This window comes from Cyprinus carpio, chromosome A16 (genome assembly GCF_018340385.1).
Source record: "Cyprinus carpio isolate SPL01 chromosome A16, ASM1834038v1, whole genome shotgun sequence".
NCBI classification, from domain to species: domain Eukaryota; kingdom Metazoa; phylum Chordata; class Actinopteri; order Cypriniformes; family Cyprinidae; genus Cyprinus; species Cyprinus carpio.
Genome location: NC_056587.1, coordinates 7863699 through 7919760, shown reverse-complemented (window position 1 = coordinate 7919760; position 56062 = coordinate 7863699). Strand labels below are relative to the sequence as shown.

General features: G+C 37.0%; 4 protein-coding genes across 7 annotated transcripts; 2 read left to right on the top strand and 2 right to left on the bottom strand.

The window, feature by feature from the left end:
- The first annotated feature begins 487 nt into the window (after positions 1–487).
- LOC109105281 (otoancorin-like) lies at positions 488–21168 on the top strand. The gene is made up of 29 exons (XM_042771894.1): positions 488–2141; positions 3056–3147; positions 3283–3377; positions 4253–4274; positions 4666–4702; positions 4817–4946; positions 5301–5369; positions 5472–5662; positions 6713–6870; positions 7452–7567; positions 7720–7862; positions 8465–8573; positions 8666–8887; positions 8974–9135; positions 9244–9384; positions 9469–9524; positions 9859–9979; positions 10102–10220; positions 10390–10525; positions 11792–11985; positions 12278–12368; positions 12453–12618; positions 18151–18338; positions 18454–18606; positions 19471–19613; positions 19751–19887; positions 19982–20079; positions 20617–20827; positions 21061–21168. Exons 2-29 carry the CDS (start codon positions 3093–3095, stop codon positions 21138–21140), a joined length of 3543 nt encoding a protein of 1180 aa, XP_042627828.1. The 5' UTR covers positions 488–2141; positions 3056–3092; the 3' UTR covers positions 21141–21168.
- Positions 21169–23195: 2027 nt separating this feature from the next.
- Positions 23196–33605, bottom strand: LOC109105280 (zinc finger protein 687a-like). 2 transcript variants are annotated; one of them, XM_042772359.1, is made up of 12 exons: positions 33472–33605; positions 33252–33361; positions 30368–32429; positions 28713–28791; positions 28496–28580; positions 27280–27464; positions 26985–27176; positions 26687–26849; positions 26375–26602; positions 26173–26284; positions 25619–25710; positions 23196–25227 (listed from the first exon to the last, which is right to left on the bottom strand). In XM_042772359.1, exons 3-12 carry the CDS (start codon positions 32406–32408, stop codon positions 24643–24645), a joined length of 3762 nt encoding a protein of 1253 aa, XP_042628293.1. In that variant the 5' UTR covers positions 32409–32429; positions 33252–33361; positions 33472–33605; the 3' UTR covers positions 23196–24642. The 2 variants fall into 2 exon arrangements, with proteins under 2 accessions (XP_042628293.1, XP_042628294.1); XM_042772360.1 differs by having other exon boundaries at positions 25619–25709; positions 26172–26284; positions 33252–33568.
- Positions 33606–37750: 4145 nt separating this feature from the next.
- Positions 37751–49294, top strand: LOC109105279 (histone-lysine N-methyltransferase SETDB1-B-like). Of its 3 annotated transcripts, none has more exons than XM_042772357.1 (22): positions 37751–37967; positions 39475–39700; positions 39954–40117; positions 40195–40238; positions 40581–40878; positions 41023–41224; positions 41299–41372; positions 41671–41861; positions 42049–42178; positions 42363–42498; positions 42590–42721; positions 42883–43171; positions 43540–43892; positions 44280–44396; positions 44524–44693; positions 44951–45142; positions 45691–45855; positions 46608–46780; positions 46950–47037; positions 47291–47529; positions 47658–47746; positions 48026–49294. In XM_042772357.1, exons 2-22 carry the CDS (start codon positions 39477–39479, stop codon positions 48141–48143), a joined length of 3588 nt encoding a protein of 1195 aa, XP_042628291.1. In that variant the 5' UTR covers positions 37751–37967; positions 39475–39476; the 3' UTR covers positions 48144–49294. The 3 variants fall into 3 exon arrangements, with proteins under 3 accessions (XP_042628291.1, XP_042628289.1, XP_042628292.1); XM_042772355.1 differs by having other exon boundaries at positions 44951–45193; XM_042772358.1 differs by lacking the exon at positions 37751–37967 and having other exon boundaries at positions 39526–39662; positions 44951–45193.
- A 2535-nt stretch (positions 49295–51829) lies between these two features.
- On the bottom strand, positions 51830–55567 carry LOC109104738 (zinc-binding protein A33-like). The gene is made up of 6 exons (XM_019118015.2): positions 55027–55567; positions 54691–54786; positions 54223–54456; positions 53946–54019; positions 53718–53833; positions 51830–52906 (listed from the first exon to the last, which is right to left on the bottom strand). Exons 1-6 carry the CDS (start codon positions 55471–55473, stop codon positions 52368–52370), a joined length of 1506 nt encoding a protein of 501 aa, XP_018973560.1. The 5' UTR covers positions 55474–55567; the 3' UTR covers positions 51830–52367.
- Positions 55568–56062: the final 495 nt, after the last annotated feature.

Here is a 56062-nt window from a genome sequence, read left to right as displayed (position 1 = left end):
CATAATGTTACGCTTGAATCACTGATGGCAGATGGACTATTCTGACGATGTCTTTCATACTTTTCTGGACCTTGACAGTGTTATTTACTTGGCAGTTTATGGGACAGGCACTGGCCTCCTGGTTTTCATCCATAATATCCTAAATTGTGTTCCGAGGATGAACAAAGCTTTTACAGGTTTGGAACGACATGGGGGTAAGTGATTAATGACAAAATTTTCGTTTTGGGGTGGAGTATCCCTTTAAAGAATTTCAAAAGTTGCACTTGAACCATTTTGCAAAAAATGACAGAAACTTGCTTCAGCTTGTGCGCAGCTTGTTACAGTACAGAGTTCTGATTGGCCAATCACTGTTGTTTAGTTTGTGAATTACCATAAGTAGATAATTTTAACATTTAATTTGCAGGATAATTTTTTCATAATACACAACATTATTAATCTAAAGGGGATGGTTAGGGGGGATGGTGGTTTCACGGGGGGATGCTTTTTGTAATTTTTTTCTGCCAGGGGGATGCCATCCCCCCTCAATTCGAGCCCTGCCTAAACCCATGAATTGAAGAAATAAGTCTTTTTTCTGATTTTCTGTTTATTTTATCTTTTATAAAACTTTTTACCAACCATTTTGATCGACTCCTAGTTTCACTAAACCCGAGTGTACCGCCGACAGGCGCCCCTTAGCAAAGAAAAAAATTATAATCATATTTTTCAAACTCTCTGCCTTGATCAAAACAAAAAAGGTGTCATTTGAAAGCTCGGAGTCTGACTTTTACAATGCATGTAGTCACTTTGATTAACTCCTAAGTACTGCTGAGTTATTTGCGGATAAATAGAAAAATATTTTTTCATCATTTTTGTGCCATGTACTCTAATATGTCAGAAACATTATACAGCTCAGATAATCATGTGTAATATGTCATATGAAAAGTCTCATCAAGTAGAATAAAACAAATGTAATTGTTTGGGGCTTTGACTAAACTTGAGTGAGGCATTACTTCAAATTCAAAAAACAATTTCAAAACTGTAAAGGGCTAAGAGAAAGACTACCTTGGTTCCAAATACTGTAACTTTTAATTACTTCATGATATCACCACATTTACATACAGCACATATGTTGGGAACATTTTTCTCCTACCTTATTTTTTTCATGAGATTTTGAACATCAAATTAGAATGATATGAAAAATTTCCCTTGACCACACTAATTTTTCTTACATTTTATCACCTATTTCTCAACATGAGAATATTCAAATGCAAAGATTGTTTCCCCTCTGAAAATATAGAAAGATTATTTTCAAACGATCATAAAAACTATTATCCCCCGGGATTTCCACCTATGGTGTGAAGGTATCAGGGGAGAGGACAGTCCAGACTTGCTTGCTAAATGAGTCCACAGAGATGAAAGGCAAAACAAGTTAAAATGAACCAGTCTTTCTGTTCTTTAAGTATGTCCAGACATGCTGGGGATGGCTTTAATTATTCACTTATTATTTCTATTATGTTTTGTAGCATAAACTGCTTGGTAGAACATTTTAAGTTACTTGTTCCCATTCAATTTTCATGGATTTAGCTTGAATTTGTAATTTGCTTAAAGTCTAATTTAGCAGTCCAACAGCTGTTTTTGATATTTGGCCATTCATTTACAATACCCAAGGGTGAACTATTGTATACACATGTTTCTTTTTTGAACTTAACAAGCCACCAGGGACCAAATAATTGTGCATTCTCATAGAAATATCTAATTGTCCTCTTAATGTAATATCTGACTATAATACAGTACATCAAACTCATTAACCCCATACCAACTTAATTCAGCATGTACTTAAAAAGCAGTAAAATAAATTCAGTCTAACATATTATTTCAAATAATAACCTTAACTGCTATAAGAAAAGTCTGTGATTTGTGCCTTAGATTGTTTAAAAAATGAATTAAAAATGCAAGATGATGGAGTCAAATCTTGTCCCCACAAAATACATACATAATTTCATCTAGCTGACACACCTGCACAAACAGTCTCCCATATTCTGTGTTGGGCGGAGCTGAGAAGACTTGAGAGTGGAAAACCATGTTGAAATGAACCCAGTGTGCACCTGTTGAGCAGACAGTCAGCTGCAGTATACTGGTGTATCTCAAGATCATCACTCACAGTGAGTACCTCCATTACATTTTTACTGTATAATCTAAGTCCTGGTTATAGTTTATTGCTTTAGTCTATTTCTGTTTTCTTAAATATTTAAAAATAAATAATAAACTGAGTTTTTTATTAATTTTGGTGAACCCTTAAATTTAAACCAGAATAGACCATTGTTTTAGTATCAGATCATTGTGCATTAACATTTGTTAAATGTGTCTTCTAAAGATGATTTTTTATTTGTACATTGTAAAAAGTGGTGACATCAAGATTTATTGAGGATCTTTTTTTACTTCCTGTTACACCCTAAAATCATGTAATTTGAGGTAACCTATGTAACTTATTTACTATGGTTCCTTCACTTAACTATGAGGCCACCTAAAGAATTTTATTTTGCATCAAATCTGTCAAATGAGTGCTCAGTTCATCAATTGACAATATTCTTCTAAGTGGCATAATACTGCAGGGCCAAAACAAATACGCTATTCAAAACGAAGGAAACCCAATCATCAGTTAAATTGTACAGATTTGCTTTGTCATACAGCTTTGCTAGGTCAGAAATAAAGCCTGTTTTTGTCTGAATTCCAAGGAGAGTGATTTTTGCTATTCAAATATCATGGCTATACATATTTGACATGATGATTTGAGTAGGCTATATCTACAGTTTAATTTTCGCTCTTGCATATTTAAATAATGCAAAAATTTTGTACTATATGCAAGCATTGATGCAATTGAATAGAACTGTTTTGCGTGTCATCGGATATGTCTTTATTGTCTGCATGTGATTTACCTTTGTCAGATGATGCCATTATAGATAATAAAGCAGCCACTAGATACAGCTTTTGCAGTTATTTTAATATCTGTGTGCATTCATTGCAATGTGATGAATCCATTGAATTCATCTTCTAAATCTACATTGAATGTCCATAGAGCCTTGATTTGGAGAAAGAGAACAGGGAACAGCAAAATGGGATTATATAGAGAGGTTCTGATCCTCTCTTTTCTAGTCCAGTGGGCTACAGGTAACTGGTTTAATAATATTACATTTTTTAATATCATCATTTCAGATCTTAAATAGAAGAGACCAGGTTTTGTGAAGCTTCTTGTCACTAATTTCAGCATAAATGTGCTGTGTTGTTGTTTGTTATTACTTATAGTATTGCCCCAGGGTATGAAGGAGATGCCCGTCAACCATTCAACAATAGGATTTCCGAGACTACCTGCAGACTTCAGGGAAATGGCCAAGAAACTGGTAACTTAGTACCACGCAATCCTAACAAAACACAATTAAAATACAGTCATCTATCAAGATACAACAACATAACTTACAAAACACAACAACAAAATCAAAAACATAAAGATAATATTATATATACAAAACTTATAAAAATAAAATTTTAACACAACAAAAACACAAACCAAATTCAAATATCACATATTAATAATCAAGAAACTCAAAATAAAAAAATTAATTAAATTAAACTTTTTAAACAAAAAAACAAATTAAAATAAGATCAGAAAAACTCACAGTAAAATAATCAGTTTAGAAGTGATATTTACCATGATTTTTCTTGGTTTCCTTCACATATCCTATGACTTATCACATGCATTTTAATTTCAATCATGCTCTTAACTCTCGTTTTGAAGAAAAAAAGAGCAACATAAAAATTTATATAAATAATTTTCACACAATAAATATTGAAATTCTTTGTTTATTTCATTCTTTTTTGATTATCTAAATACAAAAAAAATATTTATATTTTTAAACATATTTTCTGCAAGGGTAACGGGTAAAACAACATTCACATAAAAGGCATTTGAAAAAAGATGTAGTAAAAACATATAAAAAAAAAACCTTCATATAAAAAAGAAAGAAAGAAAGTAATAAAGTAATAAAATCAGTTTCTGTGTCATAAAAGTAAAGAAATACCCAAGTATGATATGCAAGATGAAACTATCAATAGAATATGAATTCATTCCTAACTAATAGATTTTAGCATTGTTCACCAGTCATTAACCAACCATACATTTATGTGCGTGTGTGTAAGTCTTATTCAGAACAAACTGCGCTTTGAGCTTTACATTGTTTTGTAATTTAATATTTACATTTCCTTTGTTTTCTGACAGATGAGCACATGCTTCATGAAAGGTAAAATTTGTCATTATCTGTTAACTTGGACACATTTGGACTTACAAAATCATGCTGTCAAAATGTATGTGTTGCACCTGTGTTTAATGTAATAAATTAAGGGAGCTATATTGCATAAACCATAAGCAAAAACAAAAGCCCAAGGAAACAGTGTAGGATATATTTGCATATTGCATCCAAGTGAAAAAAATAGTTCCATTCCAAACTAAATTTATTACTAATCATAATCTTCTACCGTCATAAATGCAATATATTTTAAAGTTAGATAACAGTTATTCTATAATTTCTACCAGAAAATGTTTGTTCTTTTTGTCTCCAGTCATAAAGAGTGTTTGAGTTTTTCAGTCATGCATTGTGTCTTTTGTTAAATGATGTGTTTGCATTGTTTCAGGTCACCAGGTGCCTGTAATGAACAATTCACTGAACAGGTAGACTGCCATTGAGCTAATGTTATGAAAAAACTATATCCCAGGTGTATATTTGAATACTAATGATCACATTTCATTGCATGGAAAACTACTTAAACTACGAAAACTACTCAGCTCATATGGAAAGATGATGGAGAGCCCCATCTCTATTTTTCCAGAGCTTCTCTCCTCACTCGCCCAGTCTTTCCCCTCTCACTCCAACCTGCAGTTCAATGAAACGGCAGAACAGCAGGACTCAGCCTGGGTAAATCTCAATATCCCAAATGCACGCATATGGTTACCTATAGCTATCTAACTCTGGGCTTCCAATTGACTTCTATTGTTGTTAAAGTAAGACAATTATAGTTTCTACACACTAACTCTAACCCAAAGCCGAACACCGGTCCAACAGTACAACTTTTTGAAACTTTTAAAATGAATAAATACATTGTTAGGCTCAGGGTTCTTTCAGATTTAGTTAAATGCTTGGGATATTTTTTTATTTTTTTGGCAAATACATAAGCTTACACAAAGATACACAGGATCGAGAGACGCCCATATATCCATATTTTGTCTTTATTTTATGTTCATCTTGATGGGAAATCTACAATAAATTCAGAACATTGTTGAGAAGATGTGGAACTGCACCAACATGGGCCATATAATTGATCTCATGAGGAATAGTACGGTTAGTGCAGAACTACCAGAAAAATATAATATAAAAATGACAAAATGACATTAACACATTTTTTCCATTCTCTCTCCCTTTTTTATATATGCACACACTCAGGAAGGCCCTCGTTGTTTCATGCGGGCATTCATGGCTCCTCTTTCCTGGATGACCATCATGCAGAATGGAACAGACCTCAACAAAGAAGATCTGACAAAGCTTTTATGGGTGGCTAAACCCTTCTTAGAAACAATACCTCCATCTAGCTTTGTGCTGCCGGTGTTTTCACAAAGCTCTCAATTGGTTAAAATGTGAGTGTATTAAGAATCAGAATGAGCTTTATTTGCCAAGTGTGTGGGAGCTCTTGGTACAAAAATACATACATACATACATATATCACATTGGTGGTTGTTGGATGTGAGTTTTCCCAGCCTCACCAGCTGCTGCCTGTCTGTCAAGAAGCTGATGATCCTGGATAGCACAGGCTTTGAGGCAGGCTGGAGAGACACCGTCTGGCCCTTTGGCTTTCCTTATCTTCTGTTTCCTGAAGACTTTGCATACATCATCTTCACAGATCTTAAGTGCAGGCTGAGAAGCAGTAGCGGCAGGGAGGGGAGGGTGTTGATGGCTGTGTTGTGAGACAGTCAGAGTGGGTGTGGGGTGTGAGACCAGGCTTTTCAAACCTGCAGTAAAACTCATTCAAATGTTTGGCTAAAAGATGATTCTCCACAGTGCTGGGGGATGGGGTCTTGTAACTAGTGATGGCTTTCAGGCCCTTCCACTCTAATGTAAGGTCATTACTTGAAAACTGTTTTTTTTTCAGCTTTTCAAATAATCACCACGTTTCGGCAAAACAAGTAGCTATGTTTTGCCGAAACGCTGGTAACTAATAAATCCGACAAAGCTGGTGAGTGTCTGGTAACTAATAAATGATGCTTAAGTGAGTGTGTGGATATATTTTTCTTTATTTAGTTTCCCCCTTTAACTTGCACCTCTAAAATGTGTGCGTTTGTTTTATTCCTTTATTGAGTTTTGAACTGAACCAAAGTTTGTCGTTGTCCTGGTTGAAATACACGTCCATATAGAAACTGATGTAGGATGTCACAGTGTCACGGTGTCAGTGAGCTCAAGCTGATCGGAAAAAAAGTTACTTAAAATAGGACAAACAAACATAGTAAAAGTAGCTACCAAGGAGCTACAAACCGAGGCAGCCATGCACTGCGCTATCTTCATTCATATTCGGATTTATTAAACTCAAGTGACTAAACATATGGAGTATCTTTACCTTAGTCCTCAATTTTGAAGTAATATTTTGTTTCCTTATTTGTGTCTGTTGTCTCTTCTCCCTCATTATGCTGAAGGATGAAGGTGTTTGGTGAGGTGTTCAGCGTTCTGTCTGAGGAACAGAGGAATGCGATTATAGTGTGGGTCAAAGAGAGAGTTGCACAAAATGAATTTAAATGCGTCCTGAAAGCACCTGCGTTCAGCATCCTGCCTTCTGGATCATTGAAAAAAATCCGTAAGTTTTTAAATCATCTGTAAGCTTTTATAATCAAAACTGACCTGAACATAACATAACATAACATAACATAACATAACATAAAACATAACATAACATAACATAACATAACATAACATAACATAACATAACATAACATAACATAACATAACATAACATAACGTAAAGCACAAATATTTAGAATTTTTTCAACTTGCATTTAAAATATGTTTTTGTTCATTTTAAATGTATGGTTTATATAAGATACAAATAATCTATTGACAAATTCTCTTGACTAATCTAGAAAATGTAACATCAGTGAAGGCAATGATGAACGTGATGAGTATACCAGGAGCTGAAGACACAAAAACATATATATATATATATATATATATATATAACCTAAAAACATATATATATATATATATATATATATATATATATATATATATATATATATATATATATATATATATATATATATATATATATATATATTCTTTTTTCGTTTGTTTTGTTTGTACACTTAAAAAACATTTCATTATAGTAGTTTTTTAGTGCTTTTGTAAAACATTCAAAGTTTGTCTGTTTGTCTGAAACAGCAGTCCCTAAATGTCCTCCCAGAATGCTCTGGCTGAAGGCTAACGTGTTGACAATGATGGGGCCTTTCCTATCACGGCTGTCTTTAGAGGAAGCAAAGACCATCCCTAAAGAAGAGGTCAGTAACTGTGACATAATATTCAAACCAATGCCATAATTCATACTGCATGTGATTTGTTCCATTGCCTTTGTGTCTCAGAGCATACATAATACCTAAATCCAAAACCACTTAAATACAGTAACTATAGTAATCTTTTATTTTTTTCTCAGCTGTGTGAGTTTTTCAGGACTCCAGATTTCTCTTCATCATTTCAAAATGTTAGTGGAATGCAGCCCGCTCTTGGCCGAATACTTTTTCAACGCTTGAAACAAGAGTGTTCCAGCAGCGACAATTTCACTCACTATATGGACAGGTTGGGATTTGCATCATTAGTGTGTACTAAGTGCATGTCCTTAGTAAATGATATTCAGGTTAACAGCAGAAATACACTGATTCCTCTAGAAGCCTGTTGCAACTTTGCAGTAAAAAATAAACATGTAAATGTATGATTAAAAATTATACATTAAGACATATTGTAAGACAAAGTCACACTGTGAGAAATAAAGTTGCAATTACAAGAAATTAAGTCACAATTATAAGACACTATTTTCAAGATTTGCAATTACAAAAAAAAAGTCACAGACATAAAGTTACATTTGTGAGAAACAAAGTCAAAATTGTGAAACAAAGTCCTACTGTGAAGTGTAAAGTCGCAATTAGTAGAAAAAAAATTGAAGTTACAATGTCATATTTGTTAGATATAAAATCACAAGAGTGAGAATTAAAGTAACACTATGAAATGTAAAGTCGCAACAGTTTGAAACTGAGTTGCAAAATATGAATTCTCAGTATGTTTTCGGGTTTTTTGCTCTGATTCGGAAACAGGCATCCACGGATGTCCCTTTCACTCTACATCTGAGAACAGATTCAAAACATATTCATTCCTGTTTCATCAGTTACTTCCTGTTTTCACAGATTGGGCTCTCTGGCGTGTTTCTTTGATGGTGCACCGTCACTAAATCTGAATCTTAGTAGAAAACTGCTGTCTCAGATTGATACCTGTAACAACCCTGACATAGACAAGGTCAGAACTGACACTTTATTGAATTGTTGTTGCTCCCAAATATCCGTAGCCTAACTGTAATGTTATTTTAATTCCACTCAACCCTCTCTCAGGTGAAAAGACAGCTAGTACAGAAAATTCTGGAGAAAGAAGACCATTCTTCCTCTCCTGAGATTTTGCTGTCTCTGGGATCCGCCGTATCTGTCCTTCCTCTTTCCAGGCTGTCCCACTTCACTTCTGAGGACCTGAACAACACCCTCACCAGCTTGAGTCAGGCCAGTTGGAGCCCAGCTCAAGCGAAGACTCTGGCTAAGAAACTGTTGGAAACTGCTAAGGTTAGATTTTCTGCTTAGTTTATAGAACTGAGTTTTGTTTTCTATTTTCCTATTTATTGTTTTGACAAGAATGTTTTCTTTTGTAGAATATAAGTGGTGAGAAGTTGTTGTCTCTCGGTACAATGGTGAGAGGGGTGGCCAGTTCCCTCCTCAAGAATGTGAAGGCAGAAGGGCTGCTGGGAAATGAAGCCCTGAAAACTATGAGTGAGAAGATGTCCTCCCTACAAAGAACAGCACTACTGGAAGCGGTAAGAAGAATAAAAAAAAAACTGTGAATGACCAAACTATCAGTGAAATCCCTTCTGCCTCCTCCTTGATTCTGCTCTCTCTGTCTCTTGGTTTTATCAAATCCTCAGTTCCGTCGTGATGTAAATGCATCTGAACTGGTGAAGCGGTTGCCGGTTTCTCTCCTCTCTTCTCTGTCTCTGTCCACGCTGGAGAAAGCAGACCTCAGCTCTGTGAATCAGCTGCAGGGACGCGGCTGGACTCGTGCTCAAGTATACACACTAGATAGTAATATAAAAATCCAAATCCATTACCATTCCATCCATTTTCTCTGATTTCCTTATTTCTCTCTGTAGTCAGCTTTCCTTCTGAAGAAGATTTGGGGTAATAGGATCAACCTTGGCGAATTACGGTGAGACTCTATATGACTGCAACATACAGCTATGCTATACTTTGTGTAGACCTTGAATAAGAATTTTTGTGAGCATAATTGCATCTTAATAAAAATAAATGTCTGCATAAAGACTTAATACAGTACATGACTTGTAAAATTGGAGCAGATTTTAAAACACTAGGCATCATACACTTGCCAACTTTGTAAATGGTTAAAAACTGGCTTTGAAATTCAACAGCTAGTGTTGAGTTGCCCAGACTGCAAATCGGTTCAAAAATCTGTGCAGAAGTTATGTAGTGTGCTGCAGCCTTAAGATGCAGTATCCTGATCAAGCTCATGGTGTTGTTAACAGGAAGCTGGGTCAGGCTGTACAGGGTGTCACTTGTGAAATGATTGAAAAAATCAATCGAACTGATGCTTTGGAAATGGCACAGATAATTAATGAATCCTGCGCATGGCTCTCCAGGGTTCAGGTAAACATCACATATTTACTCTTTTTTCCACACACCTTCTTTCATCAGATCTGTCTCTATTATAAAATCTACAAAAATATTTATATTTTTTCCACTCCTCCTGATCTCTTTTTCATTCTAAGATTTGCTGTACAGCTCGAAAACTCTTTTCAAGTCTGGAGGAACAGAGACCAGGATATTTCAGTAACATTAACAACTCTGAGCTTCAGTCCATACCAGCTATGCTGCTTATCCATCTACCGTAAGAGAAGAACAGTGCTGTATATGCATAATTAACATAAGTTTTGAATGTAAATGCGTTCAAATTGAATTTAACTTACGTTTAAATCATATGCTAAGACAGGCAAAATATTCTTTTTGTTTACTTTTCTTTCCCTCTCACACTATCCATACTGTCATGACACATTCAGAGTGGAGAAGATTCAAAACCTGTCAGATGCTGTGTGTCCTGCTTTCATGGAGATGATGAAGCAAGTCAACCTGTCCTCTCTGCCAAACAGCTCTCCCGCACGCTACGCACTTACTAAAAGAGCCATCGGCTGCCTGGTAATATGTGCACACACATGCACAGGCTTGTCCTGTCCAAGAAACCCACACACATCTAAAGCTAACGTGTTGCTGTTTGCAACCCATTTCAGTTCTGTAATGTACATTTCTGAGTAAAAGAGAACATTTAACAAGTAAAAATGCAGGGTGAGACTTATCCATCATAAATTGATTAGATGGTGTGCATTACATACCAGAATGCAGTCAGTCTTAATGGGCATCACAGTACACTTTTCGTTCTGTTGACTTACATTAATACAAATGCAAATGCAGGAGACAGGAGATAAGCTTATCCAAATTTGTTGCGCTCCAAATCGATGCAAACTTTAAATCTGCAGGATTGCAGCGTTGCAGTAAAGTGGAGTAGATTGAATATTTGTACATTTTGCATGTATCATATGTCGGAATATGTTTTTAAAAAGACAATGCAGAATGCAACTTCATATGACGACCATTGCAGGCATTGTGGAAACAGACCCTTTTAAACTTTTGAAAAACACACCTGTAGACCTTGTTTTTTGTTTGTTTGTTTTTTTCTTTCATTCTACTACCCTGCATTTCATGATTTTTGCATTTCACTGCTCTGTTTTCTCATTGACTTTCTATGTAAACATGCACCAGTTGGAAGTGTTCCACCTTCATGATCGCATCTTTTACAGTAGCTTTTGCAGTGTCTCATGTATGATCCAGATTTCTAAAAACACAGTGTTCCAGTTAAAGGTTCAACTTTTAAAAAACATGTCTCTAGACCTTGAGTTTTTCTTTTTTCATTGCACTGCCCTAAGTCTCACATTTTTGCTTTTAGAAAAGCACGTGATTTAGAAGAACTCACGTTTTCAGAAGTGTAACTTTTTAAAGATTTAAAAATGCATCGCTCACACACAAGATGCTGCACAATCAATCATGTCTATCTAGCGAATGTTTACATGGAGAAACAATGGAAAAGTAGCACATTAGAATTCAAAATGGCTGATGCTTAACATTACTAATAGACATTGCAGATCATATGACATCAGCGGAAATGGAAAAGGATTCACTTGTTGGTAACTACTACAGGCACTGTTTGTTTTGTCCTCTAGTACTCAGTAACTGGACAAGCAAGTCCTTTTTTTTACTCTTTATTTAGCACATGCTACATGCAACAGGACTATTGCAGCTTCTTAGAGAATATTAAGCACCACCTCTACACTAAAGCAATATGCTGCCACCTTGGGGTTATACTACAAAACACCACACTGTTCTAATCTGTACCCTGGATCTGTGCAGAAGGGGAATGTGTCTGATCTGTCTGCGGCAGAGGTTTTGACTCTAGGCCCTCTGGTGTGTGAGTTAGACCCAGTCTGGATTTCCTCTCTGAACCCTCCGGCTCTGAACTCCACCCTGAAGGCTCTCGTATCCTGTCGGTATATCCAGCAACAGCACAGAGAGCATCTGTTCAGACTGCTTACGACCACCTACGGGTAACAGCATGTGCAAAATCACACATAACCCACAATGGGTTCACACAGCCCACAATCTTACACATAACCTCTGCAAACCTCAGATCACACATCAGTGCTTTTCTAGTTGTTTCATTGTTAAAGAGACTGTGCCTGCTGTGGCTTCAAAACAAGAGCATTTTAAACATATGAAAAATTCTTCATATTAAACAGACGTCTACTTCCAGCATTGAGTCACACAGCAGTAAAACATGTGCTGGAATTAGACATTTTGCATTGCTGTTAATGATGCATTTGTCTTTTCTTTGAACAGAGACCCTGTTAACTGGTCAGAGGAAGACATGAGGGCGCTTGGGCCACTTTTGTTACTCAATGACACTGTTATTGAAAAGCTGCCGGCCAAAGTAAGAATCTCTTGTACTAAACAGTACTATTTTTTTTTTTTAATTTACCCATCCATCCCTCAATTCTGCTCATCTGTCTTGCAGAGCTGGATAAAGTCATACCTGTCAGACCTGATGGACAGTTTGCCTAGTCAGCCTTTGGTTCCTCTTCCAAAGGAGTTCCGCTCTTGGTTTGATCTCTCTGCACTTCATCGCAAACTCTTTGAGCTCAAAACGAGAAGCACACTACTAAACCGCAGGAAGCGTGAATGTATGTGTGCCAGAGAGCGCATATGGAAGTAAAACAATTATCTTTTTGAAACCAGACAGTTATGATTATGTTCTCAGAGAATAACCAATAGCGGAAATATTAATGATCTTTCTATCTAAAAACATGCCATTTGACTAGATTTTTTTTTTTTTGACAGTGGCTGTGGTTCCTAACACAGTGGGTGTCCACCCTAATAGAGCCCACGCTCACTTATATTGAGGACCTCAAACAGTGGAATGTATACTGGACTCCCACCCAGCTCAGTAAAATGACTGTGCAGACTTTCAAAGATGCTGTGCCAACATTAGGAGAGATAACCAATTACAGCACAGAACAACTGGCTGCACTCAGAGCAAAAACTCTGGAGGTACACAAACACACACACAACAAGTTTAAATTCTAATATGCACAACAACAGAATCTAAGAAAACCTTTACAGCATGACTTCAGTGGTCAAAGACAATGTTTGTTGTATATGACAGGCATGGCAGAGTGTTTCCATGTTGAATGAGTCCCAGATTGCTAATCTGGGCTGCATCTGCCAGAGCTTCAGTGCTGATGAGCTGGCCAACCTCAGCATTGCCTCACTGGACACTCTGGAGACACTGACTGCTTGCAACTTTACCCAGACACAGGTAATACCAACACACACACACACACACACACACACACACACACACACATTCAGTCACCAAACAGCATCTAGATTGTATATAAAACATGTGGTTAAAAAATGCTTTTTTGTTTATTTGTGTTTATTTATTTATAATACTACTGTTCAAATGTTTGAGGTCAGTAAGAAATTAATACTTTTATTCAGCAAGGATGCATTCAACTGATCAGAAGTGACTGTAAAGACTTTTACAATGTTACAAAAATATCTATTTTAAAATATATGAATTTTGTATTCATGAAAGAATCCTGAATAAAAACAAAAAAGTATCACAGAACAACTGTTTTCAACAGTGATAATAAGAAGAAATGAAAAAATAAATGAGAATAAGAAATGAAAAATTAACTATCAACAAACATATGACACTGAAAACTGAAGTAATGATGCTGAAAATGTAGCTTTGCCATCACAGGAATAAATTATATTTTAAAACATTTTTATTTTATATTTTAAATTATTTTATTATTTTTATTTATTTTTTTTTATTTTTTTTACAAATGGTAAGAATATTTCACAATGTACTGCTTTTACTGTATATTTTGATCAAATAAAAATCAGCCTTGGGTAAGCATTAGACATCTTTCAAAAAATATTTTAAAAATCTTACCAACCCCAAACATTTGAATGATATAATTATATATTATTATTTATTTATTTATATACAGATACCTTTATAGCATACATTTACAAATATATATATATATATATATATATATATATCTATCTATATATATATATATATATATATATATATATATATATATATATAAAACAACATAAAAACTGAAAGTGATGAATTCTGCAGAGGACAGCAGTCTGGCAGGCCTATGAAAGGGTGGCTGGAATCAGCGTGGCTGGACTAGGACGGCTGGAAATGGTGGGAGTGGGACAGTTTATCTGTGGTCTACAACCTGGGCAGATTGATCAGCTAAGTTCCCCCAGCTTCAGGTTAGACATACTTACACATTTGTGGTTATATTTTCATTTACAAGCATGCTTATGTACACTACAGCACAACAAAACCACTGTTAAGCAAATGCTGTATACAGACCTGGTCATTGTGATTGCCTGATATGTGTGTTTCCCAGGGAGGCAGTAGAGGCGGTGGGTCGTGTTCCTTGTCCTCTGAACTTTAGAGAGTGTCTGAAGGAAAAGGCTGTGGGTGCATTTGGAAAACCAGAAACCTGGACTGAAGCTCAAGTCAGCATTATGGGCAACATCATTGGTGAGATACAAAGGATATATACTGTTGAATATTTACAAGTGACTAGTCCAAACTTAAAATGTGAGGGCTGCCGTTAATCATTTAATGTCTTCTCTAGCTGGGTTTAAGTGTTGTTTGAGCGGAAGTCTCAATTCAACCGTCTGCTGACTCACTTGGCAGCGTCCGCCATCCCTTCAGCCCTTTCAGAACGCCTAGTGTAAGTGTAATATAAAATCCAAAATCCATTACCATTCCATCCATTTTCTCTGATTTCCTTATTTCTCTCTCTAGTCAGCTTTCTCTTCTGAAGAAGATTGTGGGGTAATAGGATCAACCTTGGCGAATTATCGTGAGACTCTATATGACTGCAACATACAAGCTATGCTATACTTTGTGTAGACCTTGAATAAGAATTTTTGTGAGCATAATTGCATCTTAATAAAAATAAATGTCTGCATAAGACTTAATACAGTACATGACTTGTAAAAATTGGAGCAGATTTTAAAACACTAGGCATCATACACTTGCCAACTTTGTAAATGGTTAAAAACTGGCTTTGACATTCAACAGCTAGTGTTGAGTTGCCCAGACTGCAAATCGGTTCAAAAATCCGTGCAGAAGTTATGTAGTGTGCTGCAGCCTTAAGATGCAGTATCCTGATCAAGCTCATGGTGTTGTTAACAGGAAGCTGGGTCAGGCTGTACAGGGTGTCACTTGTGAAATGATTGAAATCTCGAACTGATGCTTTGGAAATGGCACAGATAATTAATGAATCCTGCGCATGGCTCTCCAGGGTTCAAGGTAAACATCACATATTTACTCTTTTTTCCACACACCTTCTTTCATCAGATCTGTCTCTATTATATAAAATCTACAAAAATATTTATATTTTTTCCACTCCTCCTGATCTCTTTTTTCATTCTAAGATTTGCTGTACAGCTCGAAAACTCTTTTCAAGTCTGGAGGAACAGAGACCAGGGTATTTCAGTAACATTAACAACTCTGAGCTTCAGGCCATACCAGCTATGCTGCTTAACCCATCTACCGTAAGAGAAGAACAGTGCTGTATATGCATAATTAACATAAGTTTTGAATGTAAATGCGTTCAAATTGAATTTAACTTACGTTTAAATCATATGCTAAGACAGGCAAAATATTCTTTTTGTTTACTTTTTCTTTCCCTCTCACACTATCCATACTGTCATGACACATTCAGAGTGGAGAAGATTCAAAACCTGTCAGATGCTGTGTGTCCTGCTTTCATGGAGATGATGAAGCAAGTCAACCTGTCCTCTCTGCCAAACAGCTCTCCAGCACGCTACGCACTTACTAAAAGAGCCATCGGCTGCCTGGTAATATGTGCACACACATGCACAGGCTTGTCCTGTCCAAGAAACCCACACACATTAAAGCTAACGTGTTGCTGTATGCAACCCATTTCAGTTCTGTAATGTACATTTCTGAGTAAAAGAGAACATTTAACAAGTAAAAATGCAGGGTGAGAGACTTATCCATCATAAATTGATTAGATGGTGTGCATTACATACCAGAATGCAGTCAGTCTTAATGGGCATCACAGTACACTTTTCGTTCTGTTGACTTACATTAATACAAATGCAAATGCAGGAGACAGGAGATAAGCTTATCCAAATTTGTTGCGCTCCAAATCGATGTCGAGCTGAATTAAACGAATGCAACTTTAAATCTGCAGGATTGCAGCGTTGCAGTAAAAGTGGAGTAGATTGAATATTTGTACATTTTGCATGTATCATATGTCGGAATATGTTTTTAAAAAGACAATGCAGAATGCAACTTCATATGACGACCATTGCAGTGCATTGTGGGAACAGACCCTTTTAAACTTTTGAAAAACACACCTGTAGACCTTGTTTTTTGTTTGTTTGTTTTTTTCTTTCATTCTACTACCCTGCATTTCATGATTTTTGCATTTCACTGCTCTGTTTTCTCATTGACTTTCTATGTAAACATGCACCAGTTGGAAGTGTTCCACCTTCATGATCGCATCTTTTTACAGTAGCTTTTGCAGTGTCTCATGTATGATCCAGATTTCTAAAAAACACCAGTGTTCCAGTTAAAGGTTCAACTTTTAAAAAAAACATGTCTCTAGACCTTGAGTTTTTCTTTTTTCATTGCACTGCCCTAAGTCTCACATTTTTGCTTTTAGAAAAGCACGTGATTTAGAAAAAACTCACGTTTTCAGAAGTGTAACTTTTTAAAGATTTAAAAAATGCATCGCTCACACACAAGATGCTGCACAATCAATCATGTCTATCTAGCGAATGTTTACATGGAGAAACAATGGAAAAGTAGCACATTAGAATTCAAAATGGCTGATGCTTAACATTACTAATAGACATTGCAGATCATATGACATCAGTGGAAATGGAAAAGGATTCACTTGTTGGTAACTACTACAGGCACTGTTTGTTTTGTCCTCTAGTACTCAGTAACTGGACAAGCAAGTCCTTTTTTTTACTCTTTATTTAGCACATGCTACATGCAACAGGACTATTGCAGCTTCTTAGAGAATATTAAGCACCACCTCTACACTAAAGCAATATGCTGCCACCTTGGGGTTATACTGCAAAACACCACACTGTTCTAATCTGTACCCTGGATCTGTGCAGAAGGGGAATGTGTCTGATCTGTCTGCGGCAGAGGTTTTGACTCTAGGCCCTCTGGTGTGTGAGTTAGACCCAGTCTGGATTTCCTCTCTGAACCCTCCGGCTCTGAACTCCACCCTGAAGGCTCTCGTATCCTGTCGGTATATCCAGCAACAGCACAGAGAGCATCTGTTCAGGCTGCTTACGACCACCTACGGGTAACAGCATGTGCAAAATCACACATAACCCACAATGGGTTCACACAGCCCACAATCTTACACATAACCTCTGCAAACCTCAGATCCACACATCATGCTTTTTCTAGTTGTTTCATTGTTAAAGAGACTGTGCCTGCTGTGGCTTCAAAACAAGAGCATTTTAAACATGGGGAAAATTCTTCATATTAAACAGCCGTCTTACTTCCAGCATTGAGTCACACAGCAGTAAAACATGTGCTGGAATTAGACATTTTGCATTGCTGTTAATGATGCATTTGTCTTTTCTTTGAACAGAGACCCTGTTAACTGGTCAGAGGAAGACATGAGGGTGCTTGGGCCACTTTTGTTACTCAATGACACTGTTATTGAAAAGCTGCCAGCTAAAGTAAGAATCTCTTGTACTAAACAGTACTATTTTTATCCTTTTTAATTTGCCCATCCATCCCTCCATTCTGCTCATCTGTCTTGCAGAGCTGGATAAAGTCATACCTGTCAGACCTGATGGACAGTTTGCCCAGTCAGCCTTTGCTTCCTCTTCCAAAGGAGTTCCGCTCTTGGTTTGATCTCTCTGCACTTCATCGCAAACTCTTTGAGCTCAAAACGAGAAGCACACTACTAAACCGCAGGAAGCGTGAATGTATGTGTGCCAGAGAGCGCATATGGAAGTAAAACAATATCTTTTTGAAACCAGACAGTTATGATTATGTTCTCAGAGAATAACCAATAGCGGAAATATTAATGATCTTTCTATCTAAAAACATGCCATTTGACTAGATTTTTTCTTTCTGACAGTGGCTGTGGTTCCTAACACAGTGGTGTCCACCCTAATAGAGCCCACGCTCACTTATATTGAGGACCTCAAACAGTGGAATGTATACTGGACTCCCACCCAGCTCAGTAAAATGACTGTGCAGACTTTCAAAGATGCTGTGCCAACATTAGGAGAGATAACCAATTACAGCACAGAACAACTGGCTGCACTCAGAGCAAAAACTCTGGAGGTACACAAACACACACACAACAAGTTTAAATTCTAATATGCACAACAACAGAATCTAAGAAAACCTTTACAGCATGACTTCAGTGGTCAAAGACAATGTTTGTTGTATATGACAGGCATGGCAGAGTGTTTCCATGTTGAATGAGTCCCAGATTGCTAATCTGGGCTGCATCTGCCAGAGCTTCAGTGCTGATGAGCTGGCCAACCTCAGCATTGCCTCACTGGACACTCTGGAGACACTGACTGCTTGCAACTTTACCCAGACACAGGTAATACCAACACACACACACACACACACACACACACACATTGTTTATTTCACCAAACAGCATCTAGATTGTATATAAAACATGTGGTTAAAAAATGCTTTTTTGTTTATTTGTGTTTATTTATTTATAATACTACTGTTCAAATGTTTTATAGTCAGTAAGAAATTAATACTTTTATTCAGCAAGGATGCATTCAACTGATCAGAAGTGACTGTAAAGACTTTTACAATGTTACAAAAAAAAAAAATAAAAAAAAAAAAAAAAACAAAAAAAAAAATAAAACAAAATTACACAATATAACATATTTTACACCAATTAAAATCAACCAAATTTAGCATAAATTAGACATCTTTATTTTATTTTTGGAAATTGTAAGAATATTTCGCAATATTACTGCTTTTAATGTATTTTTGATCAAATAAATTCAGCCTTGGTAAGCATTAGACATCTTTCAAAAACATTTAAAAATCTTACCAACCCCAAATATTTGAATGATTTAATTTATTTTATTATTTATTTATTTATATTTGGTTTTAGCATACATTTACACAAATATATATTATATATATATATATATACTGTATATATATATACGTATATATATAATATATATATATATATATATATATACATATATATAATATAATATATATTAAATATTACCATACCCCAAATATTTGAATAATATAATATATTTATATATTATATATTATATATATACATATACATATATATATTACATATATATATATACATATATATATATACATATATATATATATATATATATATATATATATATATATATATATATATATATATATATAAAACACACACTGAAACTGAAAGTGATGAATTCTGCAGAGGACAGCAGTCTGGCAGGCCTATGAAAGGGTGGCTGGAATCAGCGTGGCTGGACTAGGACGGCTGGAAATGGTGGGACTGGGACAGTTTATCTGTGGTCTACAACCTGGCCAGATTGATCAGCTCAGTTCCCCCAGCTTCAGGTTAGACATACTTACACATTTGTGGTTATATTTTCATTTACAAGCATGCTTATGTACACTACAGCACAACAAAACCACTGGTAAGCAAATGCTGTGATTGCCTGGTCACTGTGATTGCCTTATATTTGTGTTTCCAGAGAGGCAGTAGAGGCGGTGGGTCGTGTTCCTTGTCCTCTGAACTTTAGAGAGTGTCTGAAGGAAAAGGCTGTGGCTGCATTTGGAAAACCAGAAACCTGGACTGAAGCTCAAGTCAGCATTATGGGCAACATCATTGGTGAGATACGAAGGATATATACTGTTGAATATTTACACGTGACTAGTCCAAGCTTAAAATGTGAGGCTGCCGTAATCATTTAATGTCTCTCTAGCTGGTTTAAGTGTTGTCGAGCTGGGAAGTCTAAATTCAACCGTCCTGCCATTCATTCAGCCGTCCGCCATCCCTCTCATCCCTTCAGAACGCTTAGCTGTAAGTGTTTGCAAACTTTAATGTTTTTCTTTCTTGATGTTATTGTTGCATACCTTATGTTTGACCATTTCTTAAAGAGATACTCCAACACAAAGAAAGATCCTTTGATCCAAATAATCCATCTCTGTGAATTAAAATAATAAAATAAGAAAAAAACACACAAGAGATATTAACATTAGGTTCACTCATTGCATGAGAAATTATGTGGAAGTACACACAAATTTAAAAACACTTGCATTATATGAACTCAAATATTAGTATTTTTCTCACACACACCAGTTGTATTAACATTGGGTTCGCTTTGTGTGGTTTTTGAAGTGTCAACTTTGGATGTCCAGTACACTTGCGTTATATGAACTCACAGAGATGTAATTTCATTCATCTCAGTTTGTGTTCATCTGAAAAAAGAAAGTCATACATCTGGGATGGCATGAGGGTGAGTTAATGGTGAGAGAATTTTCATTTTTAGGTGGAGTATACCTTTAATTGAGTTGCTCTGTAAGTAAAGAAAATGTGGCTCTTGTCATTTGTGTTCAGGCATTGTCGGTCAGCCAGTTGAAGGCTTTGGGTCCTGACAATGCTGCTGTGGTAACAGAGGCTCAGCGTGCAGGGCTGAGGGTTGATCAAAGGGCCGCACTGGATGAAGCCGTGGGACTAAAAACTGCACGCACTGAAGTGCCCACTGGAAGCTCCACTGGAATCTCCAATCCAAGCTCTGGTGGATCAATCCCACTGCCACTAAAAGGAGGTAAGTGACGGGAAAAGGGTCAGGAAACTCAATGTGATCCGGAATTCTCTGTTTGGTGATAGTTCCTACAAAAACTCAATGTGATCCGGAATTCTACTAAACAACTGGTACATTTGAAGGGAATTCTACTAAACAACTGGTACATTTGAAGGGATCTTTTAGTTACATTATCGTAAAAAAAAATAATTCTAAACCTAAACATATTTACAAATATTTTTCTCTTTGTACTATAGGTGCAGCAGTAGAGAGCATGGCAGGATGTGTCCTCCTCATGCAGGCCATTGCGCTGCTGTTGTTTGGATACATTCTCTGAGGAGCAGAAACCACAAAATCCAAAGTATCACATATCACATACAGCAGATTCAGCATCATCAACAAGAAAAACAATAAAACCAATAAATTTCATAAATGCTATAATTCAAAAATTTCAAAACTATATTTAATACTAAGTTGCAAATTTAGATTAGACTAAAGCCAAAAATAGTTGAGATGGTGGTTTGATAAAATTTGTATTGTAAAAATGTATCTTAGAAACTTTATTTGACAATACCGCTGTTTAGATATTTTCAAATGCAGATTTGTTATCATTCTATGAGAGACATAAAACAGTGTATACTTAATTAAAGTGCCCTATTGTGCCATTTTTAAGGTTGCTAATATTGTTTTATGAGTCTCCTAAAACAGGTTGACATGCATGCAAGGTCAAAAAACATGTTAGTTTTCTCAGAAAATAGATTTAATTTTACTTCATATCTAAACGATTCATAAACGACTCGTGCGAAGCAGATCAAAGAATCAGTCTCTCTAAACCCCTCCTTTCTGTGAGCCCTCACTGCTGTGATTGGTCAGAAGGCGCAGTCCTTTGTGATTGGTCCAGAGCCGTAGAGAGCTCTCACCACGGCTCTGGATTGGTCTACCACATACAGCTCCATAAAAAAAACAAAAACCAACCTGACATAACAAAATTACAGTACAGCATACTTCTCAATACATAGAAAATATTGTATGGATTGTAGTTTACCAGCTGGAGCCAGATTCTGATGATGAAACGGTTGAAGTGGTGGATTGACAAGAGACTAATTCACAAGCACGAAAAGTGTCAAGTGTTGACAAGTTTGTGGTAATTAATCACAGCGTAGGAAACAGCGTCTTCTCGAAATTATGTTAACCACATATAAACTTCACTGTGTTTGTGGGCAGGCAAGTTGGCGACCTAAAAGTATGATAGGTAAAAATTGATAGCCTGAATGCACTGTAAGTCGCTTTGGATAAAAGCGTCTGCTAAATGCATAAATGCATAAATTAAAAGTGGGCGGACATTATGCAAATGAGTTACTTCGCGACGTAGAGCTGTAACAGAATAAGATTCAAATTCTTAATGACTCATTTTGGCAATTGCGAGTCGACTTTTTTTTTTGACAGATAATAATTTTATCTATCGTGCACTGTCGGCGTCACAACTTTGCAGATAGTTTATGTTCACATACAGCTACATGACACACTGCATGAAAGGTAATAGTCGAAAAGGCATAATGGGGCACTTTAAAAAATGTATCTTAGATGTAGTTTTGGTATTAGTTATTTAACTTGTTAAATGTGTGTATTAGTTAAAGGTTGTGTTCTAATTCAAATAATGTATACCCAAACATAAGGGATAATAAAGGTCTGTCTGTAAAGAGAGTGACTGTGAGATTTGAATAGTCAAAGCTGAGACTTTCACAGCCTCATGTGGTGTAACAGACTCTGCTTCAGACTAGCTTCTGATGACCTTAAGTTCATGCCAACCTTTCATCATGTTATTTGTCTCACCTAATTTGTCTACCGTTGTCACATAAATGGTAAGTTGTGAAAATTATTGAAAATTACTACTACACCTCATTTATCATCAAAGTGTTTAAACATTTGGTCTCCCAAACTCCCAAATGCCTTGCAAGTATCAAGATGCAATATACATTACTGTTCAAAAGTCACTAAGAAATTAATCATTTTATTCAGCAAAGACACATTAAATCTATCAAAAGTGACAGTAAAAACTTCTACATTGTTATAAAAGATTTCTATTTCAGATAAATGCTGTGCTTTAAGAACTTTTATTTACCAAAGAACCCTGAAAAATGCATCATGGTTTCCACTAAAATATTAAGCAGCACAATCATTTTCAACATTGATAATAAAAAGAACAGCTTCTTGAGCAGCAAATCAGCATATTAGAATGATTTCTGAAGGATCATGTGACAGTGAAGACTGGAGTAATGATGCTAACATTTTAAAAGTAAAATAAAATAAATTTATGGGGGGGGGGGTTATAAAAAAAAAATAAATAAAAAAGATATACAGCAATTAAAAAATTTATGGGGGTAATATAGGGTTATATTGTTAAGATTTTTATTGTTGATACGTTTGTAAAATGAGTATAAACAGTATGTTGTAAGGCATACAGTAGTGATTTAGCCATTACAGTTTTTTTTATTTATCTCAACACAATCAATATGAAATAGCCCAAAAATAAATGCAGGAGGTTACAGTAAAACAAAGCTATATTAATAGTTTTTAAAAAAGAAAACCAGGAGACAAGATATGTAAGGCAGCAATAAAACAATTCCAGCGTAAACATAAAAATAACATTTTCAACTCTCCATTGCACACAGGACAGAGATTCCTCCCAGTCAGGAAACAAATCATCTGCGGCCTTTAACAGTAATCTTGACATAATGCATCTTATACTAAATGAAGAAGGCACTTATTTTGTTTTTTATTCTAAAGATCTGCAAATATTCAGCAACTTTCCTGATTTTAATGCCTCTGTGGAAACAAATAAACAAAAATAATTCAAGCACAAAGGAGTCACCTGATTTGGGAGCATTTGGCTGTGCTAAACTGTTAGTAATTACAGTATTTTTATCTAGAAGCAGCTGCATTTTGCATTAGAGAAAAAGGACTGTACAGTTGTTTGTTTGCACAATGGAATCAGTAGGCACAGGAATTTAGCAGGGCTGGTAAACGTGTGTATGACACTGTATGTTAAGAACATGATGCTCAGTGTCTCTCAAACTCTCAGATCAATTAAGAGTAAGTTGCAACCACTTTTTAGGTTGATCAAACCTAATCATTCCTCTACAGCATTACTTGTCTCGTCTACTGTGATTTTACAAAAGTAGTCTAACAGAGTTATGTTATTACATACATGTTTTGCCTTGATGCAGTGTATTTCTCTAGCTTTTAGGTGAGAATGTGGAGTGTTAAAAGCCTGAAACCCAAATATTTATAATCTGCAGACTTTCGATTACATATACGCTTTATGTTGAATGTCACAAAAAATACCCCAAAAATACAAGAAATTATATTTTGCATTACAAAATTGAAATCTACTTTAATTAAATTAAATAGAACAATTAAGTACATTTTCTCACAAAAACCTGTCTTTATTTTAATCTTGGCATTTAACTTTTGAGATTTTTTTGCAATTAGATATTCATTACTGTAATACAGTAATTTGTTATTGTGTTATTGGTTTGTATTTGTTACTGTAATGTAACTGTAATTTTTTACATTTAAATCAGCATAAAGGGCTATACATGATATAAATAAATGTATCATTTAAATATGTTTTTTTTTTTCATTACAGTAATGAAAATTGAATTACAACAATTCAAAAAATGAAATGTCACAAATCACAATAAGTATCACAAAAAATCTTAAAGGTCCTAAAATGATGCTTCATTTTCTTTAAGGAAAACATCATTTCTTATTTTTGTTGTTGATTTTGAGGTGACATGTCCTTGACAGGTTTCATGTTTTCACCCTTTCCTTTCTCTCTAAGCTGGTTTGTCTGTTTTGTATGCGCTGATGAAGGCCATGCCGTGAGTTCTGAAGTGTGTATTAAGATCAGCAGGTTTGCTAAAGTAACGTCCACACACCTTACAGGTGTGCTTACCTTCCCCATCCTCCACCTGCGTCCCCCCTAAACTCGAAGGTGAACCTGGGGACCCTGCAGCAACTGCAGAGTCAGAGGTCACAGAATTTGAACCAGTGACAGGAGACGCCACAGCGTGCTCGGAGGGGGAATCCCGCACGCGATGGCTGATGAAAAGGTGCCTGCTGAGGGAAGAGGAGGACGCAAAACACGCCCCACACTGCTGACACTGAAAGCTGCTGGCCCCGTCACGGTGGCAAACAATATGCTGGAGAAACTCCTCCCTGTCCTCTGTTGTAAAACCACATGGCATACAGCGGAATCCTGTGGCTTGCTGCTCCTCAGCTGCAGCTCCTCTGCGAGGCCTAGTCAGGCTACTCTCAGCCAATCGGCTTTCTGCTTCAACGGAGGCCCCGCCTCTCAAAGTGCCAGGGCCACCATCATGCTCAGATGAGCTGTCAGCTGCGTCTGTGATACGAGGAACTGTCTGAAAGTGAGAAAGAGAGAGTAAAAGTGATTTATTGCACCAAAACTACAGGAAGTCGTTAACTTTCAATGAGCTTTACTGTGGGTAAAGTGTCCAGTTACTTGATAAAGTTGCAAAAAGTTTGACAAATTAAATTTGTTTCATAATTTATGAATTTTGAAACGACACTAAATTGAATCAGTTTGTATTGTATAAAGCACTATATTGTATGTGTGCTTGTGTGTGTGTATGTACATTTTATATATATATATATATATATATATAAAATTACATGTGACTAGGATTTTCAAAGGCTATAGCCAGTTGCAAATGTTACGGTCACCTCAAGCAACAAAAATCAATGTTAGGTGATCATGGCTTTGTCCATCTGAAAGTGTATTTGTGCTCTTACCTCCTTGGCTGCTCTTCCTCCATGCTGAGCCTGAATATGTTTCTCAAGAATCAGTTTACTGCTGAAGCTCCTCTTCCCACCTGTACAGAGTTCATAACAAGAAATGACACTAAATGAGAGATTGCATGTTATTTTAAATAACTTCCTGTTTATTTATGCAGTGATTCAAGGAGGAAAACGTGCTAAATAAAAGAAAAACATTGCCGAATTAAGGCACACTTAAAAATGATGGTAGTTGTAAGAGAAAGTTTAACATGATTTTTTTGTAAACACACTTGGGAGTGAGTGATGTGACAACCAAGTATGGTAATCCATACTTGGAATTTGTGCTCTGCAATTAACCCATCCAAGTGCACACACACATACCGTGAGCACACACCCGGAGTAGTGGGCAGCTATTTTTGCTGCAGCACCCGGGGAGCATTTGGGGGTTTGGTGCCTTGCTCAAGGGCACCTCAGTCGTGTGTATTGAAGGTGGAAGAGAGCGCTATTCATTCACTGACATTCATACTTAAAAAAAAATTTGGAGCTACTGTACACATGTTATACTTACTGGCAATAAAATGCTCTTTTGATGCCTTTGTGCTTGACACGAATGTGGCGTCTTAAACTTGAGGATGAAGAGAAGGACCCTTCACAGAGAGTACATGGAAACTTCTTCAGTTCTCAAAAAAAAAAAAAAAAAATAAAGGCTATTGAAATATTTTGTCAGTGCAAATAATCTCCTTATTGTTGAGTTCTGCTTGAAGTCCTGACCTTGCCATGCTGCTCAGACATGTGGGTGATGTAGTTCTCCTTGTCTGTGTAGTGCATCTTGCACTGCAAGCAACTCCAACTCTGGGTAGCAGAGTTCCCATCCTCTCTCACCATTCTTCCTCTGTCTTTGTCTTCATCCCGTCCCCACTCCTCCCCATCAGAGCTCTCTATCTTTAACAAGTTGTTCTGTGCTGATGTGTCATAAATGCTAAAGTCCCTGTGAGAGTCCTGGAGACAAATTACAATGAACTCATACACTCATATTGTCAATGAATAGAGCTTATTTTTGTTCGAACCAAACAGAAAGCAAACCTTAACATGCTCAAGAAGGGAACTTCTCTGCGTGAACAGCTTGTTACATTCGGGACATTTAAAGACGTGCATCTTCTGCTTGGTTAAGTGAGTGTCAATATGGACGCTGAGCAATGCTTTTTGGGTAAAAACAGTCCGACACATCACACATTTATAGATCTCCCTGTCATAAAGAAACAATGGTTATTAGAAATGGTTATTGCTTGATTGCAGTTTAGGTTTAACTGTAGTTTTCTGTAGCTACAGTTTCGAGGTAGTTTCCCCAAAGTTGGCACACATACCAAGTGTTTACACTTACTTGGACTGCCTTGCTGTCTCAGGAAGTTCAGGATGCTGGGAGACGCAGTGGGCTTCAGCACCAGAGGAAGATTTGAAAGCCATGGGGCAGGAGGGGCATTTATGAAAGACCTCACAATGAGCCGTCTGCATGTGAGTCTTCACAGCATTCAAACTATTCATTCCTCCAAACACCAAATGACAACAGGCACATCTGCAATGGAAAGGAGAGAGAATAAACAGAGAAAACTGCACTTTTGCAAAACCAACAGATGAAACAATGGTTTTACTAGTACTCTGTATGGCTAGGTGGATACCTATATCCAAGGCGCCGTGAGTAGTGCAGGCAGCTTTGATTCAGATGAGTGCTGAGGTCGTGTATCTGACAGGTGACACCACATTCAGGGCACACCAGAGGAGGGAGCTGCTGATGTAACCGGCGGTGAGCCGCAGCACTACACGAGTTCCACAACGGCATCGGAGGAGAACACTGCATACAACACTAGAGAGAAATCAAAATGTAATCATTTTGTGAATAATATTAATATTTATATTATAAATTTCTGTTGAAGAAATAGTCCACACAAAAATGAAAATTTGCTGACAATTTACTCACCCTCAGGCCAGAGTTTCTTTCTTCATTGTAAAAATTGAAAATTTAGCATCACTTCACTTGCTCACTGATGGATCCTCGAATGGATTCTCAGAGTTTGAACAGATGATAAAAACATCACAATAATCCACAAGCAATCCACACAACTCCAGTCCATCAATCAACATCTTGTGAAGTGAAAAACGGCATGTTTGTAATAAACAAATCCATCATTAAAACGTTTTCACTTCAAACCGTTGTCCCCGCAACATCAAAAATTGACATATTTGTTTTGGACTGTTTTTACTTGTCAATAGTGCATGATCTGTCCATATTTCTCTCCTGATTCAGACGAGACAATTTTTTCACTGGAGAAAGCAATATTATAAATAGAGGACTCAGTGGAAGCATTGGTTTGAAGTTAGAAAATCTTTATGATGGGTTTGTTTATTACAAACACACAGCTTTTCCCTTCACAAGACATTCATTTATAGACTGGAGTTATGTAGATTATTGTGATGTTTTTAACACCCATTTGGACTCATTCTGATGGCACCCATTCACTGCAGAGGAATCATTTGTTGAGCAAGCGAATTCAAAATTTCTCTAAATCGGTTTCAATGAAGAAACAAACTCATCTATGTCTTGGTTGGCCTGAGGGTGAGTAAATTGTCAGCAAATTTTCATTTTTAGGGTAACTATTCCTTTAATATTACCTTTAATATTAACAGATTGGTATACCAATATTTGGTATATTTTTTATTTTTTTTTTAATTATTTATTTTGTTGTTAAAAACATACACGTGTTTTTTTCCAGGTAGGTACATTTTTGTAAACATGTAAGCAGGGCAAATGCAAGTTTACTGCAAAACTACTGGCCTAAATACACCAAAAAATAAAAAAATTAAAAAAAAAAGCTCTCCACACATGCACTCACTCACCGCTTCAGTGCCACCAGACTCCACCTCTTGAAAGTGTGCTACTATTTCTGCCTTCCCTTTGAACAGACTCCAACACTCTGGACAGCTGAGAACATTGAGCATACAAACATACCAGGCAGCATCTTAATCACTAATTTCATTAGAACAACTACTTTTTCCTTTATTTCTCGTTCAAATATAAAAAACAAATAAGCATTATCTGACAGTGTGCTATTACCTGTTATCAGAAGATTGTGCCAGATGGACACCACTCTCTTTAATGGCAGACAGAGCGGAGGCAGCTGGAGAGAGCACACCTGTAATAGAGACTGTTTTGTAAGCACATATACATATCAGCTAAATCATTCTGAAATGGACATGGGTTAATGAAATGTACAAATCTAGATTATTGTGGTCAGTTATCTGCAACATTGTAAACCTACTATAATTTATAATTCAGCTCCCTAAAGAATACTTTAGCAATGCACTGAGCCCAGAGACTGTTCTTTGAAAAAAGCGTGCAGAAAGAACAAGCCCCAGCTGAATTATTCCACATCAATGCTTGATTCCTTTGTTTTGCAGTGAACAGATTCCCTGTGGATCGAGACAGCGACTGGTTGATTTCTGTGCTGCTCCCTGATCCATCCCTGTGTGCACAACTGCTACTGTTAACTACAACTATGAGTTTCATGTCTTTTTACTTCTGGAATGTTTTATAAATGCAATGTTTTGTTCAGACACAAAGAAAATAAAAGAATCTAGGTTAAGAATTAAATTAAGAATCTAAATTCATCCAGACAAGGATTCCAAACATTTTAATGCCAAGGACTCCGAAATATGATGATCCCTTTGCAAGGAACTCCTTTCCTTAAATATAAAAACAGGTATTTAGACTATTTAACACTAATGTTAAAAAGTTTTGGGTCGGTATGATTTTTTCATGTTTCTGAAGTACCTTATGCTCACCAAGATGACATTTATTTGATCAAAAATATTATACTACTGTGAAATATTACTGCAATTTAAAATAACCGATTTCCATTTTAATATATAGTGGAGATTTGATTTTGATCTCCACTGTATGTTAAAAAGCACTTTATTCCTTTCACCATTACTCCAGTCTTCAGTGACACTTTTTTCTTCAGAAATCATTTTATCATTTTATCATCAATACTGAAACAGTTGTGCTGCTTAATATTTTTGCATATTTTTTCAGGATTCATTTATAAGTTCAAAACAACAACTTTAATTTGAAAATCTACTGTAACATTATAAATGTCTTTCATGTAATTTTTTTAGTGCATCCATGCTAAATTAATAATAATAAAAAAAAAATCGTACTGACCCAACCTTTTGAATGGCAGTGTAAAAAGACCCTTTTTCACAGTGCAAGGAAAGTATTATTAAGCTGAAAGTGACATTGGCAAGGCAAAATACCTTAAAAAAGCACAAAAAAGTACATATAAATATATTTTTCACAAAACTTTAAGCAAATTTGTTTTGTATTCCTTACTGTTATAATCTAGGGCTGTCAACGGAATAAAATAATTCCAATTGCAAATGTCCGAATTTCTGACCATTTTTTGAAAGCAAAATTTAAAAAAGAAATAGAATTTTTTTTTTTAAATTAATCTAATTGATCCTAGTTTAACATTTAAAATACATTTTGCAAAACTTTTTTGGTTTCTCTCAAATTTTCCACGACTCACTATCATCCCCGCTTGGACCTTATTTTGCTGATCCAAAATGTGCACAATGTAAACCTAAAATATTTACTAGCTCACTCGCAAGACTTGTTAGTTCATGATGACTAAAAATACTGAGTTTTTGAGAAAAGGCCATTCATATTTTTTCCGCTTGTGCATCTATAAATACACTGACAAAGACACAAACCTATAGGCACGGTATCCTGCTGGCCAATCATCTGCTCCACACTGACAGGACTCATGACGAGGTGTGAGCACTGCATAACCAGCCCCTTATCCTTGTGCTCTCGTGCATGGAGCAACAGGCTGCACTTATTAAAGAAAGCCAGGCGTTTGGAGCAGTGGTTACAGGACACCTCGATCCTCATAGAGCGCCGATCATAGTGCCTCGCCAGGCTGCGCTCCAGAGCAAACGCATCCCCGCATTCAAGGCAACGGTATCCCATTGAGGGCAATCGAAGACCCCATTCTGGGGGAGGAGGGATGGAGAGGTCTGGCTGATAACTTGGCAGTGGATTCTTACTGTTTAGGATTTTGTTGAAGGCCTCAACTAGGCTAGACTGGCTGCGTGAGATCACAGCTCCTGGGCTGTTTACAATAGAGGCTGGTTTGGCCGTCCCAGGATTCCCATTCATTGTTTTCTTCCCCAAAGAGCGAACCCCAGGCATGGATGAAGAAGAGATGGAAGGGAGGGTTGACGTTCTAGTGATCTTGACTGCAGTGGTGGAAAGATTGGCGGCCATTTGATTCTGTGCCTTGCTGGCTGCAAATAACATAGCTGTACTGGCATCCTGAAGGGTGGATACTGGCAACATTGTCACCTTTGAACCCTGAGCTAGCCCTTGAGGTGTAGCACCAGACCTCTGAATCCTATGGGTCCCTGCTTGAACCTTAGAGCCACCAGGACCCTTCCCTCCTTTGGGAGCCACTTTAGATACAGTACGTGTGTTTCTAGCAGTCGTTTTGACAGTCTTGATTCTGACTTTGAGAGGCTTGGAGGAAATCGTGCTGGACTTGGTGGCATCTTCAGAGGGTGAATCTACTAAAGTAGTCTCTGTGGATTTACTTTCTGTCTCCTCAGCTCCACCATCCTCTGTATTTAGTTGAGGACCACTCTTCTCCTGCTCACACACGCTCATGTCAAAATCTTGATCTTGAGGGGCTTCTTCTCTTCTGACCTTCTGTTCCGGCTCATTGGCTTCTTGTTGATTTGATGGCAGAGATGAATGGAGTCGAGGGATTTCTGGCTCAGGGCTTTCAGGAGAATCTCTCTCCTCGATTATGTGCTCCACGTCTTTTTCTTCAACTGGCAGATCATTTGTGGAGGTCAGAGATGTTGGGTTGATGCTGCTTTGTAGAAGTGTTGGATTCTGAACAGATGGCTCTTCAATTTGAGTGTTACTAACTGGTAAGGAAGGGGATGAGGGAGAGGATGGCTGAAACACACTTGAAGGAGACCGCTGCATGCGTGGTACCTTGGGAGCGGAGCACAGCTGAGAATCCGGGCTTTCCTGTATGACAAGCGCAGGGCTACCGAGATCTGGTTCAGATTCTTCATCTTCAGATAAGCGTCGGCGGACACCTGCCCTCATAGTGCCATTTAATGGCTGTGGTTCCTCACAATCAACTCTTGGAGAAAAGTTTGGACCAATTAAATGGGAAGATAAGATGGGGGGATCAGTCAGGGGTGAAGACTGAGGTGGTGAGAAAGTGCTAGAAGGATGTTTAGAAGAAATGCCTTCCTGGTTGTCATGACTAGTAACACTAGGAGCAGAGAGAGACCAAAGCTGCCCATTGGGCTGCATCTGGGTTAGAGCTGGTGGTGGAGAGGGTTCTGTAGGCCCATCTGAAACAGTTTCGAGTCCATTATAGATTAATGGATCTGGAAGCACCAGGCCATCTTCGCCGGGACCTTTGGGCAGACTCATGTGATGCACCAGCACCAGAATGTCCCCAGTTACATTTCCTTCAGTTTTGTCATCAGAATGTACACTGTTTTTTACAATCACACTGACAATAGAGGGGTCATTATGAGGAGCTGAAAGAACAGGCTCTGGGCTTTCTGGATGTCTCAGGCACGGACTTCCACTTCTCTCCTTTCCAACGACACCACTGCGCTCATTATGATTACCATCGGTGTCAGACTGAATTGCTTCTTTGGCGTCAATGTCTGGAATGTCAAACGCTGCCAGCAGGTCATCAAAATCTGGTGTCTTCATGTCCCCCATTCCCACGTGGTTGACAAATATCTGCATTACAAGACATCATGAAAAGAACAGATGTGGTCACTTGCTCATGATATAGAAAATAAATTATGAAGAAAATGTGTTCAGATGCATCAACATTTCAGTATATACATGCATGCATGCATACATATATATATATATATATATACATACATACATACATATATATATATATATATATATATATATGTATGGATATGTATATGTATATATATATATATATATATATATAATATATATAATATATATATATATATATATATATGTATATATATATATATGTATGTATGTATGTATCTTAAAAGCTTCTTTAAATAGGAAGAAATAAACTTCAGGGGTTAGTTACAGGAAGTAGGCTATCAATAACATTAGATCTTTAGCATATGACATATTAGATTTATACAGTAGCTTTGCCCAGCTGCAACTTTATCGGCAAATATAAACTTTACAGTAGTCCTTTCAAATGCTAGCTAAAACAAAAGCTCTTTTGAACGAGTCGCATATTTTCCCAGATTTATTTGCTGCCTATTTTCAAAGAGAATGTAGTTCTGCAACAACAACAAAACAACTGCCAGCCCGCAGGACTCTATAATAAATCGCATTTGTCATATATTGTAGTCTTTCTGAAGTGTCTAGCCCACAGCTACAGTAGATTAGCCTAATGCGCAGTCTGCGACGTCTGACGTCGATAACACAACAAACAAGAAGTTCATAAGATGATGATAGCAATTAAAAGGGCGAATATATATATATTACAGTGAAAATAAAGCGATAAATGCGTGTATTGTTGCTCTATGTGTCCAAGCGTCAAACTTTTTTTTTTACCTGACCAAATATTCTCGTCTAGTCCTGGACTGACCCAGGACGGCGCACAGCATTTGCGTCACCTCTGAAGAAAAACAGCTTTTTCCAGTGTACACATGCAAATGTCGATGCTGTCAGAAGCGAAATAGAGAAAAGAGAGCCGTTGATTTCTTGTGCTTTGTGCGGTTGCTTCACAGATGGTCGGTGCGAAACGATGACGCAGCTGTTTTTCAATGCGTACCTGTTGCTTGTGACAGTCGCGAAAATGAGTTTATGCTTATGACACAAGATAACCACATACGGGCAACTTGATGATTTTAACAAACCATTCACTCCGGAAGAGGAAGTCAAAGCTGATTTATACAGTTTCATGCAGCACATTTGTGACATTAGTGTGTGGGTGTGGGTGTGTTTTGGACGGAGCTGGTCCACGCTGTTCAGCTACGTACAGAATGGTTCTACTGTGCTGCTAAATCAACCGCTAAATCGGATCTTTAGAATGAATGAATTGGTCGAACCGCTTCACGAAGGGTTAACTTCTCAAATTAGACTACAAATTGACGAAATGTTATATACATCATTGCAGAGTCTTTAAAAGAGTCTTTTCCTTGCCATAATAACATTAGGTAGTGTTTTTTCAAATGGCTGTAATGTATGCGTAACAGTAATACGATGTTTTAAAACCCCATATTAAAGATTAACATGTATGTAATTATGGAATGACAGACCTGACAAAATTAAAAACAAATAAATGCAAATACGCAAAAATAAATACATTTATAAATAAATATACAAAGAAAAGTAAAAAAAAAAAAAAAAACTTTAATTTCCTTATTTATGTATCTTTTTCTTTTTATTTTATTTCAAATACCATGAGTTAAGTCATTTAATATCATCCTAACTATGCATAGCCTACTGGGTGACGTGGATACATATACTCTTTATTCCGGACATGGCCATAAAACATGGATTTCGTCTGGATTTCTAAAATGTCTTGGGCTGGCAGAGGCCTACATAAGCAGTAACGTCTTCGGTAGATATGCAGGCACTCTGAAATGGAAGCGCTTGATATTTTCCATTATTAGAAAATGATGGAAAATTGCTGACACAGATTGGAATTTACTGGTAACAGCCCTAGAGCCGTATTATTTTAACTGAATTTATCGATTGGAATTAAGAACGTGGTATTCATGATACATACATTTAATAAGGTTTGAAAAATATGCCCCTGGCTAGACATTAATTTATGGGGGGCAATGCCACCTCTTAATGGAAACGGTTGAAACCTTAGCTCACAAAACAGGTTCTGTAAAAAACATCAAAATACAGTTAGCTCAAAAAATCTGAGGGCACACAACAGGTGCTGTTTAAATGAGCATAATGCTTCTGTGTATGTTCAGTGCAATGCCTGTGTGTTTCAGTAGCTCGGTTCCCATGCATGGACACCTTTTGTCTGATCTAATTCTGGATATTTCTAGCTGATGACTCAGCCTAAGACGTGTCTTCACCAAGAGAACCCCTTCTTCTACAGTAACTGATGCTTAGTTCTATTCTGAATCTTTGTATTTTAAGCATTTGTCACTTGTGCGTGTAAAAGTAGGAAATATGACTGTGAAGGGAATTTGTAGTTTCAAATGCATTGATGCATATGCCTGGTTCGATTAACTATCATGTGCGCTGGTTCCTTTCCGTGTTCTGAGCTGCTGTCTGAGTCTCAGTCAAACGAAAGCTCTTATCAGCCCCATCCGAGAGGGTCACCTCAGCCAATGAGGGCAGAGGGGCAGTAGCTCTAGCCACTGGTACCGGGCCACCCCCATGTGCACAGCCCTGGTTAGGGTGATATTAAATTACTTGTGATAACCTGTGATTTAAGATATTGCCCATCTAAGTCCCCATTTACACTGCATGGTTCAAGTGACCCAATTCCGATTTTTTTTCCTCTCATGTGGCACAGATCGGATATGACCGGTGAACGTGTAAGCAGGAAAAAAAGGGCATGGATTCCGATTTTCTCAGATCGGATTCAGGCCTCATTCATATGTGGTAATAAATCGGATATGAATCAGATATGTGCATTTGCGTGGTGTGCCATGTAAGCAGACAAATCGGATATTCCCAGTAAATGCGAGTCGTACGTCATTAAAAAAGTGACGTCAACTCAGGTGGACGCCACCAACTGAGATCACATGACTTATTATAGGCGCGATTATATTATTATAGGACGAAGGATACACACAGTGGAGCAATGCGGAGGTTTCATGTCTTTTAAGTCTTTGGGGCGAAGAGACAGTGCAGGCAAAAATGCAGGGTTGTTACAGAAATAAATAAGTTTAAAGACATTTCACGAGATATGGGGAGGCACGGTTTAGCGCTTTTTTCTCCGCCGCGTACGAGACCAATGTTTTGCTGATTTTTTTTTTGTTTGTGACTTTTCAATATATTATGGAAAGCAAAACCACTGTTTAATTTTATTTGCATCTGCATCCATTGTATTTCGTGCTGTTTTACTTCCTTTTCCGAGTCAGAACGTCTACGTTTGGTAGTTTTCAGCAGTGTATAGTGTAAATGCAAAAATCGGATACGGGTCACTTTTAAAAGATGATTTAAGCGGGTCGTCAAAAAAATCGGATATAGTCAGAAAATCGGATTTGGGCATCAAGACCTGCAGTGTAAATGCAGCCTAAGTCAACAGGCACTTCGTGTACACTTCTTGTATGTTGTCTGGGCACAACACAAGGTGTCACTGTGGCCTCAAAGCTTACTCCTCACCTAATCTGGCTCTATTGCTATTCCTGAGATAAAACAAACCCTCCTCATTATGGCCAAAGAAATGTAGAAATAAATAAATGTGGAAAAAATTAAAATATACATAAGGAAAATTATAAATAACTATTTATTTTTTACTTTTCTTTGAATATTTATTTATATATTTGTTTGTTTGTTTTTTACATTTCTTTGTATATTTATTTATGTATTTATTTATTTCTAATTTTGTCAGGTTTGGCATTCCATTTGTAATATGCCATGATATGAGGCAAGGTGGGTCCCAAATTGCAGAAGTGTGGAATGTTGGAAAACATTCGAAAATGTTGGACACTTTTTTTCTTGTTTTTTTTTTCACTTACATGTCAGAATATAATGAAATAACAATTTCTTGAACATATATTCAACAAATAGGAAAAACAAACAAACAGAAACACACATACATACAAAGTGTATGATTGTCATACAAATAACTTAAAGTCTTCACAAAATCCTTGTGCATTTTGCTTTACTTTTTTCAATCCAAGAGAAGTAACTCAATATAAGGTTTCATTTCTACTTTGAAAAAAAAAAAAAAAGTTTTTGTTTACTATTTTGTTTTCTGTTTATGCATATAATCAAAAAGATTAAGACTAAAAGTCACATTTGGTGATCATCTTTGTCTATCAAAAAACAAACAAACAAACTCAAAAATCTTTTTCAGACAGAAACTTTCATATAAAGATCTATAAAAAGACATTCCATGTCAATTAAAACATTCTGCTATAAATGCAATTAAAAAATAAATGGACAACATGCTCTGTCTCCAATCTACAAAAATCACATTTGGTAGTCTATCTGTATCAGTATAAAATCATAAGAAAAGTGCTTTAACAGCATACACCAGATGAAGTAGGCTATTCTAAACGTTATACAATATTTTTTAGGCAACTTCCATGCATATTTCCACTCAATGCACTGAAATTTTGAATTCCAAAATGTTTTTGAAGAAATCGAGCTTTATTCTTTTAATAAATTCCTATGTTGGACACTTCATGCACTCAACTGTCGCAGTTTTAATTACGTAGCGAAGGGGGAGGGGCTATCAGACAGATTATGAATGACAATATAACCTTACAGTTCATACTGTACATGATTGAGAACATAGTAAATAGTGTATAAATGCATAGTGTATAGTACGCCATTTGGGACGCAAAAGAACCGAGTTCACTGAAACGAACTGTTCGAAAGAACCGATTCGCATAAATGAATAGAACTTCTTATCACTTACTGTGCGCGTAGTTCCAAGTGTCTTGTCCTACATCTCAACCATTACTACATTATATTTATGTGATTATGTACCAAATGCAGGAGAGTTTTAATGTGACCTTCATGTAACAAAAGGATTTAACAGAAAATGTCAGAAATGAAATCCTTGTTTCAGGAATAAGCTTGCATTGGTTGTGGCTATGGGCGTATTTTTATCTTAAAAAAAAAGTTTCGTATTTATTAATACTGAGCTGTCAGTTAATGCTGCGGTATGGCCATTTTTTTAATAAATTATTTTTCATAGATATTTTAGTTGTATTGATAGTTTTTATGGAGCGAAATTGTGTTTGATTCACGTTGTGCGATGCAGCGTAGAGCATAGTCCTGCAGGTCAGGCATCTCTCAAGTGTGTACTAGCCTCGTGGGGCGTGAGCAGGTCTTTTGCTTTCAACCAATTGCTCACTTCAAGTGCCACTCACTCGTCACGCAGTCGAGCAATTGGTCAGCTCGTAGCGTCGTCATCAGCCAAAACACATTCATTGCGGTTTTTGCATGCGAGGTGTCCGAGGACTGGAAAATTTATGTTCAAATAAAAACAATTATACTGAAATGTCTCTGGAATAGAAAAAGGCTATAAACATACTATTGTTGGTTTTCTGTTTATTTAATGCACGGCGAAAAGGAGAAATCCATAAAAGAGCTGGAGGGACACACACATTAGGGGAGGTAAGCTAGCCCAGTTAGCACCAACACAATTCAATAAAGCTCACGCGATTCTGTATTTTACAGATCTTTTGTTTATATGTTCATGTATTGGCCTTTTAAGACAACTAAAGTGCGCCGTGTGCATTTACATTTTAAGCAGAAATTGACACGATGATCACAATGAAGCTTTCATCCGTGTAATTACGCGCCGTGTAGGGCTCCTGACCTGCAGGAATTATGGTTGTTGAAGTGTTTTTACACATGCGGACCATTTGCAGGTGTTATGAACACAGCTTTTCTCCTTATCAAATGAATGGCAGTTAAGATGCCATTTACAGCCATGCTATCTATCTACATGATCAGACAGGTTGTGTTGACATACCCCAAACGAGTCATTTAACTCTTTAAAGAAATGTTACTTTACCCATGTGATGTATATTTGCAACAGTATATCTGATGTTGCTAGAGTTCTATATTTCATTTGCAATCATAAGAGAAATATGTGCCAAATTTGCACTGCGAAGGAGGCACAGTCATAAAAGCTTCTGATGTGGCATTTAAAGTGAAAGTGAAAGTCGTGACATTTGTCAAGTATGGTAACCCATACTCGAAATTGGTCTGCATTTAACCCATGAAGTGCACACACAGCAGTGAGAAGTGAACACACCGTGAACACACACCCTGAGCAGTGGGCAGCTATATATCCAGCGCCCGGGGAGCAACTGGGGGTTCAGTGCCTTGCGCACTTCAGCCATAGGTATTGAGGGTGGAAGAGAGTGCTGTTCATTCACTCCCTCCCACCTACAACTCCTGCCAGCACCGAGACTATAAAATTCAACCTCTGTCATCCAAATCTCTAACCATTAGGCCACAGCTGCCCCATTTAGGTTTTTACACAGAATCTTTAATGTTGCTCAGAGATGACATAAATGCATTTGCACAAATTACAATTATATAAGTTACTTTCTGTCAGCAGACATGCAGTTTTGCTTTTATGTGGCATTGCGATCTTACAATGAATTTTGAGTAGGCACAGTGCAGCCTTCATTTAAGTCTTATAACAAATAATACATGCATCTTCTTTTTTTATGCTATTGACCAAAATGCTTCAGGACTAAATATTGCTGTAGAGTAATATATGTGATTGTTAACCCCTTAAAGGGGTAATTGTCTGCTGGCAAAATGGAAAAAAAAAAAAAAAATTAAAAATACAAAGCTGGTTAAAAACTTACCCTTTAACCCTAAACTGAAAAAGTGGATCCTGTGGCAAAAAAAAATTTTTTTTTGGAATGGCCAAGTTAAATTTCTGACTGTTACAGGACTTTATCATCTAAATGTTGTGGAAGGTCTTGCATAGAGCAGTTTGTGCAAGGAAACACACCAACAAATTCCTCCAGGCCAATATGAGAGACTGATCCACAGTTGATGGGAAATGTAGCTACCAGTTGACCTACAGAATACACTTTTTAAATGTTGCTTTTTGATTCCTGCTGTAACATGGTAACACTGTTTTCCCATTCTTTCAAAGTTATGGAGGTGGATGCCAGTCTGGCCTCAGAGATGGAGTTGGATCCAGAGTTGGAGGAGGAGTTAGGGGTGTCTTTGGACGAGCTGCGCAGTTGGATCGAGGAGCAGGTGGACAGCAGCGAGGCCGTGCGGCAGAGGAAAGATCAGCTGGAGCAGCTGCAGGAATGGGTGGAGCAGAGGGAGAAGGAGGTTGTTGATATGGATGCTCTTTGTTCTAATGCTTCAGAGTAAGTTTAAAATGGGAGATTTATGCTTTGAAATCAAAGCAGCTAAAAGTGAAGTGAAAATCTGAAACCAATGAGACTTCAGTCAAACACCCAACAAACACAAACAAAATGACACAGTATGCAAAGACTGAAAACAAGCGACTACTTCAGGACAACATGATTGATAATCCAAAAGCCACCATTTTATAGGGTTAAAAATGTAGTATTTCTTAATTCTAGAGGAGAAAGTACATGGACCTGTCTGTTTTCAAAGGTCTGTGGTTCAGTGTGAAGCTCTGGTGAAGGAAGTGTACAGTAAGATGGGTCTGGTGTATCATGAGAGCAGCTCAGAGGATGAGGGAGGAGGCAAGGCAAACACTTCTGAGGTCATTGAGATTGACGATGATGATGACGACGATGTCATTGCTGTGGGATGTGGTAAGGGTTACATTTATTAGATTATTTTCTTTTTTGGATGTCAAATATGTACAGTAACAGCATGATTTCTTCCACAGTGGTTCCTCCCAAGAAGGTTGTAACTCCAGGGAAGGACCCAGCGGTAAGAGAAATGTGTCATTTGTATCACTTAACAAACCTAAATGTGCGGTCACATTTAACCTTGGTGAATTTTCGCCAGTGAAATCCAGTCATTTTAATAGAAATACACACAATCTGTAATTTCTTTTGACTGTGAAAGATTTCCCCACAGATTTTGCATAGAGTTCAGATTTGATTTGAAATCAATGAAATTAACAAAAGGCAATGGACATTTTTACCCTTGAAAATACACCAAAATTACATAAATATAACCACATACTCATGCTATACTATTAGCTTTTCATAAAGCTGTTTGTCAGGTGATTTAGTTGATGTTTCCTTTTGTGTCTGTATTTCATTTCAATTTAAGGAGGCTTCAGCTGCTCTTCAAAGAACATCTCAGCAGGTGCAGAACCTGGCCCAGTCTGTCAACAGAACAGCCCCCTCGAGTTTGACACCAGCTAAAGCAGTGTCCCCTCCCACACAATCCCATGGTGCACTAGCTGTTCCAGCAGTGTTTATGTCCTCAGGTCCAAGGAACGCACCCACTCAACCAAACCCTAATATAAAACAGGATAATATCAAGATCAACATGACACTTTTAGGTAAAAAACGAACCAAGACGTGGCATCGTGGAACACTTGTTGCCATCAAACAAGTGGGTAAGTGCATGCAGTTTATTCGCTGTATTGAATAATCCTTCTCTGAGATTGAACTGTACATCTCATCCTGCTATGTGTGTGTATGTGAAGGCTGAATTTAATCAAAAAAACTTGATTCATTATTTTAATATCAAATTTTCACAGGGAACAATTTTAAGTACAAGGTGAAGTTTGAGAATAAAGGGAAGAGTCTTCTCTCTGGGAACCACGTGGCATTTGATTACCACCCAACACTGGAGAGGCTGTTTGTTGGTGCCCGTGTTGTCGCCAGGTACAAGGATGGCAATCAAGTCTGGCTCTATGCAGGCGTAGTTGCTGAGATGCCCAACAGCAAGAACCGTATGAGGTAAGATGAACAGAAGACCTTAGAAGAGTATTGAAGGATAGAAGGCATTGTATACTGATTAAATGTTGTTGCAGGTTCCTAATTTTTTTCGATGATGGTTATGCCTCATATGTGGGCCTGCCTGAGCTGTACCCGATCTGCAGACCATGTAAGAAACTTGTTTCTTCTTTTTAGTTTACAGCAATTTCTATTTTTGCCTTCTCTCTGTTAATATAATATTAAACAATGTTGATAACTTTAAGTGATTTTGATTTTTCATTGAATCATCTTTTAAATGTAAAACAAACAAAAAAATAATAATTTATTATTTTGTAAAATAATAATGCAATAAATTCTAAATAACTTATTTTAATTATATTAATTAATAAAATAATAATAAATAGAAAGTAAATAATAAGACGTTTTAATTGAACTCTATGTTTGTCTCTCTCTCAATTCATATTCAGTAAAAAAGACCTGGGAGGATATTGAGGATGCATCATGCAGAGATTTCATTGAGGAGTACATCACATCATATCCCAACAGACCCATGGTGCTGCTGAAGCCAGGGCAGATCATAAAGACGGAATGGGAGGGAACATGGTGGAAAAGCCGTGTGGAAGAAGTGGATGGCAGTCTTGTCAAAATGCTTTTCCTGGTCAGCTCGGCATCACATATAGCAAAAATGTTATAGTTATTACTTTTTTTACATTATTATCATTATTATTATTAATTTGTTGCTAGATTTCTTAGATTATCCCTTATGTATGTCAAAAAAACTCAGAATCTCAACTAACATTAAACAACCTGAGAATGTGAACAGTATTGTTTATTCTATGTTGCAGGATGATAAGCGGAGTGAGTGGATTTATCGTGGCTCAACAAGACTAGAACCCATGTTTAATCTGAAAATGAACACAGCTAGCAGTCAAGAGAAGAAAATGGCTGGCCAACAAAGACAACGTCCCAATATGGGTAACAGATTGCTTTGTGTTGTCCAGTTGTGTTTGTCTTTTATATTGTATGCATTATTTTTATGTGAAAATGTATGTGTAAACATTTCTCTCTACAACCGGTATTTTAAGTATTCACTGGTCTGTCCCTTCTCTGCATTCATTTTCCAATTCTCATCCTACTAAAACTGTGTATGTGTTTTTAGGAGCATTGAGGACAAAGGGCCCTGTAGTGCAGTACACTAGTGACAACAGTGCTTCTGCTTCCAGTCGGCCTGCAGCCCCACAGATCCCACCACCTCGTCCAATGCCTGCCGGACCCCCACAGCCTTCTCGCACAGAGTGAATGCTTCAAGAGCTACTGTTCTTAAATATTCCAGTTTAATCCAGGTCAAGCGTTAAACAATGGTTATCTATTTCTATTTCATTTCAGGAGTCCTAGTTTAAAGAGTCAAATGGCTAAAAAGAGCACTGGTCCTGTTGCACTGCAGCCTCGTCAGGCCATAGCCTCTGACATTCAGCCCAAAGCACTAATCGGCACTATTCACCAAACGAATACCTCCAGGTTAGTGTGACAACCAGGCACTGTATATCTGCTAAACACTGTACATGTCACATTTTCTGTGCTTTGCTTCTGTGTCAGCATTTATGCTTGGTATTAGTGTCTCAAACACTAAACATATTTGGGAAACACATTGTACCAATGTCTTGTTCTCTTACTTGCAGGCTCTTTCTTCTGCAGTCTGGACCTGTGCATACATTGACACCAATCACACCAGCTCTGCATAATTTGCAGACAACTGTGTCAACCTTCACAAGTGAGCGTATTCCTCAGGAGCCATCGTACCAGGCTCCGAATGACAGACTCTTCTACCTTACACACAACTGCACACCTGACTGCCTAAAGCGCATCCGGCCCACCCATCCCAACCTGCATCGAGGACGCAACCCACTTCTTACACCATTGCTCTACGAGTTTCGCCGCATGACTGGCCGCAGACGCCTTAACCGCAAGGTTTGTGTGGCTTAATGTGCGGTCACATTACCGCTGTTTGGCAAAATTTTGAGTTCAGAATCCAGTCAATATGCATTTGCAAAAAGAGCAAAAAACCTATATGGGGAAATTTTGCATCAGGTTCAAGTTGGTCATGTTGACAGTCAAAAAGCTGCATGGTTTGAAAGTGACTTGTATGGGAGTTGTCCTTCTTGCATTGCTCTAGTATTGAGAATGGAAAATAGCCTGTTTTCCAGTTTGCTAATGTGACCGTACCTTTAGAAACAAGTGATCAACCAAAAAAAGTAAGTAATTGATCTCCAAAGAGCTTGATGGTTGATACTAGTACACATACTTATTTATATTAACCCTCTTCCTCTCCCACTCAGATGTCATTCCATGTCATCTACAAGTCCCCGTGTGGCTTGAGTCTGAGAAATATGGCAGAAATCCAGCGCTACCTCTTCCAGACACACTGTGACTTCATCTTCTTGGAGATGTTCTGTCTGGACCCCTATGTGCTGGTGGACCGTCGATTCCAACCCCAGAGGCCATTCTACTTCATTCGGGACATCACAGGCGGTCGCGAAGACATTCCCTTGTCCTGTGTGAATGAGATCGACAGCACTCCTCCGCCCAGTGTGGCCTACAGTAAAGAGAGGATCCCAGCAGATGGAGTCTTTATTAACACCAGCTCAGACTTCCTGGTGGGCTGTGACTGCACTGATGGCTGCAGAGACAAGTTAGTATCACTGAATGTCAGATTGAGAAAAGGCCTGTTTAAAATAAAGAAAATAAAATCTTAAGTAATTTGGCATATATCTTTTAAAATATTTTTTACAATATATTTTAATTTTATTGTGATTTTTTTTTTTGACCTCGTAATTTTTTGTCAAAATTCTATAACTGGAACTTCCAGTAAAATGGCTTTCAATAAAAAAATAAATAAAAATAATAATAATTCTGTCAGTGACCACTAATGCAAAAAAAAAAAAATCCTAAAACAGGAAATTATATAAAAATGACCCTTGTGCATCATGTGCGTAAAGGTCAATAACATTAGATCATTTTCATCAGACATTCCCAAAAACCTAATGTCCTTTGTTCTGTACCTTTTGTTTGTTTATAGATCCAAGTGTTCATGTCATCAGCTGACTCTGCAGGCTACAGGGTGTGCGCCAGGTGGGCAGATCAACCCCAACGCTGGATACCATCACAAGAGACTGGAAGAGTGCCTCCCTACAGGGTTTGTGATATATAACCAACCCTCCATACTGTCATTATCATGTTGATTTACAGTGAGACCATTCAACTTAATGTCTCTCCTTTTAATTGTCCTGTCTCCCTTTTCCCCCTCTCATTTGCATTTTCAGGATCTATGAATGTAATAAGCGCTGCCGCTGTAATCCGCAGATGTGCACTAACCGTCTGGTTCAGCACGGTTTGCAGGTCCGACTGCAACTCTTTAAGACCCAAAATAAAGGTTGGGGCATTCGTTGCCTTGATGACGTCGCCAAGGGCTCATTTGTTTGTATATATGCAGTTATTTAATTTATTAAAAAAATAATAAAAAACATAATATTTAGTTAATTCAAAAAAAAACCAATCAATCCAGTGTTTCGTCTTACCTAAGCTTCTCTCTCTTAAGCCTAAAGTCTGCTTTGACCGTCTCCACTCCACATACTGTCTGTATGACATACTTTTCATCATTAGGAGGGTCTGCAGATGTCCAGCACTGGGCCTTTTGTGTTTTATAGTAATGATTGTTTCTTTCTCTATGATTGTTTCTTTCTCTATCAGGTAAAATCCTGACAGATGACTTTGCCGATAAAGAAGGTTTGGAAATGGGTGATGAATACTTTGCCAATCTAGACCACATTGAGAGCGTGGAGAACTTTAAGGAAGGTTACGAGAGTGAGGCTCACTGCTCTGACAGCGAGGGCAGCGGGGTGGACATGAGCAGGGTTAAACTACCTGCTTCCTCCCAACACGGTAAATCCACCATCAAGATGGAGGAGCGTAACAGCAGCACTACTGGCAAAAGTGAGAGACCTATGCACACATCTGACTATTCAGTACTATGAGTGGCTATGGGGATATCAGTGTTAATGAGGAAAAAAATTCAGTCGGACTCAGTGGAGTAATCAGGTGTCAAAATCACGAATCCTCCTAAGGCGGAGGTGTAACTTTTTTTGAGACACCTTTGCAACAATCACTTAACTAACTGCTCTCTAGGTGATTTAGTGTGAAGTCCGTTCTTCTCAAGTTCTCACAGGTCTCCTAGCAGGTGTAGTTCATCACATAAACTATGAACATGATCCATTCAGTTTTTTTAAACCTTAATTCTTTGCATTAAAAGTTTATCTTTCTTTAAAAATAATATGAATGATCAGCAAGTAAAAATAAATCTAACCACATGCCATTTATTTTAGTGTAGTGTTTTGCAGTTTTGATTTTGAGAAGTTAATTTTGCTGCGATGCATATTCAGTAGGTAAAGGTTATAATCTTATGACATCTATATAATATTTTTTATTACTAGGTCAAGACGATTCATCTGAAAACAGTGATGATGACAAAGATGAAGAGTCTAATGAGGATGAGAGCGACAGCTCCGACGACACATTTGTGAAAGACACATATTACTCCACCAGCTCAGTGTGGAGGAGCTACACCACCCGCAGACAGGCCAAGGGAATGAAGGAAGGTGAGGAAACATGAGTGAGGAGAAGACAGATTAAACACTGAGACCAGTGTTGCCAAGTCCGCGGTTTTACTTTAACACTGTTGCCGTGGGTTGTTTTTCATGTCTGCGGTTTGAAGTGACCCCAGTATCGTGATATTTAGCCCCAGTAATGCAAATTTTACCAGGGGGCTCCCCTCAAAACGCCCCTGGGCTAGTTTTGGGTAGCAATTGGGCGGTTTTTGTTTTGAAAACCTGGCAACCCTGACTAAGACAGAGGACAGGCCATTAGAGGGCAAGATTGAGTAGAAATTCAGTTGTGTCTAGAACTCTTTGAAATTGTCACAAAACGTGAAGAACAAGGTCAGGGTAGGATTTTCATAACAATTAATAATTAGTAAAAATACTGTCACATACACTGTATGATTTTTATTTATTTGATTTTATTTTTGTGGTAAATGTCATGAAGTGTTAATAATGTTTTATAATATTATTATTATTATTATATTTCATATATTATATAATATAGATTTATGTAGTGAAATATCTTGAACAATTACTAATAATATTTATTTATTGTCATTATTATTTCATATTTTAAATAATATAATATATTGTTAATTTTCTGTATTTTATGTTGTGGTGATATGTTTTTGCTAGTTTTACTTATTTTGTATATAGATTGTATCATTTAAATTAATGAGGTTTAAAACAAGATACTCTGTACACTGAAAGTAAATAATTGACTTTCTCCTCGTCCTCTGTCTTGGCTGTAGAGAGTCAGGACAGTAAGGATGGACTGAATGCATCCACAGGTGAAGAGAGGAAGCCACCTCCAATGCCAGAGGAGACCGGGAAGAGTAAAGTGGCATCTTGGCTCACCAGCCAGTCTTCCACTTCTGCAAATCAGAGCGTCAAGGTGGAGGGAGGGATAAAGACGGAGAAGAAGGTCAGTCTAGTTTTCACACACTATTTCCTATTTTAGTTTTCGCATGAAATGTCTCTTTGTTCCTCTTTCTTTCTGTCTCATTCTATCTGATACACTCTCTGCTATCTCTATCTATTTTTCCTCTTATCTTACACTCTTATTATAATCTTTCCTTCTGTTTTTTGTTTAGGATGTAATGACCCTCTCTGACAGTGATGATGTGCAGACTATCAGCTCAGGATCAGATGACAACAAGGAGAGGGAGAAAAAGACTCAAGGTGAGGTGGAGGAAAGGGGAAATCGCTTGTTTTCCAATGTTACATTCCTTACATCGGTGTAACTGTTGCTACACTTCAGTCAGCTGACTGAGTCTACTTGTACTAGAGGCAGAACCCCTTTTAACCCTTTATTATGATGAGATGCTCATCTTGGAGGTGCTGTCATAATAACAGAGAAGGTTGTATAAATTAAAAGGTTGAATAATCTTGCGTTCATGAAGTCTCTGTAACAAGCAATCTCTTTCTCTCTCAGCTGTGGTGAAGAGGCAGGTGGCGGTGAAGTCCACACGTGGCATTGCTTTGAAGTCCCACAGTCTGATGGTGAAAACAGGAGGAGGGGGGGCAGGAGGAGGTGGCTCAGGCCCATCTCATGGACAGGGAGGTGGCGGGGGCGACAGTGGCCCTAAACACACCCGCCAGTTTTTTGATGGGGAAGAATCCTGTTATATCATTGATGCCAAACTAGAGGGCAACCTCGGACGCTACCTTAATGTGAGTACAACAGACATTGACATAAGTCTAAGATCTCAGGGTATGATTCTTTACTTGATTTTTAATTCAGTGATAGTTAACAACTACTGTGTTTATATCCTCTCTTCCTCTGTCTCTTTGTCCCACAGCATAGCTGCAGCCCCAATCTGTTCGTCCAGAATGTGTTTGTAGATACTCATGATCTCCGCTTCCCATGGGTGGCCTTCTTTGCTAGCAAGTGAGCATAAAACCAGCCATTGTTATGCCTTTTTTTTTTAAGCACTTAAATGTAATAATTTTACGTACCAGTTATTGGCTATTTTATTTTATTTTATTTTGACATTTAACATTGGTATGTTACTGTCAAATTTTCCAAATTTAATAACACTGTTAAATGAAATCTTTAGCAAATCTCAAAATGTTTTACATTATTATTTGTTAGTCAGAATATTTACAGATTATTAAATTGCATGTAAATGTAGCTGTGGTCTTTGTATTAACCTGTGTGTTTCTATAGGCGAATCCGAGCAGGGACGGAGCTGACGTGGGATTATAATTACGAAGTTGGCAGCGTGGAAGGCAAGGAGCTTCTGTGCTGCTGTGGATCAACAGAATGCAGAGGACGACTGCTGTAACACACACACACACACACACACACACACACACATACTAAAGGTACCTCCTATTGTAGACGTGCCAGTGAAACACTTATTTGGAGCTCCTGGAAGTTGGATTTATCTGATAAAGTCTGGGCTACTGATGAGAACTGAACAGACACAGAACAAAAATGAATTTGTTCAGGAACTTACTGAAGTTGTAAAAAAGTGTATGTATACTTGTTTTCAATTGCCCTGCTTCACAGAGTTCCACCTTAAACCCTGTGGTATCTATCATTATGGTTTATGCAATCCTTTCTGTAAACAGCCGTTTCTTTTTTTATACATCAATTTCAGTACCCTAATGTTTTGCTTAGTCAATCTTCAGCTTTTTTATATATGTAGTTTTACTCATGGTTTTGTGATTTTCATTATATGCTACTGTGTAAATGTGCTTTTGTTTGGTCAACAAGTCTAAGAAAACAGACAAAATTGTACTTTTGTCACAATTTGAATTAAAGTTCTACAAAGACCAAAAATGTCACCCATTGTTTTATGTAAGTGTATAACACTTATTGTCAATTCATGGAAGATTTTGCAAGGCACACTAACGGGTGTGGTAAGTCACAAACTGATCTTGTGGACACTCATTTTAAGTGGTTTTTGGGTAACTAGGTGACTAAAGCTAATTGAAAATGTACATCACTGGAAACTAGCAAGCCATAATTAAAAAAAAACTGAAATCTGTTACTAAGCTCAGTGAAAATAGTCCATCTGATGTCTAACAACACATTACACTTTATTTGCTTGCTTGGTCAAGTATTCTAAGAAGTTTGATGGCCACTTGATTAATGCTTTTGAAAAATGGAAATGTTTTTCATTGTGAATTTAAATTCAGAAAATTTACAGCATGTGACACAGCAACATTCCAGTAATAATTTAATGATTATATCACTAGAATCTAATTTAAGGAAACTAAAAAAAAAAAAGAAGAAAGTGAAACTAACAGTGCTAACTTCAGCACTGGGTTCAGAGATGATCACATGAGTGTTGAGCCAGTATGTGGAAGTTCCTACCCTGAAGGACATTTCACAGTTGACAAAAGTTAAGGCTCTCTAGAGGAGGTGTAACCTATTAGGGCTGAACTGAGGAAGACTGGCTTAAGCGCATAATAAAATGGCTGACAAGTATCATATGTGTCTGCTTGGACTGATTATTCTCTGTTCATTTCTCACAGGTACAGAATCAATATTTTCTCTACAAGACATGCTATTATAAAAATTGGTTTAGCTGAATTAATCTGGGAAAGAGTTTGTTTGACCATAAGCTCTGTTTATTCTTGCAGCTATTCATGTTGTAATCTCTTGAGCTGCATAGTGTTACTTGCGTTGCATACTGTATTATTTCTGAATGCATTAATACTAGGCATAGTGTGACATGCAGAAATATGATGCACGTTTCTTTTCATGTTAAGAGAATGTTAGTGATTTGAACAACTGCAAAAAAAAAAAAAAAAGTTTATTCTGGCTTGTGTTACAACAACCATAACCCAACTTTACTATTCTATTCAATAAACATAATCAAAAAAAACAATTATAAACAAAATTTACTACCCAACTTCACCTACCATAGAGAGACATGAGAGACTGAGTCTGGGCTCCAACTGCTCTCTGAACATCAAGAAAGTCAAAAGAAGATTATGGATCTCACAGCTGCCGACAATATGTGAATGAAAACCAACAAGGATCTGATGCAAGTGTTTCTGCATGTTCTTCAAGGTCAGTGTTTCTGTGAATTGATTATGTTCAGTTTTAATGGAACTGTTCTCTATTTTACACTCTTATGAGTAATGAATAGACTATAATCTGTCATAGTCACTCATGTGTCATTTTGTGTTTCAGTCTCTTCATCATCCTCACAGACTGAGATCAGACCAGGCAGCTCTGTGACTCTCTCCTGTCGGTTAAATTCATATAATGAATTCCCTTGTGATACTTTGGTCCGTACTGAGGGAATTCAGCTGATCTGGGTGAATCAGGCTGGTGTGAATCTGCAGACAGACTCCAGATATCAGGTATCATTCACCTCAGGACAGTGTATCAGTACTCTGACTACAACACTCCTGAATGAAGATCACAACAGAGAGTGGAGATGTCAGGTTACTCAGAGAAATGAACTGAAGACCTCAGCCACATATACTGTCAAAGTAAGGAACTAAGTTTCTTTAATCAGTTTCAGAAGACTCTCTGATCCAAAGACGTGACATGATGATTAATAATATAATTCATTCATGAAAAGATATATACATATATATCATGTGTTTATGTTGTAACCAGGGCCGGTTCTGAGTATAAGGGGTTCATGAGTCCTACTTACCTCCAATATTGCTTAACATAATTTCTTTTTGGAGGTTCATCAGTGATGCCTTCGTAGCTACACGTCTTGTATACACCTTAGTTTCTTTATATAGAAACCAAAAATGTCTGAAAACATGTGCCTTTGGAAAAACTGCAAAATACTAGCTAATTTTAAAAAAATGAATGCATGACAACAAATAACCACCATCTTACCAGGATGCAGCTCACATTTATACACTTATGTCTGGCTGTGCTTCTCCTCCTTGTCCTTAACTGTCTGTTTATGCCACAACATCTGGACGAGGCTTACTGCAGCTTTTAGTTTTGAAATTTTAAAAATAAGTAAATGAATAACACCCTGCTGGCTTGGGGGCCCCCTAAAGCAGCAACTTATTCCTAGAAATAGCCATGATGGTAATACACCAAAACTAATGATGGATCACAAACTGTATGTCATGATGTAATGATCAAGTATATGAAATTACTATATTAATGTTCAATAGTATGATGCAGCTGAACGTTCATCTACTGCAGGTCTAATGGATTCAACAACACTTATTACAGTCAGCAGCTCAAACTCTAAGAAGAAACCAAGCCAAACTACAGCAACAGCTCCTACACATCATCAGTCTCTCACATCTCTTGAATATTTTTTTTTTTTATAATTATTATTTAAATAATGCAGTTAAGCCAAATTGGGATAAAATGGGTGTTTATTATGAAGGTTTTTCTATCTTCACTATACAGTGAACTAAATTCCTTTTAAAACCTATATAGCTATATAGATGCATAGATCACTAACCTAAACACTGAGATGACACACACCTGCTGTTACTACACAACAGTGTATTTATACATGTCTTATTCTTGTCACAGTATGTATGAACTGAACAGACATGGTCCCCAGATGCAATTGACACAGCATCAGAAACCTGTTTCTCAGTATTTCTTGTGTAAGCTGGATTAAAGACTGTTTGCTTTGTGATTTTTGTCTTCGTGAGCTCTGATTAGCCACATTCTGTGACATCTATAAATAAGATTACAGCAAGATTTATCATAATGTGTATGGATATTATGGATATTTGTATACAGCTTTCAGTGTCATTTTCTGATGCTCCATAGATTACTTTTAATATGACATTAAATTCAGTGATCAACGAGGCAAGACAGCTTCCTTAATAAACATGAATTTATTATTTAAACAGAAATCATAATATAAATACATGGTAATTTGATCTTTCTAACTTTAATTGATCTAATCTTTAAGTTATGGATTTTACAGAAGGATTTTATGTTTTAATAATCTAGTTAAATTACCGTATGACACATCTACAGATGTGTATGTATGTGTATATATATATATTTATATATATATATATATATATATATATATTATCATTATTTGTTTCGATGCAGAAACAACTCCTTACTTATGTTTCCTCCTAACCCTAGATACAAATATGTGGTGTTTATTTCATGATTGAGTTTATTTCACAGTCCAAAAAGCATGAAAGCAGTGGGAGGTATCTGATACTGGATAAATTACCAATATTGACATAAAATTAAAGAGAAAATATGGTAATTACTGATTTTATACACCAGAAGCCACTGGATAAAATTAAAGATAAATAAGGTATGCTCATCAAACAACATTTACAAGAAAACCACGCATATATCTTGGCTAGATAACTTAATAGATCATTTTGGAAAAGCAGAAGTAAGCCATCTAAAAATTAATGCAAAGATGTACATGTAAAAAAAAAAAAAAATTATATCATTGTGGTGTCATTCAGCAAAACATCTTTGTTATAATCTGGTCTTGAATACCTATGTATATCCATATGTCTCAAATTTCAGACATTTATCATGTCTCAAAAAATGTGCAGCTAGTAACTGGGCTAGCATGTTAGTGTTTGCCAGTTTTAAACTCATATGAGCAGACAGTGAGAGGATCACTGTTCATTCCATCCAGATAAAGTCCTGGAACCAGAGTGAGACAGCAAGGCTGCTTTGAGCTGTAGTTTATCTGGGTCAGTTGAGACATGTTATCAGCGTTATAGAACGACACCTGCTTTCTCTCACAGTCCAGATACAATCCTATTTTCTGTGGTTTGTCTCGAGTATTCAGTGTAGTGTCCTTTCCATCAGAGGTCAGAACGTATCCTTTACTGTGTTTAAGGTGGAGCAGGATCTCACTCTCAGCTGACTTTGTTGCACTCAGCTGTTTTTCTGCACCTATCTTAATTCCCACAGTCCAGTCTGGTTTTTCTCCGACCTCTATTTCCCAGTAGTGCTGACCAGCTCGGAAGTTTTTCTCTGAAACTGTACCAGGGTTGAAGTCTTTATACAGACCAGTCACTCTGTCAGCTTGTCGGATTCTGGTGCCCCCTGGAGACACTTTTAAGTACGACTCTCCAGATTTTTTCAGGGTCAGACTCTCAGGAACTACAGCACAGACAGAAACATTATTAGATGATAAATTATTTGTTGAATGAGAAGTTTTAGCAACACAGCACTATGCTAAAAACATTCTGATTACGGAGTGTTTTAAATCCATAACCATACAAATATAACTTCTGCAATTAATGTATAGATTTCCTCCATTCAAACTTTTTTCCCTGCTATTTTGGTTTATATTTTTAAGAAATTAAGGTTAAAGTTTGAAAATCTCTTGTTGATTTACATCAATGAAATGTTTGATGTTCAATATGCAAAACTGACTAAATATGCCATTGTGAAATAATTTGCATATTGATGTCTGATGTATTTGTATAGTGAATTGTGATTGGTCTTTTCTTTATTCTATCTATTTAACCATCTAACCTTTACAAAAGCTGCCAAACGTGTCAATGATAAGGATAAGATGTTCAAAATGATAAAAAAGAGAGGTCTTTTAAATAATCTATCTTAAAACCTATGTTCAAAGTTTTTAGAAATTGATGCATTGATTGATTGATTGATTGAATTCTAAGAAGTTTTATTCTTACACTAGGTTTTTAAAATTATTATTATTTATTGTATTTTTTGTATCATTTAATAGATCTGACCAAAAAATAAGCATCATATCATTTAAATAAGCATCATATCATATTATTTAACATATCATTTTTTTACGTGTTAGTTTTCACATATAGCTGACAGAAAACAAGACAAATATAGAGGTTCATGACAAGCACAGTACCAAAGTCTAAAATCAAACCCCACATGAAACTTAACACTTTTCTTTACAAGTGCTAGCGTTTTCCATATTTTTCACCTGGTTTGATGGATCCCAGCATCTCCTTCCACACAAAGAACTGCAGGTGAGTTTCATGGGGGCCAAGAAAAAGAGAATCAGGAAGCACAGTAAGATCTTTCACTTTTGACGCATACCTGAAAGTTATAGATAAGTCAGCATAGAGAAACTTTAATTTCTACCCAAGTGATAACACACACTGATCTCATTTAGACCTAAATAACAGTAATATCATTGTTTTTTATTTACTTGATTTTTGATGGTGTCATATCGGCTTTCTGCTTCATGTTCTTTGTCATTGGAAATCCTTTTTCATTCCACCACTGCAGACAAATGTGTGCTTTATTTATTATGTACAAGATAAAGCATAACTGTAATCAAAAACTCATAGGTAATGCATTATAATAGATCATAATATATTAACATCATATTTCCAAGTTCTTGTAAATAAATTGTGATTAAGGTTTTTTTTTTTTTTTTAAACAACTTTACCCATCAAAAATAAAAGTATCAAATGTGTTGTGACCTGTAGAAAGTGATCAGGCTGCTCAATCTCCAAAGCTGACTGCAGAATAATCTCCTTCTCTTTGTTCTCCATGAACCTTCTGTTTATCACAGACTGATTATTCTGCATGAATTTTATAACTTTCTTCTCCTCCTTCTCCAACTCTTTCTTCACTTCGTCCTCTTTTTGTCTTAAGAACCGGTGCATTTCTTTAAACTGAGCAGAGATCTGGGCTGATAAAGATTTGGATTTACCCTAAATAAAGAAAAAAGGATACAATATAATATAATTAATACAATATTTTACAAGAATATAATATAATTCAAGCCATTGTATGCATGAACTGTGTTTATAATGTATTGCTAAGTTAATAGATAAGCCAAAAATATGAGTCAAGGCATTAGGAATTTATGAAAGTAAATGAAATGTGAACCCTGGTCTCTGACTGTGCAAATAATTCATTCATTTTATTTCTATACACCTTAATACCTCAGTTTTGGTGATCTCAGTTGTCTGTTGTTGGATCATGCAATCCAGCTGTCTATTTTCTTTGGCAAGAAAACCCAAAGCTGTCTTCAGCTCCCCCTACAGAAAAAGACACATCAGGCAGATTTGAAAAACACTGACAGAGAACAGAAAAGCTTCTCTGGATATCTGAAATGAAATAAGCCTGGGATTCAGATTTAGAAACCTAATTATGCCATGAATAATTTGGCACAAATAGCATAGGTTGAAAGACACTTGAAATGAAAGAATGGAGCTTTTAATCTGCAGTGCTTTCATCAGGAAGTCAGATATGACTCATATGCAAATGGTCGTGTTTACCTTGTTGATCTGAGCAGCTTCTTTCACTGGTTTAAAGATGTGTCCTTTATGTTTGTCTCCATCCCTGCAGATGACACACACCAGCTTCTGATCAGTCTCACAGAACAGTTTAAGTTTCTCATCGTGTTCCGAACACATCAAATTCCTTTCCATTTCTGAGAGCTTTAAGGTTTCTGCTCCTTCTTTAGATGTAGATTTATCCAATTTCAGCTCAGCAAGGTGCTCTCTCACAGTGGAGGTCATGTTCCTCAGTAAACGGCTGGATTTCAGGTCTTCTTCGTTATAAGGCCTTTGGCATTCTGGGCAGGTGCTTGGTCCCAGGCTGGCCTGCATGTGGCCCGTGATACATTCCCGGCAGAATGAGTGCTCGCAAGAAAGTGTAACTGGATCAGTAAAATCACTCAAGCACACTGAGCATTTTATCTGCAAAGACATAGCTGAATTCATTTTAGCTTTCTTCTCAAATTCTGCCAACACTTAGTTTCATAAGTGAACACTTTTGGTTTCAAATTTGGTTTGCATAACTATGTATGGTTCCTCCCACAGGTTATATAACTAAAAAGTAACCAAACCGGAATATCACACCTTATACCCATAAACATATAAAAATAGAATACAGACTCAGATTGTATTGTATTAGAAAAAATACTTTTCAGTCAACACTTGTATTAAGCAAAGACAGGTCCATTGTTAAATCTGCCCATAACCTTTTCCATGTAATTGTAATATTTACATAGCTGAATAAATATTTTAAACTTTTTTGCACCCCACAAAAAGTATATAGGGAGAAATTATGGTTGTGAAAATCCATAAACCATTTATACCATTTTTTACATAAAGTTCTCAGCTAAGCTGCTTTTTTTATAAGAAAAGTCCAGAAAACTGCATCAATACTGTGGTAACACTTAACAATATTATTCCATTGGTGTGTCATATTTGGTTATGGTATAATATACAGTGAGTTTACCTTGTGAGCATGTTTTCTGCCGACAGTGTATTACAAGTTATTTGGAATCACATGAAGGTGCTCACAAAT

What these genes read in the sequence shown, in the direction of transcription:
- LOC109105281 (XM_042771894.1), top strand. Translation starts at nt 3,093, where the DNA reads ATGGGATTATATAGAGAGGTTCTGATCCTCTCTTTTCTAGTCCAGTGG. An exon ending in TGGATCATTGAAAAAAATCC is followed by an intron (nt 6,871 to 7,451) that starts GTAAGTTTTTAA and finishes TGTCTGAAACAG; the next exon opens with CAGTCCCTAAATGTCCTCCC. An exon ending in ACAACCCTGACATAGACAAG is followed by an intron (nt 8,574 to 8,665) that starts GTCAGAACTGAC and finishes ACCCTCTCTCAG; the next exon opens with GTGAAAAGACAGCTAGTACA.
- LOC109105280 (XM_042772359.1), bottom strand. Translation starts at nt 32,408, where the DNA reads ATGGGGGACATGAAGACACCAGATTTTGATGACCTGCTGGCAGCGTTT. An exon ending in GAGACAGCAAGGCAGTCCAA is followed by an intron (nt 26,850 to 26,984) that starts GTAAGTGTAAAC and finishes TCTTTATGACAG; the next exon opens with GGAGATCTATAAATGTGTGA. An exon ending in CAAAAGAGCATTTTATTGCC is followed by an intron (nt 25,711 to 26,172) that starts AGTAAGTATAAC and finishes TTTCTTGTTATG; the next exon opens with AACTCTGTACAGGTGGGAAG.
- LOC109105279 (XM_042772355.1), top strand. Translation starts at nt 39,477, where the DNA reads ATGGAGGTGGATGCCAGTCTGGCCTCAGAGATGGAGTTGGATCCAGAG. An exon ending in CACCAAACGAATACCTCCAG is followed by an intron (nt 42,722 to 42,882) that starts GTTAGTGTGACA and finishes TCTTACTTGCAG; the next exon opens with GCTCTTTCTTCTGCAGTCTG. An exon ending in ACCTCGGACGCTACCTTAAT is followed by an intron (nt 47,530 to 47,657) that starts GTGAGTACAACA and finishes TTTGTCCCACAG; the next exon opens with CATAGCTGCAGCCCCAATCT.
- LOC109104738 (XM_019118015.2), bottom strand. Translation starts at nt 55,473, where the DNA reads ATGAATTCAGCTATGTCTTTGCAGATAAAATGCTCAGTGTGCTTGAGT. An exon ending in ATGACACCATCAAAAATCAA is followed by an intron (nt 53,834 to 53,945) that starts GTAAATAAAAAA and finishes TATAACTTTCAG; the next exon opens with GTATGCGTCAAAAGTGAAAG. An exon ending in GCTGGGATCCATCAAACCAG is followed by an intron (nt 52,907 to 53,717) that starts GTGAAAAATATG and finishes TCTGTGCTGTAG; the next exon opens with TTCCTGAGAGTCTGACCCTG.